At 43.7% G+C, this 50,910-nt stretch overlaps 1 protein-coding gene, 1 long non-coding RNA gene and 1 pseudogene across 3 annotated transcripts; 1 reads left to right on the forward strand and 2 right to left on the reverse strand.

Moving 5' to 3' along the window:
- Positions 1 to 18,746: 18,746 nt before the first annotated feature.
- Positions 18,747 to 23,305, reverse strand: LOC117837112 (probable linoleate 9S-lipoxygenase 5). Its single transcript, XM_034716697.2, has 8 exons — positions 22,862 to 23,305; positions 22,483 to 22,760; positions 22,162 to 22,411; positions 20,987 to 21,226; positions 20,696 to 20,889; positions 20,239 to 20,591; positions 19,833 to 20,126; positions 18,747 to 19,631 (listed from the first exon to the last, which is right to left on the reverse strand). The coding sequence occupies exons 1-8, from the start codon at positions 23,211 to 23,213 to the stop codon at positions 18,899 to 18,901; spliced, it is 2,694 nt and encodes an 897-aa protein (XP_034572588.1). The 5' UTR covers positions 23,214 to 23,305; the 3' UTR covers positions 18,747 to 18,898.
- An 8,613-nt stretch (positions 23,306 to 31,918) lies between these two features.
- On the reverse strand, positions 31,919 to 34,846 carry LOC117836503 (uncharacterized). 2 transcript variants are annotated; one of them, XR_004636112.2, is made up of 5 exons: positions 34,550 to 34,846; positions 34,082 to 34,153; positions 33,921 to 33,985; positions 33,093 to 33,609; positions 31,919 to 32,780 (listed from the first exon to the last, which is right to left on the reverse strand). It is a non-coding gene; the product is annotated as an uncharacterized lncRNA (long non-coding RNA). The 2 variants fall into 2 exon arrangements; XR_004636114.2 differs by lacking the exon at positions 33,921 to 33,985 and having other exon boundaries at positions 34,550 to 34,844.
- A 1,489-nt stretch (positions 34,847 to 36,335) lies between these two features.
- Positions 36,336 to 41,493, forward strand: LOC140221146 (uncharacterized; annotated as a pseudogene).
- Positions 41,494 to 50,910: the final 9,417 nt, after the last annotated feature.

Here is a 50,910-nt window from a genome sequence, read left to right on the forward strand (position 1 = left end):
AAGTTATACTCATATGCTTATGCTGAATCTCTGTTACCGCATTCGTTCGTTGTTCCTTCAGGCTTGCTCTAGTTTTATGCCTAGCGATCATCATGGCTGGGGTTCCGAAGGGCTAGAGTAGTGATCACGTATATGAGTGTGGTGCTCGGGCACATTGGGATCCATCAAATATGACTATGCCCCATGGTCTGAGGGGTAGGCAGCAGGTGGTGACAGCCCTGTCTGTCCCTTGTAGTCCCCCACATTTGGGTATGGTGTAGGAGTTCTTAAGGATATCTTGCCTTGGCAAACCAGGGTCCAGTATTCTCCCCATAATGTTGTATGCCTAATCATGTTCTTTTATGACCTTTGCTAGTATAGATAGATGCTACTAGGACCTCTTGTATGCCTTGCTCCTGCTAACCTTAGGCTTATTCTTTTATTCTTAAGTTTGGCTTGTTTGTGTCACATTACCCTCATATATTTATCATGGCTTACCCCCTGTATGAACTTTGGTCTATTACTTCAGCATTATGATCTTGGATATGTATCCGATAAATTCTTTTACACCAATGCCATCCGTTGGGAAAATATTAATAACGATACCCTTAACACTCTCCGGGTGAAAAGCTACAACGGTATATCCGTGCGCTTGCGGATTTATTCGTAATGTTAAGAAATACCAACACTGAGGCCGGATGGCAGAGAAGGCAGCCGCTCACGCCGCCGCATGTGAGACTCCGAGTTCTTCCCTGTCTTGCCATGTATGAGCCGTTTTCTATGATCTACGGGCTCAACCCTTGCATTGACCCAAGGATCGTTTACATGTTCATAGATAAGCCCTTTTAGGGACATGGCCCAATATGATCCTGTCCATTCACAAATCAGCCCTTTTAATGCTTGATCCGTATCAGCTTGTGAGGCCCAATCCGTTCGGCCCTTAGATTTTTACGGCCCTTTACCAGGCTTAGGCAGAAGGCTTGCTCACTTAAGTTTCTTCAATGGCAAGCAACCATAGGAGACTAACAGGATGGGGTGGGGCACTTTGTTGGAGCGAGAAGATAGGTGTGACAATGTGGTGGGGAAGACGATGATCAAAATAGGCTAGCAGCTTGACAAGGAAATCAAGGAAACAAGGGTTGCCAGATAAATGGTAAATCCAATCCCCTAAAATGCTGTTATTTGAAAATAAGTAAAGTCAACCATCGATCCCTAAACTTGTAGCTTCGTGTCACCCCAGTCCCCGAGCTTGCAAATCACTCAATCAGGTCCCAAACACTATTTGGGTCTCATTTCTGTCCAATCGGCACAACCATGTGTAAAGGAGCCGACATGTCTATGCCACCATGTCACGTACGTGGCGTGGGGGGAGGACTGAGATGGGCCTTGTTTATTTTACATAGAAGCCCCTCTGATCTAATGTGTCCCTCATTTATCCCCTTGATCCCCTCCCTGCTCGTTTGTATTCTCGTCGAGAAGACAAGGTCTGCAAAGTCAGACAAGTGGGGGCTCGACGGTGGCGATCGAGAGCATACTAAGTGAGGTGGCACAGAGATTAGCGGAGTGTGAAAGGAAGTGCACAAGCTGGAGCAGTTTGCCACCGCGACATATAAGGATGGTGACAAGATTGCGAGGGAAAGGGGAAGCACCGCCCGAGTATGGTGAGTTGATCTTTGTTGGTATATTTAATGATCATGAATAAATTCGCAAGCGCACGGATATACCGTTGTAGCATTTCACCCAAGAGTATGCTCAAGGGTATCGTATTTCCCAAAGGAAGGTGGGTAGGTTAAAAGAGTTTACTATGCATATGAGTATACCATAGATGGATAGAGACAATACTCAAGGTAGGGGTAAGATATGATAGATATGTAGTGTGAAACACACAGGAATCATCTCAAGATAACTAAGCTAGGGAGAAGGACTAAGAGTTAGCTCTAGGTTCATACCTACTTCGTATATACTGCACAAATCATACAAGCATAACATACATACACATTGTATAGGACTCAGGCCTATTCATCCTAGCACACACAGGGATACAATACCCGTGCTGGTTCCGCCCAGCAAACTTACTACTAATTTATAAACTCCTACAGCGTACCCGAACGTGGAGGATTACAAAGGACCAACAAGGAAGTCACCACCTGTGGCCTACCTTTGCAGCCCATGGGGCAAACTCATATCCAATGAAGCTAAGCAATCCAAGCACCATGCTTGCATTGTTAACAACACTCCAGCCATACCAGGCTATTGTATCAATGGCTGAAGCCACCAAAGAAATGGCCATTGAACTGTGACAACCCTAGTACTTAAGAAACTAAATCAAGAATCATCAAAGTGATTAAGAAAAAAATCAAAACTAACTCCAAATTGGCTAAGTGTTAAACTCAAAGACAAATCAAATTGCTAAGTGTTGAACCCCTTTAATGGTGCTTACTTGGGCAGAAAATAAAAATAGATTTTGTATAAGAACTCAATTTTTGGCCAATATAAAAGAGGTTGATCTCTCCAAATTGAACAACTTTCATAATTAGTACTTTTTCTAATTTTGAGTGGAAGGTGTTCAAAAACTGGGTTGAAGTTTGGCATAAATTCAAATTTAATTCAAAAACCGGTTTGCCGGCGTTCCGCCAAAGTTCCCTTGAAATTATCTCCAAATCCAGCAAGCTTTTCACCTGTTAGACTTTGTAGAAGTTAGAGCCTACAGTTTGGTCTCAAACTTTTCTATTTGAAGTTTTCCTCGTGCACTTCAAATTTTAAGAGAAAATCGACACAAAAGATCCGCCCCTCGTGCGCCACACACGAACGCCATGTGCACCGGGCGCGGTCACCGTGCCGCGGTGAACTCGCCGGCGCCACATGGCGCGGAACTCCTGCGACCACCACACCGTCCAACCGCCGGCGATTTAGCGACAGCACAAGAGCCGCATCCGACCAACCGCGCGCGCGCACGATCCTCCCCCCTAGCACGCCATATCCCCACCGCCCAACCCATGGCCCCAACACATCACACGCCAACGCAAGCCGCGCCACCGCCGGCCACTCACGTGCGCCCGCCCGCTGCCGCCATCGCCCAACGACCTTCTGCCTCGCCAATGCGCAAAGACCCCCCATCCTGGCATCTCACTCCCCCTTCCTTCCCTTTGCCGCTATAAAAGGGCCGCTACCCATACCACCGACCACCCTTCATACCTTCGCCGCCGCCATTGATACCGCCTCGTGGAGCCCTCCCCTCCGGCCACCACCATCGCCATCCAAGCACCCGAGAGCCCTTCCCGACTCTCACTACCCCTCCCCAGCCCCACAGCCGCCCACCACCGCCGCCACCCTCGTAGGAGCCCGAGCCCAAGTGGCGCACCTGCCACTGCTCCGCCAAGCGCCACCACCGGCCACCCTCCAACCTCAAGCTCTACACCGGCCAAGTCACTGGTGAGCCCCTCATCACTTTCCCGCCCTTAGTGTGCGGCCCCGTGGTTGGACCTCACCGGAGTAGCACCGCCCACGCCGCCGGCCGGCCCCAAGGGCTACATTGCAAGCTAAAGTTTTGTCCTAGGATCTTTAGTGCAAAAACATAAGGGCCTCGCTGTGAGATTTTGAAAAGTATAAGGGGGATTCTGTAAAAGTGAAAACCCAGATTTGAATAAAATGCAGTTAAGTGGCTGCAAACCTGGAAAATGCATAGAAAATTGTAGAAAAATGATAAAAATGTGAAACTTCTTTTGTTGAGTCCCAGATGATATCTAGTTTATTTCAAAAATGTTTATGTGCATGTTACTGTCGCATATATGATGCTATAATTTATTTTGTTCTAAACTTGTTAAATGCCTTATAAATCATGTGATGGTCTAAAAATTGTGAAACCAATTTTGTTAGCTTCCAGTTAACATGCATGTTCCAGATCTGAACTTATGTTAGTAGAACCTATGGTGTTCATACTATTTTAAATCTAGTTGCCTATTTTCTATCTTAATATTGTTATTTGCATGATAATTAGTGGAAAATTGATAAAAATGCAAAATAAATTTTGTTAAACTCTGGAAACTCATTCTTGACTAGTAAAAATACTTTATCTTGTGAAATATGTGTTTGAGTTGCTTAATAAAATACATGTTTTTAATCTTCTTATTGTGGGATAAATAGTTCTCCTGCTCATAAAACCCTGAAAAATTCACAGTAGCATATGTTCGTGTTGGAAACCCTTCCGCAAAATTTATGGAAGTAAACTAATGATAAAACTATAGTTAAAAATCATTCCTCATAATCTGAAATATAATAATATTTGATTTTTAGTAAATTCTGTGGTTGTCAAATTCATCTCAAATTTTTACATGAGAAACCTCCTGTAAAAATATCATATTCATATCTTAACAGATGCTTCCTAAAATATTTATTCATATTGAAAGCTAGCTTAATGATTAATAATAATTACTATTAGGACTTGTAGGCTCACAAGTAATTATTTGTGCTTTTCATCAGTAAAATGATCACTCCTAAAAAGGTTGCTACATAGTACCAACATGACACCACATATTATCTTTTGAATAAAAAGTTTCTAAGAAATTTATATGTGTACACAATCACCATCAAAATAAAAGCTATGTTTTCTTTCCAACCAACCTTGTTTTGTGAAGAAAAGAAATGTTATAAACTTGTCTAGGTGAATGTGGCCAAAAAGAAAGAAAGGTTTATAAACTTGTCTAGGTGAATGTGGTCGAAAATACACCCTATGCTTTTGTATGATTAACGAGATGAAACCTACGTCATGAATGATTATAAATGAAATCTTATGCATATGCATCTCATGTAGAAGCTAACCTCGCAGACGGAACTTACGAGCTCGTCCCGGCATCTGAAGAAGGACACTCTCCTGCTAAGCTGAACCTGATCGAGGCAACTCAAGACCCGAATCATGATTCGGAAGAGCCTAAGGCTAACATAGGACAAGAAGGCAAGCCCCAAAGCATAACCTTAGTTTCTAAAGTTATACAATATTATTATTGTGTATGTTTGTGCATTATGTTCATAGGAGTTGTATTGAAACCCTAGTTGTATGCTCCTAGTACCTATGTTTTGAATACTAGCATGTTATGTAGCATAGTTGCTACGCTAAATAGGGACACTGTAAAAGTCAAGTGATTTTCTATCACTAGCGAGCTATAGGAGTTGCCTATTTACTTATGTTGGAATCATAAGGTTGATGGGCGGGGCTTGGTACTAGGTACTCGAAATTGTGGATGCCCCGTCTGTATAGAGGAAAAATTGCTAAGGTCAAACCATATCGGTGTCGTGGTCAAGTGTTTGAACGTACTAAACACATACTGAGAAAATGGGTAATCAGGAAGCCTAGTACCTGATTGAACTAGCGTGGACCTTTACCCCACTCTCTCTGGAACTGGGTTCCCATGAGGCCTCATGTGGGTACAAGTGCGGCCATGCCATGGCGTCATTCCGAGAACCGGTGGGGCTTGTATCCAAGGGAAGTGGGCTCTGGACAAGCGTCGGGGATCGATGGGAACCATTGATAATATGTGAACCCATTGTGGTACGCATATCTCATGTGTTTACGTCCACCTTGCAAGGTTAAGAAATTCGATTCGAATCGTCTGCTTCTCACAGTTTGAGACTACTTGATCACTATTCTACACTTAGTAAGAAGATGAACAAGGGTGATGCTTAATATTGATGCTTGATTAAATTGCTTGTTCTACCATGCTTGCTTAGAGTAGGTGCTTATTTAGAATGGTTAATCAACTTGAACTTGATGCTAAAACTTGAAAGCAAGGATCGACTTTAGAAGCTTTTGGTAAAAACAAACCCCTCAGGCAAAACATCTTGCATGTATAGGAGTCAGTGGATTAGATACCAACTGATGGGAAAGTCTTGCGGACTATTAGTATACTCAGCCTTGCTTGTGGCTATGTTTTCAGGTAATGACATTGATGATGTGGTGGCTAGTGTTACTTGGCCTTACCAGCTCCCTCTAGGATGGACGGTTGAGTGGGACCCATCCTCGGTAGGCGAGAACCGTGGTGAGTGATATCATGGATGGCTTCACCATGGTATCATGTATCAACATTAGATTTATCATTATTTTCTGCTGCATTTGAACTCTGAACTACTTTATGTTTTGAACTTGATTTGTAATAAATAATTTGGGACCTCTGTAATATTTCACCTAGATTGTTGTAATCTATAGGCTCGTCTTCGTACGAGTTTTATATGCTTGTTTTGATCATAAATATGTGATTGTATCGGGTGAAACTTGACAGACTACTATCTTGATCCTATTAAACTGTCAGTTCGCATTTGAGGCGATGTTTAGCACACTTTAGTCGGGTTAATTTGGATGGTTCTGCCATAGCTGGTATGAGAGCGAAAAGCATACACCAGAGAAAGCAATGAGCCTTAAAATCTTATTTCAATAAAACTTGCCTAGAAAAATCACGTTCAAAAAATGTGTTGGTTCGCTAAGGATGAAATATAGTCTGTGAAGCCCTAGGGGATATGAGTTGATCAAGTGGCCAACTAACTTATTGTTATATTATACCGACTTCTAGCACATTACTTTCAGTCAAAACTTACTTTCTTACACAACGGTTGGCGCAGGGGTACGGCGATGGCTGTAATGTACCCACAGCACCATATCAAAAATATGGTGGTGGTACATAAAAAGATGGTTGGCGCAGGGGTACAACGATTGCTATAATGTACCCACAGCATCATATGAAAATATGATGGCGGCACATAAAAAGTGAATACGCTATCTCGACATATGAACGTTAACCGTACAACGGAAATCATGCGGATACCGTTTCTATAGTGAACAGTAATGAATGGGGACATTTTAGTGAGTGCTAGCATGAAAGGTTCAATTTGTACAAAATGATCTTCTACAAGTACACTAACCGCGACTACGTTAAGCTAACAAACGGTTAGAAATTTGGCTAGGTATTATAGGGAGGGCCATAAATTTATACCACGCCACCAGCACTTATCCCGTAAGTCCAAGTATTTGGCAATTCTTTGAATTTGTGAGGATATATAGATCGTGCATGCATCATGTTAAAAACCTATAAATTGGAAATTGGAACAACTTTTGCACAGAACTTTTGGATGGATAACATATCAACCTAATGCAACTCCCACAAAAGTTATTGCTGATCACCTAAGCATTTTCTAGCTGTCAACAAACTGAAACTACCTACTGTTGGAATTTTTCGAGCTATCAAATGATCTTTGTTCCAGAAATATCCTATAAGAAAAAGGTTCCAAAATTATCATGGGTTATTCTGTAAAAATCTCATAAAATTTGGCAAGCTAGAACTCAAATTACCCCTGAATTGGTAAACCACTGGCTGCTGAAAATTTCTGGGTTCACAGCCGACCAGAGTTGAATTTTTCAATTACCTTAGGATCCGTTTTTGTCCAGTGTCATAAAATAAAAGTTATATATAACGTGGTAGAGAACCTTTTGGTAAAATTTCATGATTTTTGGATGAGTATCTTAGGAGTTATGGTCAGATTAGTAATACATAGTTACAGAAAATTCCAGGTCATACCACAGTAGGGAAATCCAAGTTTTGACCTTTTTAGATGCTGTTTGAGCAAAAGTTTTGACTAACAAACTTATGACCAAATACCTAAGAAACATTCTAGTAAAATTTGGGAGTTTTTGGATGGGTACTTCTCGAGTTATGGCTATTTTTCTATCTATCCAGAAATTTGTTCTCACTCTTGGATAAGTGATTTTCCTAGCTCCCACACACTCCCTCGATTTTTGTTTTCTTCAGATGGCTGACCCCGTCTACGTCGTGGTGGATATGGACGGACGAGTTCACTCTGACTGCCTACACTGGGAGGACTTTCCTTCCATCTTGTGGGGTGTCTTGAGCTCGGTGGGACACACTACCCCTCCCCGCTACGTGGAACAACAGTATGAGGAGCGCGGAGTGCCCCGTTGCCGCGTGCACCTCACACTTCTTCCCCCACCCGGCGCACCCCGAGTGTCTGACCTTGGAGGTCGAGACTCTTGGGTACCTTTGGAAAATATGATACCCTTGGGAATACTTTTGGGTGGAATGTTACAATGGTATATACGTGCGCTTGTGAATTTATTCGTGATCGTTAAATATACCAACACAGGGCTAAGTTTCTGAAGATAAGGCAAGTTGATCTCGGAATCAAAGTGAATCAAGAGAAGATTTGGAAGGTTAACAAGAGCCATTCTTAAGGCTTGTTTGTTTGAACTTCCTATTAGCTTCTCAGCGTGAAAAGCCAGAAGCACAAATAAACAGCAAACTTCATGACAATAGGTTTGCGAATAGTCAAGGATAACTAGTTTTGTACCTGACCAAGGTTAGATGCATCCAAGCGACGAGGAGAGAGGTACCAAAACCTCAAGGATTTTGACTCGATCTCCAAACAATTGGAAAATCACTATCCAGGACTAATCCACACAAAACATCTGGAAACCTAGAGCAAAAACTCCGAAAACCCAACAGGGATCTCTTCACAAGTCCACAGCGAATAGGGGAGAACAAGGATATGCAAGGCACTCAGCAGCTTAGCTGCAAAACCATATAGGCTGGCAATGCATCAGTTATAAAAATTGTAGTTTTCAGTAGTACATATGTGGTATTTATACTAGGAACAATACTCCTAAATGGTGTGGGATAGGTGTGAAGTGAAGTCACCATGTTGATGTAGGATAGGTATGAAGTGAAGTCACCATGTTGGGAGGTGGAAGGCCAACTGGTGGAAGCATTCACGAAGTCTCCTTCAGTTCATGCGCGTCTTTTGGACTTTTGCATAGTCTTCCGTAAAATGGCCATAACTCCTATTTGGAAAGTCCAAATATTACTCCAGTTGTTATCATGCGAAACTAAACTTGATGAAGTTTCCAACCTTGTGCATTATGGTCCCATCTCTTCTCGATCTAGTACAGACGTGGATGAGAAGTTGAAGCATCTATCATGTAACCCTAAGTCTTATGTGTGTAAGCTCTCTCAGCTTGGCCAACGGTCTTGATTTCTATGTAATCATCTGCATCTTCTATGTAACCTAGTGTAGAAGTTTCTTGTGTAAAACTAAGTAGGAGTAGAGTACACGACTTAGACACTACGATTCTCAAAAATGTTGAAATGTAATCTAGAGAGAAAAGCACGCACCTCTTGTTAGAGGTTCTTAGAATGGCTGTGTGTTACTGATCCTTCATAAGCTTGGGTGCGTGTATCCAACACTTGGTTTTGTGTAACCAGTCTTGCACTTGTTTCTTTATGCGTAACCAGAGATGGACTTTTTGTAACTGGTGGCATCACCGACGCACCCGGCTTAACTATTACAGCTGCAGGCATAGTAAGCGGCGATGCATCTGAATTATGTATAGCTATGATGTGGAGCTTCATTGCGCGTCAAACTCGAGGCACTCTCCGACATGCTAGCAATGCTGGTACGCTCGCGGGGCCACCTGTGGCTACCCAGCCTCTTGGTGCTCATCCTCGCCATCAGGTTCACGCACTAGGTGACGGTGCTCGACGCTGAACACGACACTCAAGGACATCTCTATCACCACCTTCTCCATCCACTTCCTCAACAGCTTGCTTGGCATCGACGCGGTCCGCCATTGTCTGGCCGTCTCTAGCGGTATACCTTGACGTGCGCGCACTCAGGAACCGGAAACACATTAAATTCAGGTGAAAAAAATCACAATCCCCATTTTCTAGTTACAGTCAAACTTTTCTGACAACCAGTGTATATATAAGTTTTTTTGCTTTTTGGGATTATTTAAAAGACTTGTTTGCAAACTATTTTTTTCAGAACAAGCTTTACACAAATAACCTATCAGGACAAATATATACTTGTTGACGCTTTTTCTGGTCAGCACACGAATTGCGCTTGCTCGCGCATGCACCAAAGATCACCTCGTTGGCGTCGCTGAACCAGGCCGGTCAGACCGATCCTTAAAGAGCCACTACGAAAACCTAAGATCGCCGCCTCGGGAGGGACCCCGTCGGAGGTGACGCACCTAGGGTTGCTCTGAGATCGGTCAGGCCACTCAGAGCTTCCTCAACCGCCGTCCAGACGAAGGAGGAAAGCAAAAGGGTTGGAAAAGTTAGGGTTTGGAGATAAAAGGTAAAAAGATTTGTTTGACAATTGGGTATTAGCCCTCAATCGGCCAGGGCCCTCTATATTTATAGGGTGGGAGGCCTTTTCCCGCAAGAAAGTCCCGTTTCAACTCCAATTCAACCAGGACTCTCGATTTCTTCTTGAACTAGGGTAGACCGGTCTGACCGGTCAGGGAACCCGGTCAGACCGGTTTTGCCTGCCAAATCGGCTTTCAAGCCTGATCGGCGGCGCTGCCACTTTTGGGCATCAACACATGGCCCCCATTTCTTGGTAAAGCTTGCATACCAAGAAATACACCTAAGGATGATGGATTCCACCGGCTATTTGTTCTGAGGGCGATACATCAATATATCAGCCATACCGCTTCTATGTGTCTTGCCAAACACTCAGATGGTGCTTCTTCAAGTACTTCCCATTCAGAGCTCTAGACAGCTGAAATCCACTTAAAGTTTCCACCATATAGGAATTGCTATGGAGCACACTTGTAATCTTATATGGTCCTTCCCAACTCAGATACCACTTCCCAAACTCATTACTCTTAGCCCCTATAGGCAGAATTGTTTTCCAAATCAGATCTTCCACCTGAAATGTTTTGGCTTTAACTTTTTTGTTGGATGCTTTAGCCACTCGAACTTTGTCCCTTTCAATCTTAGCCAAAGCTTCCATCCGCTTGTCGGTCACTTCATCAATATTATCCATCATCAAAGCATATTAAGTATCGAAATCAAGATTATCTTGCTTAGCTAACCTATATGCACCCAGATTTACCTCGACAGGCAAAACGGCTTCTTGACCATAGACAAGCTCAAAAGGAGTAACCTTAGTCGCGCCATGTCTAGAAATACGATGAGCCCATAAAGATTCAGATAGCACCTCGTGCCATCTTTTAGGATTTTCTTCTATCTTCTTCTTGATAAGCTTAATTAATATTTTGTTGCTAGACTCGGCTTGACCATTAGCTTGAGCATAATAAGGAGACGAATTGAGCAGTTTAATATCGAAGGACTCCACAAACTCACGCACCTCTTTGGATATAAATGAAGTCCCTTGATCAGTGGTCAAAGTTTGCCGAATACCAAATCTGTGTATAATATGTTCCTTGACAAACCCAATCACCTCTCGATGTGTCATAATCTTAAGGGGAATCACCTCAGTCCACTTGGTAAAATAATCAGTAGCCATAATCACAAAACAATACCCCTTTGATGAAGAAGGGTGAATTTTACCAACAAAATCCAATCCCCATCCTCTAAATGGCCACAACTTTTATAATTGAATGGATTGATGCAGCAGGTACCAACTGAACATCCCCGAACTTTTGACACTCTTCACAACCTTTGTAGTAGCGAAAACAATCGACTATCATATGAGGCCAATAAAAACCAGCTCGCTTGAGGAGCCACTTCATCACACGAGCCAATTGATGCGTACCACAAACCCCTTCATGCACCTCCGCCATTGCTAACCGAGCTTGATCAGAATCCAAGCACTTCAAAAGCAATCCATCAACCGTCCGACGATATAACTCGTCATCCATCAACACAAACTTGAGCGCCCATCATCAAACCTTTCTGCCAACCAAGCACTTAGGATCCTGTAAATAATTAGTCAGAGGTGTTCTCCAATCATCCACTTCATCTTTAGCAAATTTGGGATGATTCATAGCAGAAGTGGAATTTTCTCCACACAGACCGGTCAGACCGGTTAGCTGGGTGGTCAGAACGGTTAGACCGGTCATACTGGTTTCGGAGGCCGGTCGAACTGGTTCCTCTAGGACATAGCACTCGACCTCGCAAAGCGTCGGCATTCTTTCATGAAAGTTCCTTTTATGGACATTATAGTCAGACGCTTGTTGTGCTAGAGCATTAGCCCTCAGATTCTCTTCCCTCGGTATATGATAAATAGTAAATTCATCCATACAAGCTATTATGCCTAAGAATTTATCAAGATAAGCGTTTAAAAACCCGCCTAAGCATTGGCATACCTTAGACACTTGCTGCACTACCAGCAGAGAATCACCATAAGCTTCAACATGTTTAATCCCCATCTCTTGCAAAATTTCCAAACCGAATAACAAGGCTTCACACTCAGTTTGATTATTGGTATACTTATGATCCAACCAGCTAAGAAACTCAAAAACAGCCCGTTGGGTGAAATAAGTACCACACCAACGCCGCAGCCATTTTTGCAAATTGATCCATCAAAGTGCAACTTCCAAGAGGTAAAAGTAACATAACCGACAATCAAATCAAGTTGCTCATTAATCCTATGCTCAACGATAAAATCTGCTACAATTTGTCCTTTCATCGATTTCAACGGTTCACAAATCAGATCATATTCGATGAGAGCATAAGCCCATTTACTGATCCTACCACTCAAAATAGGTTTTTGCAACATGTATTTAATTATGTTGGTTTGACAAGCCACTATGCAAGTATTTGATAATAAATAATGCCTCAACTTGGTGCAAGTATGATATAATGATAAACACAATTTTTCAATAAAAGTGTACCTCGTCTCGACATCTAATAGTCTTCTAGTCACATAAGTAACAACATGCTCGTTCCCTTCGTTTTCTTGAGTCAAAATAGCCCCAATAACACCCTCTTCGGCAGCTATAGATAATTTAAAAAGAATACCATGCTTTGGAGCCTGAAGAATGGGCGGTGAAGATAAATAACTCTTAATTTCCTCAAATGCTTCTTGCTGTTTTGCCCCCCCCCAAGTAAAATCAGTTTCATTCTTTAATCGAAGTAAAGGAGTAAACTCATTCACCCTCCCGGACAAGTTGCAAATAAATCTCCTCAAATAATTCACCTTGCTCAAGAACTTCTGCAACTCTTTTTTGCAAGTAGGAGCTTGTAATTTTCTAATAGATTCAATTTTCATAAGATCAATTTCAACTCCTTTCTCATGCACTACAAAGCCTAAGAATTTCCCAGCCAATACACCAAAAGCACATTTGAGTCGATTCATCTTTAAACCATACCGACGCATTCGTTCCAATGCAAGTCTCAAATCAGCCAAATGGGATTCAGGCCCGGCCGATTTCACAACAATGTCATCGATATATACTTCCAGCACTACTCCAAGCAAATCATGAAAAATCAAATTCATAGCCCTTTGATAAGTAGCACCAGCATTTTGCAGACCAAACATCATAACAATCCACTCTCAAACAAACCAACAAATCCTGGACACACAAAAGCCATTTTGGATACATCCTCTTCGGCCATAAAAATTTGATTGTATCCAGCATTGCCATCAAGAAAGCTGATCATTCTATGACCAGATGCAGCATTAATAAGTACATCAGCTATAGGCATAGGATATTCATCTTTAGGGGCAGCCCTATTAAGATCTCTAAAATCAATACATACACGGAGCTAGTCTGTACCTTCCTTTTCAACAGGCACAATATTAGAAACCCAATCAGCATATCGACAAGGCCTAATAAACTCAGCATCAAGTAACCGATTGATTTCCTCTTTCACTCGGTCATAAATAATAGGATTAAAATATCTAGTAGGTTGTTTATGAGGCCTAAAACCAGGTTTGGTAGGTAGCCGATGCTCAACTAGCTTCGCAGCTTAAACTAGACATTTGAGTAAAATTCCATGCAAAACAGTCGACATACTCTTTCAATAATTTTATTGAATTGGCCTTAAAAATAGGCTCAAGATTCTTGTTTACAATGTCGGTCTTGGTACAGTACCATCACCAATATCCACCTCCTCTAAAGGATCGGCCGACGTAAACCCTTGTCCTAATTTACTCATGTCATCAAGATCTTCAATGGCTTCACACATATCGTTCTTTCACACCCGATAGTGCTCTAGCCTTTGCTGCAACCATTCTAGATTTGCGTCCATTATATCATATGTGATGAGCTAGCCGACCATCAATCGGCTTTAGTATAGCAGCGACAAAGCCATCCTTTGTGCAACTAATGTACTCACAATTTGAAAGATCTACGCCAGATACGCATCTAACATTATCGTGAGCACTCATAGTAGAACTATCGGCCACAGCAACACAAGTCGATGTATCACCATGAACGACCTCCACTTCGTCGCCAATCCACTGAATCAAGCATTGATGCAACATAGAAGGAATACATTGATTTGCATGTATCCAATCACAACCCAAGATCAAGCTGAAGTTACCTTGTGTTTTGGCGACGAAGAAAGCAGTAGCCAACGTCTTACTCCCAACGGTGAGCTCCATAGAGACGATGCCTTTATCTCCCATAGGCTCTCCTCCTCCCATACTGCTAATAGTCATGTTGGGCTTGATTAGCTCCTCATCTGAACCTTCCAATTTCTTGAACAAAGAATAGGGTATCAAATTTACAACTGCTCCCCCATCAACCAACATTTGAGAAATCAGCTTCCCGTTGATGTGACCTCGCATGTACAATACCTTCAAATGGTTTTCAGTAGCTTTAGGCTTCTGGAATACTGCTTCCTTAGGCCCAAAGTTGAGGTGAGCCAAATCTTCCTCCGAGAGAACATAGCCATCCATTGACATATGAACCACATTTATGTCCAGCATCATCGTCTCAGGAGAAGAACTGTAATTAACAAGTTGTTCATCGTCCTCTGTCGCATGGACTAATGCCAAATATTCATCGCACGCCATAAGGTCAGAAAGAGCGGAAACGGGCGAAGTTTTTGACGAGACCAGTCTAACCGGTTCCTGGACCGGTTTGACCGATTCAGGGGCTGGCTCAGATGTCTCAACCGGTCTGACCGGTTCAGCCTGAACGTCGGCCTTTGCTCTCCACTCCTTCTTTTGAGGCGCCATGGGTCTGTACTTGTTGAATGCTCATCCTTCTACTTTTCCAGCTCCTATTCCCTTCTCTCCTATAGCCTTAGTCTCTGCAATTTCCTCCTTTGTGTGTGAGTTAACCCGGGAGGACACCACCTTGGTAGGAGATATTTAGAATTTGACCCACTGCTGCTAGCTTCATGATCATTGGCAGCAGATACCTTCTGAACAGGAGCTGTGACCGGATTGTTCATATCAATCGGTCTTTCTGCATTAGCCTCAACGGGAATTTTCATAGACCCAATTTGGTAGTAGCTTCTCCTCTGCCCTCCTCTGAGTCTATCTCTATCTTCTGAACTTCCCCTTTCTTTTTCTTGGGACGATACACCTGCTTGGGGGAAGAAGTGCGCGGTGTCTAAACAAACCGGTCTGACCGGTCATGAGGGACCCGTCTGACCGGTCGGGTCTGCTGATCCTGACCAGATAGGTGAGGAGCCCACCGGCTGTGCACGGGATGTGAAACTCTATCCAAAGCTGACTTTCTGGAGCCTCCCTATCCAGGATGGAAAGACGGCTGCTGCACAAATTGATAAGGCACCCACATCACCCCATTATCATCCCACACCGGGCATGGAGGATTCGACACCTGAGGAGCCCAAGATCTGGAGGGATGCTGTCTGTACTTCACCTGGTCGCCCCTCTGTCTAACAATCGCTCTCGGCAGCGAACCTTGCTTCTCTTGGCGGACAGGTGACCTCATTCTTTTTTTACCGGCCGATCACTTGTAATGGCCCTTTTCTTTGGTATACTTGTTCAGAAGCATATCAAAGGTGACATTCTGCCTACGGCTGCTCCCCTAATCTTTTGCCATGTTAAGCTTCCAGGTCCCAATTTCCGGGTGCTTGGGCTTTAGCATTCGGGGACGGCCTTGTGTTAGACCGGTCTAACCGGTCTCCCGAACCGGTCTGACCGGTCCAACCTAACCGACCGGCTCAGACGGCTTTTGGCCAGATCCCGAGTGCAAGGCTTGCCCCCGTGTCCAGAGGTTTTCACAGTAATCTTGAATGGTTCTCTACCATCTGGGGTCTTTTCATGCACCACTTCGCTTGCCAATTCTTTGCCTCTCAAATCGGGCTTCTCTTCCCCGATTATCACTTTTTCCCTTTAGTTGCTTTAGCTTGATGCGACCGAACCAGTACCTTAGGTTGTTGAATATCCATTGTGTTGACAGGAAAAGGTGTCTTGTCCACTTGCATCTCATGGAAAGTCAACCGGCCTTCATTTATAGCCAATTGAACCTGTCGACGAAATACATTGCAGTCATTGGTAGCATGAGAAAAACTACTATGGAATTTGCAATATGCTTTTCTTTTCAATTCCTCAAGTGGAGGCATGGTATGAGTTATTTTCAAATACCCAAGTTTAAGTAATTCATCAAAAATACGATCACACTTGGAAACGTCAAAAGTAAATTTTACTTCTTCTTGCCGACTCTTTTGGGCCGGCTTAAGTGATGTACAAGAGTAAGATTTAGCTTTAGAAGGCCATACAAATTCAGTAATGTAAACTTCATTGTCATCATCGTTCGAACTATCGGAATCATACTCGATGGCATGCATATTAGACCGACGCGACTTGAAGCTATCTTTTTCTTTAGCAATTCTAAGTTCCATTGTTGAGGCCTTCATTAACACTTGCGTGATAGTGTGAAGCTCAAAACCTTCTAGCCAATCTCTAATGGAGGATTTTAAACCCTTAAGCGCAAGGTCAGCTAAATCACTATCGGTTAGCTATAAATTAAAGACCAGTTTTTGTTTCTTTGAATCGTCTTATGTAATAAACGACAGATTTTTATTTGCCTTGTCTAACCGATGTCAAATCCGTCAACTTTAATTGAAAATTTCCGGTATAAAAATGATCATGAAATTTTTGCTCCAATTGTTCCCATGAATCAATAGAGCTGAGAGCTAAGGACAAGTACCAAGCGAAAGCGGTTCCGGTTAATGATAAGGAAAATAAATGAATGCACAAAGCATTATAATACCCCGCCTCGCCTAGCTGAGCAAGATATTGACTAATATGTTCCCAAGTAGTTCGGTTATCTTCGCCACTAAATTTAACAAAATCGGGCATGCGCCAACCGACTGGGTAGGGAACATAGTCAAAATCAGCTTGATACGGCTTTTGATATAATTTCAAACTCCCAGTATTTATGTCGTATTTGCTTTGCATCAAAGCTAACACCTCCTCTCTAAATTTCCTAATCTCGCGAAGGGAGGGTATCTCTGAGTGCTCTTGGGCTGATGTATTCACGATGCTCGCATGGGGTGGGTTGCCGCTCTGAATGCGGTGCAAATCAGAAAACACGTCATTCGAGATCCTTCTAGATGCCATAACGTTGTTGGGGATTGGAGGAGACGTGTATGCTATCGTGCCAAATGAGGATGGGTTAACCCCAAACTCACCAACACGGTCAGGAACGATCGAGCTAGGCACGACAGTGATCGGCACTGGTGCTTCGGTGACGACGGTTAGCTGGCCAGCCTGAAATGCCTGACCGGTCTAACCGCTCCAGCCGTGCTCGATCGGCTGTTGCGGCTGGGTCCGAGGCGGCGTTTGCCCTGAATAGAAGCTCAACGGCATGCCGTATGCAGGGTTTTCAGGAATGGCCCCCACATTTGCCGATGAACTAGTTTGTGCAGCCCCACGCGAGTCAACTTGTGAAAAATCGTTTTTATCATAAGAAACGGATTTATTTCCTACAAGTTGATCTATCCGAGCCATTAATGTATTAGTGATTCTATTTTGATCAGCAAGACTTTTACGGAGCTCATCATTAACGGCGGCTTGGTTTGAGGGGAAATTATTCACATTGTGTACTTCTTCGACCATGTTGTCTTTCATCTTGATCGCGGGCAACTCGAAGTCTTGCACTCTTGTCGTCTTGCCCTTGTGATCTTTCTTGACGCCCACGAGATATTGCATCTTAACGTATTCCTGGAGTGCCGCCAGATTTCGTTGCTCCTCCTCACTGAGATCTTCCACGGCAGCCGTGATGATGTTGTCTTTGTTGATGTCCGTAGTAGACCCCATCTTGCTAGGGTTTTCCGGAATGGTTATGGAAACCAGATATTTCTGTCCCCATCGGAGTCGCCAAAATGTGTTGATGCTTTTTCTGGTCAACACACGAATTGCGCTTGCTCGCGTGTGCACCAAAGATCATCTTGTTAGCGTCGCTGAACCAGGCCGGTCAGACCGGTCAGGCAGGCCGGTCAAACCGGTCCTTATAGAGCCGCTGCGAAAACCTAAGATCGCCGCCTCGGGAGGGACCCCGTCGGAGTGACACGCCTAGGGTTGCTCTGAGATCGGTCAGGCCACTCAGAGCTTCCTCAACTGCCGTCGAGACGAAGGAGCAAAGCAAAGGGGTTGGAAAAGCTAGGGTTTGGAGATAAAAGGTAAAAAGATTTATTTGACGATTGGGTATTAGCCCTCAATCGGCCAGGACCCTCTATATTTATAGGGTGTGAGGCCTTTTCCCAAAAGAAAGTCCCGTTTCAACTCCAATTCAACAAGGACTCTCGATTTCTTCTTGGACTAGGGCAGACTGGTCTGACCGGTCAGGGAACCCGGTCAGACCAGTTCCACCTGCCAAATCGGCTTTCGAGCCTGATCGGCGGCGCTGCCACTTTTGAGCGTTAACAATACTGATTGGTCATTAACGGGCAAATCATTATATTATACTCTATCCGTTCTAAATTAATATTCGTTTTGATTTTTTAGATACCTAACTTTTGCTATGTATAGATATACATCGAGATACATATTAAAAGTTTTGTATTAAAAAAGTTAAAATGTATAATACCATGGAGTAAGTCGGCAAATATATTCATTGGCCATGAGAAAATAGAGTACTCCATAGGTTACTACATCAAACCAGTCAACCAGGCAACCAATACGCAAGACGTCAAATTCGTCAACCAACCGATGAGCAACAAAACATGATTGGAACGACTGACTGGGCTCAGTTGGTGATGCTGTTGGGAATGCCGCGGATGACCGGCCCTGGCTTCCTCGTTGGCGTGAGCAGTGTGTACGGCACCTCCACCGGCCCGGCCCTGTTCTTCAGCGTCCGGTCGGCATTCCTCCTCTGGATTCTATCCGCGACCACCTCCAGCCTCGCCTGGAACCGCGTCAGCGCCTCGCCTGCGCGCCGCTCGCTAGTCCACAGCTCGGAGTCCGGCCGCTGCCCCAGGAACACCTCCCCTGTCCGCGCCAGCGACTTGGCTGACATCCCCATGAGCGCCAGCGTCTCCTTCCTCGGGGTGATGCTCCCCAGGAACTCGGCCTCCGTCACCGCCGCTCCGACCTCCGGCATCGGGCGCGAGGCGAGGGTGGGGCTGTTGGGGACGAACCCCTGGTACCCGTACTGCCCGAGGCCGACGGCGGCGTGGAACGCCGAGCCCAGCCAGATGATGGTGGTGCACGTCTCCACGAGGTCGGCGAGGCGGTCCATCGCCGGCCACCACTGCGCGCCCTGCAGGTCACCGTGCCCCACGTGACGCACCTCCCTCCACCACGCCTGGAGCTCGCTGTCGCCCGTGACGGCGCTGTCGTTGGTGTAGTAAATGGTGCAGTAGTCGGTGACCCATTTCTTGATTGCCGTCCAGATTTCGAGACCGTCCACTGCATACGGGTAGTCCTTGATCAGCAGGTCAACCTTCTCTGGGTTCTTTGGATCACCTTTTGCCACGCCTCTGCAAATGAATTTTTTCACAACAAAATTGATTCAGAAGCATGGTTAGAATTCGTTGCACAATTCCTAATTAGTATCTTTTATGCAATGCAGTATATCACTATATCATCTACTACTGGTGTTTTGATCATAGAGTTCAAACACACTATTTCTATCGCTTTTGAATATAGAAACATTGCAACTGAGTTACCACATAGTATACCTCTTGATGAGATCAGCAGGGAGAGCAAGCTCTGTGAAGTTCCAGTTCTTGTAGGCCTTTGAGGACATCTCCAGGGCGTACTTGCTTGCAAGGTAGGTGACCTCCTGTATGCCACGGAAGATATCGCCATTCTTCCTTTTGTCACCTGAACCGAGAACGATCTGGCGTGCGACGGCATTCACGTGCAGCGTGTTCCGGAAATGTGGCTTCAGGAGCTTGTGGATGGGGTGCAGCACGCTCAGCTGCCTGTTCGTCGCAATAATGAGCGGCTCCATGGTGGCATGCACGTTAAGCCTACAAAGATCACATGAAAACTCATCATACCAAATATCGTATACGTATTGCCATCTCCTTTTCACCGGAAGGTGCTGATAGTCTGGCACATGGGACTCTGCAGTTTGCGTACCAGTGAATGACAAAGTTGTTCTTCGAGGTATCATTCACGGCGGCGTGGGCTTTGGCCAGGTCCCACGCGGTGAACTTGTCGGCGGACAAGGTCTCTTCACTGGCATCCGGTGGAGTGTACACCGTGCTGACAGCACCGAGCCGTTCGTCGTCCGGGTGCGGCGAGCTGAGCTCGATCGCCAGAGGTCGTAGCGTAGAGTCATCATTCAAGAACAGAATGGTTCGCGCGGCGTAAGCCTTCCTCTGCGAGATCTCGCCCTTCTCCTCCTCGCCTGGCAACTCGTTGATGCGCTTCAGGTATGGCATCACCCAATCGTGGTGATCCACGACGAACAATCTCCCATCCTCCACAGCCTTTGTGTACGATGGCATACAATTTATTCAGAAACTTTTCCATTTTCTGAATAATAATGGATTCTCTAGGAGCAATAACTAGTAGAAATCAAGAGTAGATGTACCTGCTGTACTGTCAGGCCACTCATGTTCCTCTGAATGTGATCTTTGGTTATCTTGCTGTCCTGGTCCCCGTAGACGGTCCGGTCAAGTTCGCTGGTGAGGGGGAACCTAGTGACACGCTTGATGCACACCGGGTTCGTCCCAGCGAGCATCTGCCGAGCATATTCTTCATCTCTACGCCAACTCATTGGGTTCACTAAGATCAAAGCCGAAATGAACATTCTTGTATAGCATAGAAGATGATAATATAAAGACTAGGTTTACAATGAAGCGATTATACTGCACGTCTGCACCTGAAATGACTTGTGGGACGGGCAATTTTGGCGTGGCGGCACCGCTGTTGATGATTTGCTTCGCCTTAGCCAGCCGGCCGACGTCGTCGAGGCCGACAAGGCCATAAATTTCTGCAATGGACTTGAAGTGGCCACCCAGGTTTGGAGGGCTTGGAGCTGCGATGGCTGCAGTACCGACGCGCTCGTCGCACGGGACATAAATCTGCTTGTCCAGTGAAACTCTGGTCTCCGTGAGAGGATCTGATGCACGATTGATGAAAATCGTGTCGTGAACATGGTTCAAGAACCAGCATCGTCATTAGTAGGGGAGTGAGGTATTACTAACTTGAGCAAACAATGAACTACTTTCAACTGGGAAACAGCATCTAATGAAGTGTTCGCGCAGTAGGATTATTCTAGTCAATTTTGCAATTTCTATGTAGATCTAAATAATTCTATATTTGCAAACAATAACTCAATAAGGGCATTGCCTATGTAGAGCAAAGCAAATATAACTACCAACTTGAAATATAGACGCCCTAATTTAAGTGTTCAATCTTAAAGAACATGTTGATGATACAGATCTAGAGTGTTTAACTTCATGATCACCAACCAAAAACATTTGTTCCATTTAACATAAGGGATTTATATGTACTTATAGGTGGCATCAGCATCGACATCTGTGCTGAATTCAATAATAATGAAATCATGTCGTAGTTGCAAAGACTTTTATGAATACGATAGGTGAGAAAAGGTTGTTCTCTTACATATATTTGTCACGTTTTTTAAACATTTCTCACACATGATATTAAGAAAGTTTGTATATATAGTTGTCGAAAGTATGACAACTCTTTTAAACGTTTCGATCTCTTTTCTTGTTCCTACATGCACCTGCCTTCAGATGCGAATCCAATTTCCAATACACAGACGTCCCCACAATGTCCACTTGGTATTTTTACCGACTCATCCCTCTCCATTATGTCCGCTTCAATAAGACAAATATATTTCTCTAAAAAAATGGCATTTGACCCTACGTGACCTTCTGTAGCCAATGCCAACGACATGACACCAATAATTGTAAACACGAGATACCCATAGTTTTCTCGAACAACATGACAAAACACGACAACGTATACGTAGATCGTAGAATATCCCAGTCGCATCATCGACGTACGAGACGTGAGACTGAACTCTACCTGTCCGAGTTGGTGGCCGGGCGGTCTTGGTGCGGCGAGGGTACGGGTACTCCCGAGATCCTCCCAGCACGGGGCGCGCCAAATCCTTCCGCAGGTCAGGGTTCGCCAGGTCATTGTACAGCGCGTAGTCATACACGCGATCCCACTCCTGGAACGGCTGCTCGCCGGCTCCCTCCTCTCCCCGGAGTACGGCGAGCTCATCTTCCCTGTACGCGAGCAACGGGCTCGGAGTGTCCTCCTTCACGTACGCCTGCAGAACAATTCACACAATTAGTGTTGGAACTGTTGCTCGTTGTGTTGTGTGTATTGATGATTACGGACGTCGTTGGTGAAGAAGAGGCGATGCGGGTGCTTCCCAACAGGATAGACCCATCCGTTGCAGGCGAAACAAACGGCGATCCCGGCGGATCCTGCAGCGGCTGGGCAGCTCAGCAGCTTGAGGTAGACGGGGAAGTCGGAGTGGTTCGTCACGACCACCGCGCCTGGCTTGCCGAGCGCCGCGTGCCATGCCAGCTTAACGTCCAGCTCTGTCTCCTCGCGGCCGCCGAGGATGGATTCCAGGACAGCCTCTCCCCCCATCACCCCGCGCCCGTCGCCTCCTGCACGAAAGCGCACGCGTCTGCTTCATCATTCCCTTGCAAATTAATGCATGTGCCCAACGAAATGGAAGCTAAAGAAACTTGAGTGTGTAGGTGTGTACCGGCCACGGTGGCGCTGACGAGCTGGAAGGAGAGCCTGAGCTGGTTACTGGGGGAATCCAAGAAGGACTGCAGCAGCAGCTTGCCTCCGACATACACACGGTGCTCTTGGGCGGCGAGGCTCCTAGCTTCGAGCCGACTACTTGATGTGTCACCGGCGGTGGTAGTAGCCTTGTGGAGGCTGGTGCCGCCGGATTGCTGTTTCTTCCGACGTGAATGAGCGGCGGCAAGAACCAGCGCTGGCCGAGTGGGAACCGGCCATATCGCCTTGGACCGTGCCCACCCTGCGCCCGCGAAGGATGCGGCAAGGGAGGCCTGGCAATACTGGCTTTGGCTGGGACGAGGCTGCATCATGTCCACGCTCCACGGGCGTTACAGGGCCGGTTTTCTGTATGCAACACTAAGGATTATGTGCTTTGTGTTTCATGACAGGTTTCGATCGGCATTATATATAGAGGGGTGCAAGAAGGAGAGATTCCCTTTGGGACACTTGGGACTCTGATGGGTTTAATTAGTTTGAAGAATCAGTGGTGAGTGGTGACAGTCTGACAAGTAACAACCCAATCCTATATCCAACACATGCAGATATATGGGTTCGAGGAAGAGGATTATCAGTTAACCTAACATCGCTTCCGTTTCTTCTAACCTTGTGCTTATCATGAAATAGTAAGGAGGTGTCATCAACAAAAAATCATCCCAAGAGACATTCTAGTCCATACACTACTGGGAATGGACCTTTCATCCACCGCATAAGTGCCGGTTGATTTTTGACCCGGTACTAATGCTCACATTAAAATCGGATCTAACAGGTAGTTCCCCAGAAGCCCCCCGTGACCCCTTTAGTACCGGTTGGAGGCTCCACCCGGTACTAATGGGTGACCTTTAGTACTGGGTGGAGCTTCCACCCGGTACCAAAGGAGCTCTCCACCACCATATCCATCCCCCCAGCCTGCTACCCGCTCCCATCTCATCTTCGCCTCCCCCTATCTTCCTCTATCTATCTCTCCTCTCTCTCAGCACTCCTCTGCCTCCCTTCCCCCCTCCGCTTGCCCCTCACCGGTAGTGAGGAGCAGCGGCGAGGTGAGGCGGCGGCGGGCGTGGATCTGCGGCGGCAGGCTGCTTGCGGCGGGGGAGGAGGGGCAAGGGTGGTGGCGGGGGGCAAGGGCGGGGCTTGGGCTCGAGCTCGGGGCGGGGTGTGGCTCAGACGGGGTGGAATTTTTTTTTATTTTTTAATACCCCTTAGTACCTTATTTCAACCTGTACTGAAGAACCCCTTAGTACCGAACTAGCAATACCGGTTGCGCAACCGGTATTAAAAGGGTATTAAAAGGGTTTCCAACCTGTACTAACGGGGCTTTCCTCAGTTGTGATAGTTGCGATAGTTGCCTGGCTCACGCTTCATCAGCTCGCTAGTCAAATAAAAAGTTGTTTGATTTAGGACAAAGAAGGCACCTTTTCTCAGATAGAGGAGTATATTCACTGCTATCTAATATTTATAGATGGGAAATATTCCTTTTGTTGCCTCTTAGACAGAGGAGTATATTCACTGCTATCTAATATTTATAGATGGGAAATATTCCTTCTGTCGGGTGTCCCACCCCGTCGGAGATGATGACGTAAGCTTGGCAAGAGGTCTCAGCAGTGGAAGGCAAGCAGGTTTGCTCAGGCTTCTTCCATGCTTAGGGCACGTACAACCCATAGACAGTTATCGTCTATGTAGTGCTACGGAGGCAAAACAATCTGACGTGGACAATAATTAATGACGAGAGAGAAGGGAGCCATCATCTCACGAGACGACGGCAGGGGCTCGTGCTCCCAGGTCACGTGACGACTCCCATCGCCTGTTGTATGAATCGGTGCTGTCTCTTTCAGATCGAGTGAGAAATCGGTTGCTTACCTGCTTCCCGCGCCTCGCCAGCCACCGGCCACACCCTACTGCCACTGGGCGCCGGAGGAGTAACTTGCCTCTACGCGCGTGTCTGGCCACCGGCTGCTGCTCTGCTCCACCAGCTGGCTGCCGTCGAACACCGCATCATGCTATCCAAGCCGAACCGCGCCGCCAAAGCCGATCCACTGGATGCCTGCCGCGATCCCTTGCCGCTGGGCGCTGGCCACTGTGCTAGGATCGAGAGAGAGAGAGAGAGAGAGAGAGAGAGAGAGAGAGAGAGAGACGGTAGAGAGGGATCGAGAGAGAGACGGCTGAGAGATACGGGAGTCATTGGGAGAGATAAGAGAGACGATGGTAGGGCAGGTTCGGGAGAAATATCTTTGTAATTTTACAGTTTGGCCCTTAATAAAGGTAGAAATCATAGAAAGCTCTTTTAGTAAGGTTGGAAGGACATGAAATAAAATAAAAACTTACATTACAGTCCTTTTGATATATCTTGCATGTGAGATCATTAAAGGTACAATTGAGCACCAAAATGACTACAAAGATCAAGTGTACACTTGATCGCCATTTCAATGAATGAACTAAATAGCTTGTAGACAGTTAAATAGACGGCTCACTGTACAAGCTGTCTTTTTAGCTTTTTGTGTCTAACATGGCAAATCAAATAGACAGCAGCTGTCTAAACTATTGTACGTGCCCTTACCCACGAAAAAAAGGCTTCCTCCATGCATCAATGGCGCAATGCTGAATTTATGACCGACGGGAGGTCCTCGTCCTTTCAGTCGATGACACGTGGGCGTAGATAGGATCCACCATCAAGAGAAGATAAGGACCCATCGACTTCTCCCTGCCTCCCTTTTCCTTTTCTGGTGATTGTCTCTCTCCCTCTTTTTTTCCCTTCCTTTTTGCAAGCGGCGCTGACCAGCACACGAGTAGGAGACCGACAAGTGGCGGCGGGCACGGGAGCAGCCCCAGCGCGGCTCCGAAGGCGCGGCAGTGCCCCGCCGGTGGTGAGCCCCACAAGGCTCTACCCCAAGGGCGCGACGGCGCACCGGCGGCGACGAGCCCGCGAGGCTCCACCCCAAGAGCGCGGTGGACGTCCCAGCGACGGTGGGCATCTCTTTCCTTTTTTGCATTTTTATTTTTTTAGTTTTGTTTTCTATTTTTTTCTTAAGTTTGTCTATGATTTTTGTTAAATTTTGTCCTAATTTTTATTCTAAAACTGTTGGTAAAATTTTTCTTTGAAATTTCGTGTCAAAGTTTTGTTCAGAAACTTTGTTTTAGAAGATTTTACCACATTTTTTACCCCAAAAAATATTGTAAAGGTTTTTATACTATGTTTGCACAAAAAGTTTCCCTACAATCTTTTTCTAATAATCATTTTGTTTGTCAAATTTTTACAATATATTTTTTTCACATGGGACGGATGGATGGTACTTCGAAGACCGACAGGTCATTCGGTCATGCAGTCAGAAATCCCCAAGAGCGAGTGCTCGTAAACTTGCCACGTGTGGTGGAACTATTTGACTTAAACTGATTTAAGAGCGCCTGTCGGAACAACAATTATTCACAATACACTCAAAATAGTTTAAATTCGGTAGTCCGTTGAGTATTCTCGGGACAACCCGAATCATCCATGACTTGAATCTTAGCCATACGTTAGGATCACATCCACGAAGGGAAAGCACCAACAAACTTTATATTTTTACATAAATATTGAAGGTACGAATTATTACAAACCGTAGGTTGAAACAAGTGCAAGTTAAACCATTCTAAGAGTTCCAAATTAAACAAGCCTAGGAAGTAAGTAATTAAACGTCTAAGTCTAACACTGCGGCACTATGAAACTCATAAAATACCCTAGTTCTTCAGGTTTTCCTCTTCAACAAACTGCTGCTGCATGTTTGAAAACAACAAAAGAGAATCCACTGAGTACGAAGGTACTCAGCATTGCTGACTGACCCATCTAACCAGTATAGATAGATTAAAATAAAATTTCAAGTAATATGATAGCTTAATACTGTACTGGCCGACTCGACATTTTGTGAAAAGCTTACTAATTATGAAACCTTAGTTTTATTAGTTTAACCACAATTAATTCTTACCTAAGTGAATAAAATATTTGCTCAATCAAGTGGAACTAAACATCATACAACAATATTAATTTAAGAAAAATCATCATATTGAACTTATTTACTCTATGATGCTTAAGCGATGATCAAGTGCATTCATAACCGAGAATTGCAGCGATCCAGACCAATTTACATCCTGTAGAAGATACCTAATCACTAGCCATGCGCAACTGATTGGGTTGCGTATAACGACCTTTTGATTAGCCGTACCCAAAGATCGGAAACATAATTATCTGAACCCAAGGACGCATCCCCACATGGGACCCCACATCTGGCCTGATCTCCATGTGAGTTTCAGGGTACGTCCCTACCTTTCTCCCACATGCCAAGCACGGGTAAGAATATTTCCAATCAGAGAGCCAACTAACCTACCGGGCTTGTTGGTTCCCAAAGGCAGTAAGCAACCAGGTAATATCACTTGATCAGTGGTTAAAACAATGAATGAGCCTTAAATAATTTAATCTTAGTGGACAAAACTACCATCTCCAGCTTCTGTCCACATCTTTCAAAAACCAAGCCATTTCCTTGAGTTAAGTGTAAGACAATATTATCCTTAAGTTGTTGAGCAACCAAAATTATTCAAAGGTGAAACTAAGCATTGCTAAGCATAGGATAATTACTAATTAATTCGAACAGGTGGCAAAGATGTCCTACAAACAAGGTTGGATTATGCATAAAAGTAAGGTTTCAATCAACTCCAAGACTTAATGCATAAATAGGAAAATAACCAATAATTTGGACACATGAATGTAACAACCTAGCCTAATAAAACCATGTTTAATCTTAACCAACATCATTAGAGCATAAAGAAGAACAATTGGCAGTTGTGAAGACAAGTCAAAAAGACACTTTTGCCCTCACAAGCTGAACAACTTTTTAAACCATAAATCAAATTTTTGCTCAAGAACTTAAAAATATCTCCAACTAAGAGTTGTAGAGCTCAACTTCCCTAACAAATTTTATTTTTGGTGTTTTGTTTGAATTTGAGCAGAAGACCTTCATAAAATCAAAATTTGAATCTGTGCCGATTTAAGAAAAATAAATAAAGTCCCAACTTTGGAGCTCTTTATCTAAAATTCTTCAATATGAACTCAAGCTGAGCTCTATACAAACATTTTAAAGCTTCTATCCCTTAACAACTTTGACTAAAGGAGTAAGGTCACAATCTGCATAGAAGGCTTTCAAAACCTAGGTCAAAGTCGGTCAGATTGGTTAACCCAGCCCCCGACCTGCAATCTAGACTGTTTGGAATCAGTTCAACCATGCATCTTGGCATAAGCTTATCTCACAAAACTTGAACAGAACGCCAGAAAAACCCTTTATAAGTGTTTGAGAACTAAGGTCATACAACAACTTCATCATTTGAACCCTGGTCAAATTCACCTTAGAAGCTTTTCGAAACTGGAGCTCAAGTTAGCCAAAAATCTTGAAAACAACCGAGGCGCGGTGAAAATTGGGCAGCGGTGGTGAAAAAGGATAAACATGCCGGCGGGAGCGGTACTTATACAAAATTTTACCACCTCCTCATCGGCCACCTCATGCTTGCTCCTCTGCTTCGCTTGCACACTGCGCCGGTGCATGGCACGGGCGAAACCACCTCCGGCCATCGATGGCAAGCAGCTACGTGGCAGCGCCACTGCTCTGCTTCTTCTCCCCTTTCCTCCATTTTCGCCCAAAATTCAAACCAAAATTGCGCTCAACTTTCAATCCAAACTCTACTATTCCCTTTAACCAAACTTGTAGATGATTCAATCTGCTACAAGTCATAGATGGAGCTTTTGTTCCATAGAGCAACAGATTAAGAGATATGGATCTCGAAACGTTGGCAAAACTTGAGCTTCTACTGAACCCTTCGAACACATTCTTCAGTTAAACCGTCAACACCAAAACAGTGCAAGATTCAAACTTTGAGCTCACATTTAAATACTTAAACCTCCTTTTCCTTGTACAAGAGCTACTGACATTAGTTAACCATAGGCTGGAGATTCCATTTTGCATGATCTTGTCCAATGTGTTAATGTAAACTTCCTCAAAATCTTGACCCAAATTTGCCCACTCAGCACTGTTTTCAGACTTATTCAGTTTATCAGCTAAGTTGAAAACTGCACAACTTTCAAACTTTGAGACTCAGTTTAAAATTGAAATCTCTCTTTTCCTTATGCAACAATATGTCCAAAATATTTACTGATCATCCAAGTCCACTTGTGGTCCAAAACATCCCAAAGCTTAGATGAAAAATTCTTCATAAGCCAATTTCAAATTTGGCTAATTGCCACTTGGAGAATTTTACAGATTTTGAATAGTTAATCCAAGTCAACAACTTTGACTATGCATTTGAGATGCTTATGACTTGAATTTGATCTCAAACTTGATTCCACTGAGTTCCAAACACTTTCAACATATGATTCCATGTTTGATTCAAATTTTTCCAAATTCGACCATTTATTTGAATTTTTGGTCAAATTTCATCCAAAATTGAACTTGACTCATAATACCTTAGTTTACTCCAATTTTCATTATTATCATCTTGATAACCTTTTAAAGTCCCAAAAACACTTGGTGTTACAGCCTCTCCCACTTAAAAGAATCTCATCCCGAGATTCCAATGCTAGACTTCTTCTTCAAAGTGGAAAGTAAAATGCGTCATATAACTTTCTTTCTATAACTTCATAAAAGAAATTGGTGGACTACTTTTGTACATATTATACATTTTTCCATTGAATTTCAAACCTCTTCAAACAGTTTAGGATACTTGGATTCCATCAAGTAGCCTCATCCTTGGTGTGGTTCTTCCACCGTACCTTGTAAAACTTGATACTTTTGGTACGAGTATCTCATGTTTTGTGATCCAGAATCTTAATAGGTCTTTCTTCATAAGTCAAATCCGATTCCAACTCTAGTTCTGGATCTTCTAGAATTTCTTGTGGAACTCTCAAACATTTCTTGAGTTGAGACACATGAAACACGTCAAACATTTCTTGAGTTGAGACACATGAAACACGTCAAACATTTCTTGAGTTGAGACACATAAAACACATCATGTATAGAGGCAAGTTGATCAAGTAACGTAAGTTTATAGGCAACAGGACCCTTCTGCTCCAAAATCTCATAGGGACCAATATACCTTGGAGCCAACTTTCCTTTAACTCCAAATCGTTGCACTCCCTTCGTATGAGATACTTGGAGATATACAAAATCCCCAACTTTGAAGACTAAAGGTCATCTCCTTTTATCAGAATAACTTTTCTGCCTGGGCCGTAAGCTAGTAAAAAAACAGCAGCCGCCATCTCCGGCCATCGATAGGGGCCGTGCCTTGTACCATTTGATTCCCGTACACGATCGTTTCTCATTTTAAGTCTAACACAGCCCCCTTAAGTTTGGTGCCGGAGCAAACGGGCCAATGTCGGAAGTCATTTTTTTTTTGAGTAAGAAAAGCGATGAATGATGTAACAGCTTGGATTCCTATCTGGACGACCCACTCTATCCCTATAGGCAGTTCCATAGTAATAAGCCTGGCTTGATACGAACGGTCTGTTAGTAACTTGTGCCTTAGTTGGCCAAGAAAATACGCAACTCCGGCCTTATTTGATATCTTGTACAAATGACACACTATTTAAATTGCTCTCATGCATGTATAGATGATTGGGGTTCATTCCACTCACATATCCATCGATATTCATTTATGCATCCATAGGAGAAGACCAACACACCTTGGGTTCCGGGAGGAGGCCGGTGTCGGGATCAAGGCCAAGAGGCAAATGCAGGGTTAGGGACAGAGGAGGAAGCATGCGAGCATCGTGCAGGAGGCCCGCTGCACGTAAGGGCCGCAGACGTGCGATGGACGAGGAGGAGGCTAGCGCCAACAGCCCAGCAGTACATCTGGCGCATGAAAATTGTCCGCGCCGCATGTACGAAGCGACGCGAGACGTCTGTGATGACGAATAAAAAATGCTGTCCACCTCCGTTTGCTTAGAGCAACTCCAAGAGTACCCTAAAAAGTTCTTCCCCAAAACTATGTATTGGGGGTTCTCCTAAAAAAAATTTCCCCTAAAAACATATCAATCCACAGCAGATCGCTAATAAATTGCCCCCAATATTTCAAAACAGGCCACGTCATCGTATTGGGCCCATCGGAAGGGACGCGCGGGTGTGCGGGAATTAGGATTGGGGGAGGAACGCCAACGCTAAAATATACGCGGTGGCAGGCTGTTTTTTAGCGTTGCTAAAAAATTAGAGAAGGTTTGGGTGGACTGTTGGAGTTCGTTTTTTCTCCTTTTCTCCCTAAAAAGAATATTGGGAGTAAGATTAGCAGCCTTTTGGAGTTGCTCCATCATCAAACCTGGACGGAGGGAGTACATTGCTCGCTTGTAAACATCATGTGCATAATTAAGCACCTTCCGGGTCAACAGAATAAACTACGTGTACATTGAGAATACATATCAATCATTGAGCTAGCAGAAAATTACCAAGATATAACACTCACATGATCGCAAAAAGCTATTGTTCAGCCAGCAGTTCGAAAGATAATTTGTTTTCAAAGCTATTTTTGTCAATGATAATTGGAGTCTGCCAAATTGATGAACACATGTTTCTACTTTTTGATAATTTCTAGGATTTATCACTTAGAGCTAGTTTGGAAGCCAAGAGCATGATAACCCAAGGAAGGAGGCCTCCGGTGAGGTTTTATTAGTCAAATCATTTCCCTGGGTGGCTTTCCCCACATGGTATCCCTTCCCCATCACTGTTTGCGAGCTAGGGGGAATATGCAGGAAACAAAAACCATCTCAAAAAAAGCAGAAAGTGCTTGAATAAAAATGAGAGCCGTCCGTCCAGCGAAATCGAACAGTGGAAACAAAGAAAGTACCATAAAGTACCAATTTGGTTGGACCAAATACCAAAATAGTGAGAAATTACTATGATACTCTTTTAATTATGTGTAAATCTACTTAATTCTTTTTTAAACCATGGGTACTTTAAAAGCATTGTAACAAAGCTTAATAATAAACTCATAACGGACCATTGTCGACATCACAATATCATGAAAGGCTCCAGAAAAAATCTTTATTCAATCGCATATATCTCAAGGATGAAATCAATTAAGTTTAATTTATTAAAGTACTTTGTATTCACTAGCTAAACAAGTCTTAATATCATCTCCCTGCTATACTGTTGCATCCCGTCTTTGTCCTACAAGCCGATCTCTATCTCAAATCCCATGTCTTCGAGAATCTGCAGGAACTTTGTAGGTAAATCAAGATGAACATAAAAATGCACAAATAGCCTTCAGTGCACAATGCAATTGGAAGAAAATAGCAGCAGGCTAATACTTGAGAGCAATTTGAAGTAATTCATATAGATAATTCAGTTAGATAAATAGTTAAGTGCAAGCTGAAGTAAACTGCCAATTTCACTGTCACCTTTCTGTGAAGATTTTGATTAATGGAGGTAGAATAGCTAATTTCATCCTTAAACTTTTACCCATGGATCAAATTCATCCTTCAACTTTCGTGCGAGTCAATTTAGTCCACCAACTTCAGTTTTGCGATTCATTCTCGTCCTTAGGCTGACCTGGACGTCCAGTTAAGCCTTCCACATCAGTTAGCCGCATGTCATCAGATGGAAATGTCCTTTATGCCCTCATTCAATTAGCCTGCAGGCCCTGCACCCCTTCTCGCTCCACATCGGACGTTTGCCCCAGAACAGCACCTCCCTCTTGGCGCGTCCGTCCGCGGGCACACTCCTGGATCGTCACGGGATCCGTCACGTCCACCTGCAGCCCAGGTGCTGGAGACCCTGCCGGCAGCGCATCCAGCTCGAGCTTCAACATGCACACCATCGCTGGGCCATGAGTCTCCGTCACGCCGTTCAAATAGATCACCAGGCGGAGAACACAGCACCCTGCATAACAACGAGATGACACTTCTGACTCAATCATCAATCAATTGAAGTAGCTTTCTGAAATATTCCAGACAGAGAATAATTCGCAAACAAATTCTGGGATCAACAAATTGATTTCCGCAAGAACAAATTCTGGGATCAACATATTGATTTCCGCAAGAACAAATTGCCTTCGCGTAGCAGCCAGTGATACTAGCTAAACGAAAAAAAGATGAACTTTTGGGTGCATAGGAAGAGGTAAGATAAAGAATTTGCTGAATCGACAACTCCATGTGACAGAAGAAAACGGAGGAACATGGCTCGATATTTTACCACATCGTGGCGTGCGATGCCCAGGACGGCGACAAGTCAGACACGGCTGGGTCTCTCGCCAGGTACATCTTGGTGCCTTCCATTGTTGCGGTAGCCTCCAGCGAGGGCCTGCAGTTCGGAGGAACGGGTTCGCCACGACGAGGATGGATGGAGGCATGGAGCCTTGGAGCCTTGGAGGGATAGAGCGAGCGTTGACCAAGGCATGCGAGGGGGCAATAGATGGAGCGAGAGGGGATGCAGCCAAATAGAATGAGGGCATATTGGACATTTGCATGCAATGGCATGATGAGGCTGGCTGATGTGGAAGGTCTACATGGACATTCAAGTCAGATGAAGGATGAGATTGAACCGGAAAACTGAAGTTGGAGTTCTAAATTGGTCCACATGAAAGTTGAGGGACGAAGTTGACCTATGGACGAAAGTTCGAGGACGAAAATGCCTATTTTGCCATTAATGGAAAAGAAAGAGATAAGCTCTTGCAATGGACTGCCTTTTTATGTAACATAGGCTATAACACCTACAATTTCAAAATCAAGAAGCAATTGAATGTGTAACAAACTGCATTATGAAATAACTAAGCGAAGGATTAATAATTAAGTCCATCATAAAATACATGTATTTGAAGCAATCCAATATCTCCTGGCAACCGAAAAGAGGAATAATGAAGTAAAGAATAGTAGCCTATTTTGTCTACGAATCTCATGAGTGATTTCAGCTACTGCACAAATGAACTTTGGACCGGTATTCCTACAAATCAATTATTGAGCTAGTGCATTGATATTATGCATTTCAAAATAGTGAACTAGCCAGGAAAATAAGAACCCATACCTGATTAAGGGCCTTCTCCTAAAGACCAAGAACCCTTTACTTTTCTTGCTGATTAATTAGAGAACCTAATTATATGCATATATTAAACATACATCATGTTGAATTGTTGGACTAATCATGACTGAATGCATGAAGTATGCAGACATCAGGTTTATCCCTACCTGGCTGCTCGTGAGCTACCCCCAGAAGCTAATCTGAGATAGCCCTTCATGATTCCAATGATCCACTTTAGCCTGCAAAGAAAACAAATAGAGGATTAGAAAAAGTTCCTAATGTTGCAGCTGAGCATTCAGTGACGCCGAAAACTAAATATTTTATAGCCGCATTAATCCACTACAGGCAACACGACCACAAATTTTCAGCACTGCTGTCCAAAAATCAAGCAACGTCTAAGTCACTTGAGAGAACAGAATAGCATTGTACCTCGAGTGAATTAGCAGCCAACATCCGAAAAATGCATAAATTACCTACAAAATTTCTAAGACTCTAATGGATCCGAAGCTAACCAGATCTACCAAATTCTGGGCAAAATCGACACACGTAACTGATCAATCAACCAAGAACAATCACAAATACGCCTACGTCTACACACCATTTCACGTACAAGAGAGGATTTTTTGGCTCCATACATTTGGTCAGACAGAGAAGGAAGAAGCACATCAGCCTTCCCCTTTCCCCAGAGATATTCCGTTCCCTGAGTCGCCATCATCAAGCCTCTATAGCCATCCAGAGATCTTGCGCCTTCCCTGAGCTCCTCCTCTCGGAAGACAAACTGAGGACTAGGAGGAGGAAGATTTACTTGTGAGCAGCGTCTGTTGGAGTGCGGGAGACAACTATGGGGGCTCGCGAGCATGGAGGTGGGGGAGACAGCTGCAGGGGCTCGTGAGCATAGAGGCGGAGGTGCTAGCGAGGAGGGGAAGCAAAGGGGTGGGAGCCGACTTTTTTTTATTTTAACCCTTTTCGTGAAATTTTTTTACAAATACATCCCTGATGGAACTAATTAAAAAAATGGACCCATAGGCACCAAGCTATCACGTCTTGGCACCAGCCTCCATGACGCCAAGATCCAACCCCTAGATCTACATGGCATGACTTACGTGGTGGCGCCATAGATCTTGGCGCCAAGGCTTGGCGTCAACCAGCCTAGCGCCAAGCCCTACAACCATAGGAACGCCATTCCTTTCTTTTCTTGCTTCTTCATTCAAACTATTCTTGCTATCTCCAACACTGCCGCCGCCGCCATCCTCGGAGCACGCCGCCGCTACCCTCGGAGCGCGCCGCCACCACCGCAGCCCGCCCCCACTCCTGGGCGCCCGCCCCCACCCCTGGGCACCCACCCATGGCCGCCCTCCCCCGCCCTCTCTGGTGGCCGCCCGCCCCAACCCCTGGGCGCCCGCCGGTTGCCGGCCGCCCCCGCCCCTGGCTGCCGGTGTGCGCCGTCCCTGAGATAGGTAAGAATAGTTAGTTCGTAGAATAGTTAGGTAGTTAGTAGAATAGTTAGATAGATTGATTAGTTAGATTGATAGATAGATAGATAGATAGATAAGAAGATAGAATAGTTAGGTAGAATTTAGATAGGTAGGTAGAATTGTTAGATAAAATAGTTAGATAGATAAATTGATAGTTTGATAGAATTGTTAGATATGAAAACTAATTTAATTTGGTAGGTTTTGTGTATGAATTGCAACGAAAGAAGGAATACAGAATACTCATGATACTATTTAACTAGGTGGATGTGCTTATAGATAGATAAATAGATAAGAAGATAGAATTGTTAGATAGAGAAATAGATAGTTAGATAGAATTTTCTTTGTATGTAATTTTATTTACGTTGTTAGATATATAGTTAGTTACATAGTAATATAGTTATTACGACATTTAGTTAAGTAGTTATATACTTAGGTACATATGTACATATTAGGTGATGTAGTTAGTTAGTAGTATTTAGTAGTTAGTAGTGAATTGATAGTATCTCATTTCATACTAGAGAGCTTGTACTTAGAATACTTTATTTATTATGGACTAAATGAATTGTGCGTCGTTATGTTTATGTACTAGATGGACAATGTAGTGAGCATATATCATGGAGGCACCGTGGAAAGGGATGACTATGGATGTGTTAAGTTTGTTGCCATGCAGTGCGAGGTTGTGATATTCGATGAGAAGCTCTCGTTTAGTGAGTTGGTTGCAAGGGCTCGGGAGGAGATACATTGTCATGGAGATGATGACATCACAGTCGAGGGCGTACTTCACCTAGGTTCCCCTCTCAACATTCAAAGGAAGATGGTCCCAATTCGGTGTGCAGACTAGTGGGAGAAATATGTGAGAACGGTTATGAACGGCTATTCCCCAAGTATGTAAGTGGTTGTTCATCGGGTGTTAGTTGATCCAATTCCTCATCGGTTTTCCCGACCAATGGGTCAACGGGCACACTTCGACTCTCCCGTCCCGGAACCTGTTATGGACGTGAAGGTGGCACCTACGGTTCCCGATGCTGAATCTGCCTCCAATGAAGTAGTTGGAGATGTTTGTCGGACTGTTGATGATATGGCAGATTCTCCTCATGAGATCCTTGTGACACAGAATAATCCAAGTGTCTTATCAGTTTCTCTTGTTGGGAGCTAACCCCCTTTGTTCCATCAATTTGTTCTTTACTCATATTTCTACTTATGTTGCAGGAGACATTCCTGAAACTGTGGATTGCGTGGCTCCAATAGTGTTGAAATTATGAATTATGAAGATGCATATGAGATGGGAGTGGATCTTGATTCTGATGATGATCGCCCTGTTGGAGAGATGACAGAGAGTGATGTTGAGATGTTCAGGCGTATCTTCCCTGGACGTCGTGATCCGAGAGTTCACGAGTTCAGCGATCTTACCCATTCCGATCACGCATTTGCAGAATGACGTGATGATGAGCTCCTAGAAGCTCCTGAGGCCAGCCCTAGTATGGTGATTGAGGAGGGTAGGGTACTCAAGGACCTTCCCGCATTGAAGAGGTGGTTGCAGGCATTTGTGGTGATGTGAAAGAGACCTTACAAGGTCTTGCATTCATATGCGCAGCGCCGTTACACAGTTGTGTATGACAAGAAACGGTGCCCATGGAGGGTTTGTGCAAGGAAGCAAAATATCATCGGGAAGTGGAAGATCACAAAAGTTGTTGGTGCACACAATTGTGCTGACCATGAGCTTACAGTCAAACATCGACAGTTGACATCTACCCTAATTGCCAAACGGATGATGGGAATATTGAAGGAACAACCCAACATGAAAGTTAGGACAATTATCAGAACCATTGCGGAGATTTATGGAGGTTATGTGATAACTTATGGTAAAGCTTTGAGGGCTAAGCAACGAGCATGGCAGATGATATATGGGGATTGGGAGTCTGGGTATGAGCAGCTGCCAATGCTTTTCAGTGCAATCAAAGCGGTGAATCCAGGCATACATTATGAGTACATCCCAAAACCAAATGCTTGGAAGAATGGGAGGCAGATATTTGGGCGTGCATTCTGGTGCTTCCCTCAGTGTGTCGAGGCCTTTAGGCACTGTCGTCCCGTCTTCTTTGTTGATGGCACATTTTTTATTGGCAAATATAGGGGCACACTTCTAGCCATATCTTGTGACGCGAACAACATGTTGGTTCCTTTAGCATTTGCACTGGTTGAGAGGGAGAACAATGATAGTTGGGAATGGTTCTTGAGACTAGTCCGGATACATGTGGCTGGACCTAGTAGGGAAGTTGGTGTCATATCTGGTAGGCACCAGGGCATACTTAATGCCGTGCAAGAGCAGATAGAGGGGTATCCACCTTTGCATCATCGTTGGTGTACTCGGCACCTTGCCGAGAACCTACTTTGGAAGGATGGTGTGAAGGATAATTTTGAGCTATTTCAGGTTGCTGCTCGTCAGCTTGAGGACTATTACTTTCAGCGCAAGTTGGAGCAGGTCAGGTCTGCAACAAATGCAGAAGGTAGATAATGGCTCGCAGCTTTGATAAGAGATTTGGATAAGTGGACTAGATCTCACGACACTGGCGGATGGAGGTATGAGTTTCAGTGCAGCAACATGGCGGAGTCATTCAATAAGTTGCTATTGGGGATATGTGGTATGCCCATAAACGCAATCGCTCAATTCACCTTCTACAGGCTTGTTGCGTGGTTCAATGAAAGACACGCCAAAGCAAAAGCGTTGCAGAGTGCTAGGGAGAGATGGGCTGAAAAACCAAAGAGACACCTAAGCATTGCAAATGAAAGGGCTGCCACACATGAGGTTCAATGTTTTAACCTCACCATAGGGACTTATCAGGTGGAGCATAGGGGCGGGACAACATCCAACGGTGAGATCCAAGAGTCGAGGATACATGTGGTAGTCCTCTGAGATTTCAAGTGCACTTGTGGTAAGCCAAGGCAGTACCACTTCGTATGTTCTCATGTGGTGGTAGCAGCTAGGCATCGCAACTTTGATATCGAGAGCATGATACCTCATAAGTTCAGTGTAGACACGCTTGTGCGCACATGGAGCCCCCGCTTCGTGCCTTTTCGGGATCCTAGAGAGTGGCCTTCCTATGATGGGCCAAAATACATTGCGGATCTAGCTTACCGTTGGAATAAGTGTGGATCAAGGAAGAGGACGAGGCACAAGATGACTATGGATCAGGTATCCAGAAGAACGAGGCGTGATAGAGCAACACCATTTCTTACTGACCCCGAGCAGAACGAGTGCGGCAAGTGCGGTAGACTGGGTCATAACTCACGCACTTGCCATTGGCAGATTAGTGAGGTGTGACTAATGGTTCTTTTCATTACTTCATATGTGTCTTCTCCATTCAATTAATTATGTGTGTCTTAATTTATGATTGTAATAGTGTCATTTACTTGTACATCTCTAACTTTATGTTTCATTGTTTACTGATTTTATATGTCATTGACTTTTTCTAGTATGGCGCAATTCCACCTACTCGACCAAGCGTACGACCAGACCCACCGAGGACGTCTCATAGCGGGGGGGAGGGGGAGGTAATAATCTACACATGTTGATCTAATTTTTGTAAGCGTACACGTGTTGTTCCTCAAATAACGAAAGACTTTGTTTGTTTGCATGCAGGTCCTTCCGCTCCTTCGCTCTAGAGCCCATGATGGGTTCTTGGCATTGCAGTACGACGAACGCTACACTTCTTTACTAGAGATGGCGGGCCTAGATGTCATCTCGTTTTAGGTTCGTTGTGGGTTGCCCAAGTTCAACTCAGCGGCCATAACTGTGTTGGTTGACAGGTATTATCCTACGTCTAGTGCCTCCGTTCATGTTCAATTTTTTGTGTCCTTACCTATTTGACAAGTAATATTTGTTTAAAATGTCGGTGGCGGCCCGAGACTCACAGCTTTCACCAGCCTTTCGGAGAGATGATAGTGATGCTACAGGACTGTTAGAAGATGCTGGGTCTGTCGATTCGTGGCAACTCAGTGATTGCGCCGTGCGTGTCAAAGGGTTGGAGAGCACGAGTAGCAACCTTCCTTGGTCGTGAGGTTGAGGATCAAGGGGCTCGCACATCTGGAGTACTAATCTCCTGGCTGTGGGAACACTTCGGACATTGCCCCCAGCACGCGGATGCGGAGACAGTTGGGCACTACTGCAAGGCGTGGATCCTGTACCTGTTTGCCTGCGTTCTTTCCCCAAACGCCATGGGTGACACTGCATCTTGGATGTGGATCCACTGCCTCTCTGACTGGTAGCAGGCGGGTCAGTACAGTTGGGGCTCAGCTGTGCTGTGTTTCCTTTACCGACAACTGTGCGAGGCGTGCCATCGGACTTTGGCCTCAGCGTCAGTTGGTGGGTGCGTGTACCTGTTGCAGTTGGGGATGTGGGCCCGTCTACCAGTTGGTCGTCCCGAGGCTATGGGCCGTCGACTGTGGTTCCCAGGTCAGACACCGAGACAACAGCCGACGTGGGCGTACCTTTGGGACCAAGTTAAGGTTGGCCACACGAGGTTGGAGCGGGCGTACCTAGATTACATTAACGAGCTAGACATGCTCATGGCTTATAGTGTAAGTAAATTTTATTTCTAATGATGCTTTCTATTACTTTAGTATAACAGCTAACATCTTGTTTTGACATGTTGCAGGTAGATTGGTAGCCGTACGAAGGAGAGGGGGCACTTCCTTTTGCTGTAAGTGTCATGTGTGTGAGCGATGATGATTTATACAGGATGAAGTGCCCTCTGGTATGCTTCTATGCTGTCGAGTTCCACATGCCTGATCGAGTAGCATGTCAGTTTGGGATAAGGCAGATTTGGCCAACTCCTGCAATCTCGACTAGAGTGGAGTTACACAAGTAGGTGTTTTGCTATTTTAATTATCTTGTGATGGTCCATTACCATTAAGTAAAGTTTGGCAACTCATAACATCTAACGTGACATGCAGGGTGGATCGTAAGAAGAAGCGAAAGGTCTCTGAGTGGCACGAGTTCCACCAGGCTTACATTGAGCAATAGGATCAGTTCCATGACAACGTGGACGAGAACGATGACCCGCACACAAACAGTGAGTACAGGCAATACCAGACTTGGTACCAAGGTGCGACGTGTAGCAGGCTGAGGGTACAATGGACACAAGATAACTACGCCGACATCCAGTCATCCGATGATGAAGACACGGTGTACGACCAAAGTACTCGTGCAGGAAGGCAGGTGGAGACAGGACCAATTCTGGATAGGATGGTAAGTCAATTGCCTTACTTTTCTATGTTAAGTTACTTAGTGATTTAGTGAGTTAGTTAGTTAGTGACTTATTGCCATTCATCATTTATTGATTTAGTAGTTAAGTGGCTTAGTGACTTAATCATTTAGTGGTTTAGTGACCTAGTGAGTTAGTGACTTAGTGAGTTAGTAAGTTAGTGACTTAATCATTTAGTGGTTTAGTGACTTAGTTACTTCATCATTTAGTGGTTTAGTGACTTAGTGAGTTAGTGACTTAGTGAGTTAGTAAGTTAGTGACTTAATCATTTAGTGGTTTAGTGACTTAGTGAGTTAGCGACTTAGTGACTTAATGAGTCCGTGACTTAGTGACTTAATGAGTTAGTGACTTAATCATTTAGTGGTTTAGTGAGTTACTAAGTTAGTGACTTGATCATTTAGTTATTTACTGACATAGTGACTTAGTGACTTAATCATTTTGGAAATTTGTTGCAGGGTTGTACCCTCCAAAGCTCGGTTAGAGACATTGAGCATTTCCGTCCTAGAGTTACGGACCACGAGACACGAAGTTTTCTAGATGTAAGAATCAAAATATTCTTTCAAATACTTTGTTAATACGTTACATTCTTTCATTTAACTAGTTTTTGCACAACATCGACTATCAATTCGGCTTCACCGTGCAGCTGCTCGTTGTGGTTGTAGGACAGCCACGACGCTAGACGTGCACATTCCATCCCCACACGGATGAGGCGTTGGTTCGTCTAGGCAAGGCCCATTATGGTCTAGAGCAATTGCGTCCAAGGATGAGGACGACGACGATGATGACAACGGGGACCAGAGGCCCGAGGAGCTTGACCCGTCTCAGCTCCAGAACGCTCCTTGACTTAGCCTACACAGGTTGTAGGCACTAGATTACGTCGCCCACGTTCTCCTTACACTCCAGGCACCGACGCTCTTGGTCACAAGGGTAAGGGTAAGACTAGGAGACAGTGAGGGTACTATTGTGGACTTTGTGGTAGATGCTAGTGTACTATTATGGACTTTATGGTAGATGCTACTACTTTCATTATGGACTATTGTGTATATGGATTTTTATTATTTGACTATTGTGTATATGGACTTTCATGGACTTTGTGGACTTTTATTATGGACTATTGTGTATATGGACTTTCATTATTTGACTATTGTGTGTATGAACTATTGGGGACTTTCATTATGAACTTTGTGGACGTTCATTATGAATGGACGTTCATTATTAACTATTCTGGACTTTCGTTGTGAACTATTGTGTATATGGACTTTTAGTGTGAACTATTGTGGATTTTTATTATGAATGTGCGATATGCTTGTATGTTTGTATTTAGGTTCATCTCATAATTGTGTATGGATTGCATCAAAAAATAGGGGAAATTCTGCCAAAATTTCACTAAGAAGTACAATTTTCATTTTCTGCGAAAATTTCACTAAAGAGTACAACTTTAAAGTGCATTACGTCGCAAAATAAACATACGTCATCTACCACTTGCATGCCCATACTTAAAGTGCATACTTAAAGTGCATTACATGACAACATAATGAAAAGTCCCACAGTAGATAATATTGTTCATAAATAAACCATAGAACTAGAAACTAATTAAGACTACTGAGTGCAACGAGGCCACTTTCCCTTCCTCAAGGCATCAGGATTCTCCTGAATCTCTGCTTTCACTTGGCACGCACGCTCAAACTTCCTCTCCATGTCTTCCCTTTCCGCAGCAACACGCCTCCTTTCCTCCTCTTCCTTGTGCTCCTTTTCTACAGCCTCCTCTCTGAGGCTCTTCTCCATCATCTCCTTCCTCTCTGCATCCCAGGGCAACATATCCTCCATCTCCTCCTTGTCTTTAGGATTGATCTCAGTGTCGATCCACTGCTCAAAATCACAGAGCGGTAGAGGGGTCTGCAACAAATGCAATTGTTAGAAAACAAAAAAAAATATGGAAAATAATTATAGCACAACAACAATTCCTTACCAACTTGTTAATGCAGCACTGATGAAGTGAAGGTTCAAACTCAAAGTTGGAACACATCCTATACCTCTGCCTATACGTGTCATGTTCATCAGACTTGGCAACCTTGCAAGGATCGCCGCAAAAGCACATAGGAACTAGAACACCACTAGGCAGAGGCAATGGGTCGAAGGCATTTCCGGTCAGCTTGGCGCCATAACTACAATTTAGTTTATTTCGTTGTAAGAACCGAAAGCACTTAACAATAAACCTACAATTAGAGTTTCCCATTTGATCCACAACAATAAACACATAACATAACTACATGCGCTGAGGTTACCTTGGTTTCCTAGCTTCTCCACGCCTCGGCATCCTACGGTTGCATGAAATCCTAAGTTCAAAAATCCAACTAATATATAGCGAATTGATGTGAAAAAAAGCTACGAGGAAGAGATGATACCTTGCTCTTCAAGATCCATGGACAAAATGAAAGTTTCTTAGGCCAAAATGCCGATTCGTAGTATAGGGCGAAGTGGGGAGAGAAAAAACCTGAGAGGGAGGAGAAAGATGAGGAAGAAGGCTCGGTCAAGAAGAAGGGGTGCGGCCCTTATGTTGGAAGCATGGCGCCAAGCCTCCACCACATCAGGTGCCCCGTCAGTCGCGACGGCTGAACCTTGGCGCCATGGAGGCTAGCGCCAAGACGTGTTAGCTTGGCGCCAGCCATCCTGACGCCAAGCTATGGGTCCATTTTTTGAATTAGATCCGCCAGGGGCGTATTTGTGAAAAATTTTCATGAAAAGGGCTAAAATAAAAAAATTCTAGGGGTGGGAGACCCGCGAGAAAGGAGACGAAGGCGGCGTCGGCGCGTTGCGAGCGAGGAGGGGAAGCGTTGCTCGACCTAATGGGTCATGGATTTCAATCGGTCCACGAAACCCCGTCATGCAAGCTTCCAAATGCTGGGCCAATCTGGCATGGGGGAGCATTGCCCGTGGGCTTCCAACCCTAGGAAAAGCCCAGGATCCAGCGGGGTCTGGAGTCAGAAATCCTATCCATCTTTCGGAAGATTCTTTCCATCTTACCTTCCAATGTTTGACATTGGTGCAAGTTCCCTCCGCTATCCGATCTCCCAAGCTTAGGCGCATATACTTTTTTCTTTTCCATTCTTTTTATTTCCCGTTTCGTTCCAATCTTTGAACATCTCCTTCCTCCGCTCGGGCTGTCAATCGAAGAGGCGACCACGCGGTTCATTGCTGTTGGCTCGCTTCACTCGGGTTGATGAGGAGGCGACCGCTGGGGTTCTCCGTCGGTGATTCTCTGGGAAGTTGTTGCCGGCTCGCTCCGCTCGTGTCCTCCGCAAGGGTCGGAGCTGGAGGTGGCCTAGGTCCACCGCTGCCGCCCCTGGTTACCACTGCCGGTGGGTTCCACGGAGGAAAACGGGATTCCGTGGCCTTCCTCTACGATCTGAAGCCCTTGATTTCCCGCCCGACTGCCCGAGGCCCTCCATCCGCAAGCCCATTTTCAAGCATTGCCCTCCATCAACGACTGCTTCCTCATCTCGCTACCCCCAACAATGAGTTCCCTAGTTCATGAGGTGAGGTCGCCATCCATTCACCCAGATCTCTGTGCTTCTCGCAATTTTTTCCCAAACTCAAGATACTGTGCACAGTCCAGCATTACTTAATTTTACTTTTCTAATTATATGCAGTTCAATTGATCTAGGTGTCGATTTGTTCTTCTGTTGCTTTGGATATCCAATATGGGCATATTAGTAAGGTGACTAGGTGTTCTTCATTGTCACTGTCGTTTTGACTGATGCGGTGATGCCTAATGAACACCTATGACTTGGCATAAGTAATTTCTCATGGTGTAGCTTCGCAAATTCATCATTAATTCATTGCTTTTTTTTTCCAAAATAGGCCAAATCAATTCCTTATGGCCACATTTGATGTTTAAAGTAGAGTAAAAAATCATATCTCCATGAACTGCCTAGTTTCAGTGCCTTTCCATGCTCCATTTAGCTAAAGCCTGCCGGAACAGCCTAATTCCCTTTATAGCTTACTTTGTATGTTCTGTTTTTTTATTCCCTTTTAGTTCAAGATCAAAGGCTTACATGGATGATGCTGGATTTCAGAGTTCCTTTGCAAGTTAGCATTCATCTACTATAAATATTATGCCATTTTACCATAGTTCTTGGTGTTATATATCGCGTGTGATTATGAGGAGGCTGAACCCATACCATCTGGATTGAACCCTGTACTTGAAAGTCTTGGCATCTTCAACTTACATCTATGACTGGATCAAACACAACGGCATGAGGTCAGATACGTATTTTCCTTCTCAGCTGACAAATTGTTGATCACAAATCCTCCTGTTTATATAGATACTACAAATTGGAGATTATTGCGCATAAACCATACACTGATTAGTTGCAAAGTTTCTAATTTTTTTGCCACTGCTCTTGAGCTTTTGCACACTAGAAGAGTCTGTGTGCATATGTCAGCAGATTGATAGAAGTATATTATTGTGCCAAAAACTCTTTTTTCTTTATTATTAATAGTTGACCGTAGTCATGTGGTTTAGAAGCATATTTAATTTTCTAACCTCAAGTGCTCTATTCTGTCCTGGCTTGTGTTTGAATTTGCTACACAACATATTAATAATCGGTTAGAATGAGTAATGAGGTAAATGAATAATGGATGGATTTTAAGATAAGATTTTTGTTTACTAGTAAATGGTTCGGAACCCAACATTTAATACTCAACTTCAACATTTCCATTAGTTTCACTAACATTTTATATTTCTAGTTTCAACAATTCAAAAATGGTATGGTTTGAATATTTGCTTAGCATGCATCAGCATTTTTTTCTATGTTATTCAAATAATTTTTATACTCTAACCAACATTTTTCTTGAGAACGACCAACATTTCTTTACATACACAAATATTTTTCTATAACTTATTTGTGGACACACACCAACACTTCTACATATTGACCAACATTCTTTTTACATAAATCAATATTTTTTATGTTTGCAAAACATTTTTCCACACTCTCCAACAATTTATTTGACATACACCAATATTTTTCTTGATACACCAACATTTCCTTTAAATAATTCAACATTTATTGATGGCTGCCAACATTTTTGAGCATGATATTCTTAAAGCTGTTTCTAAACCCTTAACATTTTAGAATCTGTTCAACTTATTTTTGAACACATCTCCAACATTTCCTTTATATTTCTCAACATTTTTTCCTAAATCAATATTTATTGATGATTGCCCAAAATTTTCCACAATCTCCAACATTTTCTTGACCATTATCAAAAAAAGTTCATGCACAGTTTTTTCTTAAACTTATTTTTTAATATTATCCAACATTTCGTTGACATACACTAACATTTTCCTTTAACTTATTCTGGACACATAGCACCATTCCTTGATATTGACCAACAATTTATTTGACATTCACCAACATTTTGCTTGATAGACCAACATTTCCTTTACATAATTCAACATTTTTTTTAGCATATACCAATGTATTTTAAAATTGTTTGCCCAACATTTTTTTACATACTCCAACAATTTCCCAATAATAGCCAACTTTTTTTTAACGTGCACCCAACATTAATCAGTAATCCCACTTTGCACGCTAGGGTAGTGTGACAACTACTATTCCTGATGCACTAGTCCATTTCGAAACAGAAGCTCAAAAGATGTTTTATGACAAATTCACTTATAATATTCCATGAGGACAATAGTTGTTCATCTTATTTTTGTTTCAACTCCTCTCTTAGAAATACAACAAATTTCATGAAAAGTTCATCGACATGCTCCTTTAATTCAAATGCTATTCTCTACCGTTTGCTTCCAAGATTGTCACAAAGTTTCCTATCAATGATTATCTATGTTCTATACTTTCAATGTTATCATAAAAAACAACATCTTTCTAACATTTTGTTACCGTAAATGTTTTCAACATTTCTAACTACATGTTCACCTTTTATGATGAATATTTCTAACATTTCTAGTTTTAAATATTTTTTAGTTACCACTACATATGAAGGTCCAACAATTTCACAGAAATAGGTTCAACTATTCTAAATTCAACCTCTTATTGTTCAATAAATTTTCACCATTAGATTTATCAGTTTTAGAAATTTAACCTTCTACTACTCAACAATTATCATGTCAGCGCCATTATGATATTCAATATTTTTAACACTTTCTTTTCCACATCCCAACATTTTCTAAAACTTACCACATGTTCAACTTTTATGACGAATGTTTCCAACATTTCTAGTTTCCAACATTTTTTATTTATCACTACGTATGAAGGTCCAACAATATTGCAGAAATAGGTTCAACTGGTTTGAATTGGTTTGAATTCAACCTCATATTGTTCAACAATTTTTTCACCATTAGGTTCATCATTTTTAGAAATTTAATCTTTTACGGTTCAACAATTATCTTGTCAAAGTCATTATGATCTTCAACATTTCTAACTGTTCCTTTTCAACATCCCCACATTTCTAAAGCTTAGAATAATTCTATGTTTATTATTAATAGGTGCTCCAGTTCTTCATAAGGAGATGATTCATTATAGGGTAGTTGATGTTTCTTAGTTGAAGATCGAGTAGACTTGGAGTTTACTTAGTTAATTATTACTACTTAGTTAAACAAAAGTAGGGCAGGGCGGCGCGCGTCGAGCCGGGGAACGTGCAGGCTCGGCAAGCGCACGGGCAGGGCGGTGAGCGGCGAGCGCACATGCGGGGCCTGGGCGTCGAGCGGCGGCGCACAGGAGCAGGCGCACGCACGGATCAGGCGACGCGCAGGAGCTCCATCCGGCCCCCCTTCCCAGAAAATCGATCTCAATCGAGAGGGATTTTGACGCCCACCAGGTGATTCCTGTGAAAAATCCTCTGCCCTCTTAGTGATTCCTCTGTCCCTCTCAGTACTTGCTATTCCCAACACATGATTATCGTCATTGCAGCCGGAAAATTTCTCTCGATCCCTCACTGTGATTCCTCTCTCCATCTCAGTAGTTGTGCGCGTGATTTGCTAGGAAAAAATATGATTACTGTTTCGGATACTGGATTACTGAGATACTGTTAGTGTGCGTGGAACAGCTTAATGAGGTCATGAATCTTATGGATTGCGAATGTCAGAGATTACTGTACAAACTATGCTATTGGCGAACTACTGAAGGTTACTGATGATTTTGCCGTAATGTTTGTTAGCTCCATAATAAACAATTGGTGCATAGACTATTGTGCCTTGGGATACAATTTGTTTAACTAGTTGCAGCAGCCTACCGTTTGCTTGCAAATTGCTGTACTAATTTCTATTCCCCAACACAGTGGTTCCTTACAGTAATTCCTCCCTCCATCTCAGTACCGTGGGTACAAAATAAAAGAGGCATATCCAGTGCGAAAACTCCCACACAAGGTGGGATCTAGGGAAGAGAATTCCTAGACATCCTTACCCTTGTAAAATTCTTTTAAAATTCTGCAAATAGGCTGGTTCGAACCTAGGACATCTGGGCCACAAGTGGAGAGTTTTACCACTGCACTAGGTCCACCCTTCACTGTGCGTATAAAATGCTAGGAAAAAATAAGCTTTGTGTTTCTTGTACTGGATTACTGAGATACTATTGGTGTGCATGGAACGGCCCCACGACCACTCCCGCGCTAATCCGATTAAATTCCGCCAATCCTGCTGCCATCCCTGCCCAACCGCCCTCCACCACCACCACGGCGGGCCGCACCCCTGCCGCCTCGGCGGGCGGGACGCCCGCCGCCCACCTCCACCGCCAGGCCGGCGACCTCCCCCGCCTTCCTTCTACAGCCGAAGGCCAATAAAAGCCCCAAAGCCCCAACCCAAACCCGAAACCCTAACTTCGCCGGAGTTAATGGAGCTCGCCGGAGAAGAAAGCCAACATGAATCTCTTTGCATGATCATGATAATTCGACATATTTCCCCTCATATTTCTATCAACAGGTATCTAGCAAAGCTCTAAAAAAATATTGGATTGCTAGATCATCCTCAAAAATGTTGTTGTCTTGCTGGGCTACTTGATAAAACAATGAATGACAAAATGCTGGAAAGATGAAATTACTCAATTACGTATATCTGTTGATGGGTGGTAAAGTTGGCCACACGGGCCGCCCGGCACGGCACTGGCACGGGCACTATCTGGCACGGCACTATATGGCACGGCACTAACAGGCAGTTAGCGTGCCGTGCCGTGCCACAGGGCACGGCAGCACTGCAGTACCCGTGCCGGCCCTAGCACTAAGTGTGCCTACCACTCTTTTTACACAGAATTACAAGCACAATTCAAAAATAATGAGATTCAAAAGCAATTTAGAACTTATCTTGCTGTATTCACAAACACAAAGTCATAAAGTCACAACACAGTCACACAGACAAAGTCACAGAGATAACAAAATAACATTTTATTGGGAGCTTTAGTGCAATGGCTGCCTCATTAAAAACCTATCTAGGTAAAACTCACCCTTGTGAGAAACCCTAGACAGGAAAAAAGAGTGCAGCCCAGCTCCAATTATAAAGTTCATCACAGTCCAGTACTTAATATTACAGTCCCATTACATAAATGATAACTAATCAAGATAAAGTTCTTCAAAAGCTTCTTCAAGTTCCTTGTCCTCCACCATGTGTTGCAGCCTTGCTTCTGCAGCCTCCCAGTCTTTGATGCAGGTGAGCATCTCCACCATGTTAGGCTTTAGCTTCCTCCGCCGATCCTCGATGATCCTGCCAGTCATACTAAAAGTGAATTCTGAAGATATGGTTGAAACAAAAAAATAGTTAATATATCCTTAGCCATGGTTGACAACACTAAATATGTGAGTTTGTGTTGATGCCACCGGTTCAAGATGTTAAAACCATCATCTAAATGGTTCACTGTGTCACAATCCAAGTAAGAAACAAGTTCAGAGACATTACCACCTGAAGAACTTGCAACCTGCAGAAGGGCAGTTGCAGATGTATCTCTAGCCATGCTTAGAGTAGCAGCTAGAGTATGCATGCCACCAGCAGAACCAACATCATCATCATAATAAATTTCATCCCAAGCAGACCTTTTCTTACCAGATAGGTTAGGAGGTACAGTCCTCCTCAACCTAACACCTCCATATTTCTCCTCATACTTGTTGTAGACATCAGTAAGTTGAGATCTAGTGCTAACCTGGTAAGCACTGTAATCTGTACTGGTAAGGGTACCCAATCTCCTGAGCACTCTATTGAAACCTTTCATTTTAGCTCTAGGGTCCAGGATGAATGCAAAAGAATAAAGCAAAGGTATGTCCCTCCAGTATTTGTTATACTTGTCTATCATAGGTTGAACCACATGTCTGATGTGAGTATCATTAGCATAATTCTTTAAGTGCATAGCAATCTTAACAAGATAATGAATCATAAGTGGAGATGTAGGATAGTACACACCAGACAATGCAACTGTAGCATCATAAAATAGTTCAAGAAATCTTAGCACTTTTTCTACCATAGCCCTCATCAGATAAAAGCAACTGATCACCTTCAACCCTAGGATATTGAGCAACGATGAAAGTTGTGAATGGGACCTTATGAGGAAACAAATGCTTAAGCATTAGATATGTAGAATTCCACTTAACTTCCATGTCTAGCTGAAACTTTCTAGGCCTAACACCAGTGACAATGCAATAACTTTATATGCAGCAATTCTCTAATTAGATGAGTTTAAGAAAGATATTGCAATTCTAAATTTCTCAATCAATGGCTTAAGAGCAGTTAGAGCCTCCTTAACAATCAGATTGATAATATGGCATGCACAACACTGATGCAAGAACAAAGAATTAACTGAATGTGCATTGTCATCCCTATCATCTTCCACAACTTCAATACCAAGATATTTAGAAAGAACAGGTCTAAGCTTTTGCATGGCTGAAACATTAGATGATGCATTGTCCAAAGTAACAGCAAAAACTTTTTTAGTCAAACAATAGTCATCAAGCACAGATGCAACACGATCAGCAATATTTTGACCATTGTGTGAACAATCAATCAGCCTAAGACCAAGCACTCTCTTCTCTAGTTGCCAATCAGAGTTTATGTAGTGAGCAACAACACTGAGGTAGTCCTCTTTGGCATTACCAGACCAAATATCAGAGGTTAGACACACACAATTAACACCATCAGATTTCACAATCTCAACAAGCTTAGCCTTGCAATCATTGAAGTATTTTAGCATGTCTCTAGTGGTGGTTTGCCTAGATACTTCAACAAATTTAGGATTATGAGCAGTTCTAATGTAATCT

This window comes from Setaria viridis, chromosome 9 (assembly GCF_005286985.2).
Source record: "Setaria viridis chromosome 9, Setaria_viridis_v4.0, whole genome shotgun sequence".
In the NCBI taxonomy this organism is placed as follows: Eukaryota; Viridiplantae; Streptophyta; class Magnoliopsida; order Poales; family Poaceae; genus Setaria; species Setaria viridis.

Bases quoted from the DNA above. Each gene is read 5' to 3' on its own strand.
- LOC117837112 (XM_034716697.2), bottom strand. From the start codon at position 23,213: ATGATGCAGCCTCGTCCCAGCCAAAGCCAGTATTGCCAGGCCTCCCTT. The intron at 20,890-20,986 runs GTGCAGACGTGC...CTTTGATCTTAG, and splicing joins CGTCCCACAAGTCATTTCAG to TGAACCCAATGAGTTGGCGT. The intron at 19,632-19,832 runs GTATACTATGTG...ATTCATTTGCAG, and splicing joins CCTGCTGATCTCATCAAGAG to AGGCGTGGCAAAAGGTGATC.